The sequence below is a fragment of the Sturnus vulgaris genome, chromosome 8, assembly GCF_052056855.1.
Source record: "Sturnus vulgaris isolate bStuVul1 chromosome 8, bStuVul1.hap1, whole genome shotgun sequence".
Taxonomy (NCBI): domain Eukaryota; kingdom Metazoa; phylum Chordata; class Aves; order Passeriformes; family Sturnidae; genus Sturnus; species Sturnus vulgaris.
The window spans coordinates 33,282,635-33,354,723 of record NC_142250.1 but is presented as its reverse complement, the minus strand read 5'-3'; the positions used below and the strand labels follow the sequence as shown (position 1 = coordinate 33,354,723).

The window sequence follows — 72,089 nt, the reverse complement described above, 5'->3', positions numbered from 1 at the left end:
CACAGAGGGCTGCCTAAAACTCTGCATCCATAGCCTGAAATTTCCACTCCATCTTTGAGAAATACAGTTGTAAGTAAAGGATAGCTGGTAAGGAAGTGATTGTTTTATTATTCCTACCAAAAATGGGCTTGCCACTAAGTAAAACTCATTTAGCTTTAATATCTTTCAATGCCCCATTTTCTCCATCTCAAAGCAGGATTCAGGAAGGGCAACAACTCATGGTTCAGAAATAAATGAAGGTTAACACTAACCCATACCACCGTGTGAAATATTGTGCCAAAGTCTTAAACACAGAATTTTTCTTTCATATATAATGTTAATACCCAGCCCTTATGCAGTGTTTTCCACCAGCAGAGTTCAAAGAGATTTATAGAAAAGCAAATAACAACTGAGGTTAACTTGGTTAGTTTGCTTAAAAGGAAGAGGTTGACATTAAAATGTAACAGTATGATTTAAACTGGAATTTTGTCACCGAATTTCCACCATTTCCAGGCTCCTAGAAGTTTTATCAGTGTGACCAGGGTTCGCTGAAAGCTCCAGAACCAGCTTTGTGTGGCTAGGAAAGGCATTGCTAGCAGAGGAAACCATTTACAAATGCACTTCTTACAAACAATTTTGGGAATTTGCCTTTCCAGCCCTGAAATTTATTCTCCCTCCACCCCAGGGGCAGCACGAACCTGCTCATCTGCCCCTGACCTCCAGCGCAAGGGAAGAGGAATTCTCCTACATCAGTGAGGTCACAGTCCTGAGAATCCCACTGGAATCTCTTCAACTCCTTTTCCCTACTCATTTCCCTTTTTTTTCTCATTTAACCCATAGTTGTAAATTGCCATCTTTTTCTTGTTCAAAATAAGAGAAAGAATAAAGCAATTTTATTCTTGCTATTGAACAATAGTCTTCATTTCTATTGAGTATTCCTAGCTGAAGTCTGCAAGACAGGCTCAATATAATTTTCAAATTTTTGTGCAGTGACACAAAGGCTTCCTTGAAGGAGCAATTGTCATGCATAAATCAATGGACTCATATCCAAGATGCAAAGAAATTCAGCTAGAGTTCTGCCTGAAGTAGGATCAGCTTTCCTGTGGCCTTTTCCTTATTGTCCCAACATTTTCCTTTTGAAGCTTCTCTCTTATCTACATTTCTTTGGTATGGTTAAATGATTAGACTGTAAAACAACTTTTACCCTCCCATGATTTACATCCCTCCTTTCACTTGTAAAATACCTTTTGCCCTTTCAGGTAGCATATTGGTGGTGTTTGTGTCCAGCTGTCCTGGCAGTTACCAGATGAGATATGAAAAGTTAAAGAAAATATTTTTCTGAAAAGCATAGAAACACAGAAGGGAAATCAGACCCTTCACAGTAATGTCTTAATTTAAAAAAAAAAAGTATTTTGGCACTAACCTCTGGAAATAGATTGTATCTCCATTTTTGTGCAGCCTAAACATACCTAATTATTAATTAATAACTGTTCACTGAGTAGCCTCAGTGTCATTTTTTCTGTATACTTGCAGAAACTACCAAACTTTATGGAGTCCATGCACATCCTGAAGTATTTGAGATCATGATTACCCAATTTTTCCCCCATTTACTTTTAGTTTTATCCCAAGTGAATATTTTTAGGCTAATCAGTATCAGTTAAATCAAAGGAGCAATTCCCTCTCTCATCAGCTCATGCAAACCCTCCCTTCCAGCAGTTAACTGTGCTTATCAGAACCATCTATATTTCATATAAGTTCAGGAATGTTTGTCATTGGAGGACAGAATATGCCAAGAAACTTTTTCTTTAAGCATGCATCATTTAGCAACAAGAGAGCAGAACAACCTCAAATCAAAAGACATTCATTTCTTTTACTTTCTAGTTTTTCATCTAGAAACGTTTGCAATTAAAGAAGCTGCTGCTATGGTGTGTTTAAATAATGCCTGAAATTCAGAGATACAGAGATTTTATGGATAGACTGATACATTTTTCATATACACAAGAAAAGGTGCAGCCCCACAACTATGAAAAAAATAAAAATAAATAAAAATCATTGTTTGAAAGCTGATTTGTGAGGGTTTGGGGCACAGTTAAATTCCAGAAATAATGAAAGGTGTCAGAGAACTGGGCTCTTGAGGGGCTGCCGACCCCAGCTAAGTGAGGAATCAAACAGAGCTGTGTGACAGGGACAATTACAGATCTGCATCTCTTGGTTCTTCCCCTCCACACTTGGATGTCTAAAGGTTTGTGCCAAAAAACCCACAGAAATTGAAGTACATTTGCTCCTCCGTGCTCTCTTGCAGCTGTTCAGTCTTAAAAGGCTCCCTGTAAACCATTATGATATTTACACACAAATTTTTCCAAGTTTCAGTATTAACATGGCAATTTTTCACCCACAGCTCCTCACAGTGCCATTAAATTGGTGGCAGCTCTGACTGGAGAGATGATGAGATGAGCAGCAGTGTGAGTCCTGTGATAAATCTCCAGGTTTTGTGCTGAGCTGGTGGAATTAATACAACAAATTCCAGGTGATGGATGTAAATGATCCAAGGAATCCCAGCCTGGGGTAATTGCCTGTAAATTTGCTGAGTGTTCCTGCCTGGGGAGACTTTCCAGAGCACAGGGAGCTGAGGGCTGCAGCCACACTCCTGGCATGGCCCCAGGTGGCTCTGCTCACTCTTCTGTGCCTGAATTTCACTCTTCAACTGGTCAAATTAATAAATTATTAACAAAAAATCACCTTCCCAATCTAAGTCAATGAAAGCCTTTCATATGTTTGGTCTTCATTGCCACAAACATTTTTAAGAACTGTTTCCCATTCCCTGGTTAGCTTTGTACTCCATACACTTCTTCTAATATTACCTTATTTAATATTTGTTTTTAAATTAATTTATTAAACTTGTTTAATATTAGGGGCTTTTTTTCTTAGTCTGTTGAAAGACCAAGATAATGGCAGTATAAACAGAAACAATTTCAGAGCAAAAGCAAAATCTGAATGCTTTCAATTTTCCCTTTCATTAACCTCCTATGATACAAAACTGCTGCTAATTCACTTGGTGTGATTTACTGCTGGGACAGAAATGGGACCCTTCTCCAAAGAGATTATATCCATGCTGCCAGGAGAAGTGTTTGGGAAGTGTTTGCTGCAGGAATTTCACCCTGGCAGAAGGACCCTCCTCCCCCAGAAACATCACAGCCCCTGCAGATTGGAAAAATCAGAATGATGCTCCCATTTCTGGGCTTACTGAAGTGTTTGTGTAAACTCACAAGATCTTGTTTCATTTCAGGTGTGCTGGTGAATATATATTAATATTAAGGAAAAAAACCCATCTATATATGTATAAATTATATAATAAATGGTGAATATAATTTATGCCACCAAGCTTAGCTTTGTAAGTTATCTTCTGTCCCTGTCACGGGTTTTAAATTTTTAATCTTTCAACACAAATGAAGATCAAATCTGTATTTGCAACACAAATCCCAAATCCACCCAGCAATTCTGAGCCAGCCCAAATTTCCTGTCACCTTCAGGAGTTCCAGGATTTGGCTGTACTGCATCACTTCCTTCAAAATAAAATATCTGGGTGCAAGGCTTTAAGTTACCTTACTCAGATCTTATTGAAAAAGTGGTTAAAAGTCTGAAATCTCTGTAGGACACAGGGTATCAGCATAAAACCATAGAGACAAACTCTAGAAGCTGTTTAAAACAGTTTACACCCAATAACAGTAATTCACATCACACAACTGATGACATGAATGACATAAATATTTCCTAGGTAACAGATTTTTTTAAAAAAATTGCTATATTTAACTATACAACGACTACACCTCTCCTAGATAATGATGAAAAAACAGAAGTTTGAAATTTCTGTATGTACAAGACAGCAAAAGAATGAAAATTAAGATATGAAATTAAAAAGTTACTAAATGAGACTAAAACCTGGAGTTGTTTGGTTTTTTTAATAGCAAATTTCAAACAAACTATTAGAAACTATTCCTAATTCAAACATCTCTCAGATTGGAAAACTTTACAGAGGAAAAAAATACAGACTTTGTTCAGTTAGCATGATGAACAAAGTTAAATATTTAATGCAGGCCTTTTACAGACTGTAAGAAATTAGAGATGAAAGACTATTAATTAAGTTCAAATTTGCAATAGCCTGAAAATTGAAGGTTCATCTGTTTATTTTGTACTGGAGCCCCTATCTGCAAGCTCAAAAGAGCTGAGGAGGATTTAAGTCTCTGTTTAAATACAAATCATTAGAAGCAAAATTATCCATTTAGAACAGGTAGGCAGAGGCTTCCAGGGGCCTAAATCATGCACTCACAGAGCTCCAGGTGCATTTTTAAAGCTCCCTTGTGAAACTGGTTTTCAGCACTTTGCCAGTTCCCTTTTCTGATTTTAAATAAGTTCCTGTAGATTATTAAAGATATCTGTGTTTACTTTGGGCTAAGCTTTCAGATATTCTGCAGCTTGTTGGGCCAGTCACCACAGCTCACTTGACACCACTTCTATTGTCTATGTTATGATGGTTGGGCTCTCCTTAAAACCATTTTCTCCATGCAACACTTCACTGATTTTATGATAATATTCCTTAAGAATAACATCTCCTTACCCAGTGTATTTATAAAAGTATCAAGATCCTTATAATTAGCATTATTGGCAAGGGGAAAGGATTTCTTCTAATTAAGCCATAAAGCTAAGGTAATAAAACCAACCGTCCTGTGCACTTATGTAAAATTTTAATTTCATGTTCATCAGTGCTTAGTTCCCTTTTAAAGTCCCCAGTGAGCTAATAACCTTTTGTGTGCTCTTTCTTCTAGAGCAGAAACAGCCATCCTTCTTGGGGTTCCTTTTAAATCCTCACAATGAAAGCCCATATTTTCACATGGGCTTTTGCTTTTTTGGGCTGTTCAGTGGCAACTCCTTATTGATCCCTCCTGGCTCTGAAAACATCAGCAAGACTTGTTTTAAAGGAACCTGCCAAGTGCTGAAGGATCAGACCTCCTGCCCCTGAACCCAGCACACTTCCCAGTGAGGTTTGTTCTCTCACTTCCTTGGCTGTGCCAGCACCTAGAGCCAAAATGGTGCATTTTATGCACAATTGTGCATTTTATTCAAGCTCAAAACAGCCTCAGGGTTTAAGCTGACTGAAGTCAGATGTTGCCTGATGTCAGGGAGCATGTCCAGGCTTCATTTAGAGCCAAGGTCACTTCTCTGCCCTGACAAATGCTGTTTCTCCTCTAAAAAAGACAAACTGTGGAGGGAGCCTGTAAAAAGGACAACTTCCCGGTGCTTGTGTGCCTTAAGATTCCCCCTCCAAGTTCCATGATTATGAAGTAGAATAAACCCCGTGCATTTGCTTTCTCACCCAGCATTTCATATTTCAGTGAGCTAAAACCACGCGTGCAGTGTGGGTGCACAGCTGGCTGTGTTAGGTGGGCAAGAATCAGGAATGATTTGCACACAGACTGTTAACCCAAGATAACTTTGCTGTGGGCTTGGTGCCTGCTTTCCCCATTTATTGCCCCTCAGAAACACTTGGCTGTGAAGGGCTGCTGTCTTCACACGGGGAGCACACGCCCTTGGCTTTGCAATGGGAATGGGAATTTGTAACAGAAATTGGAATTTGCTCTGCCAGAATGGAGAGGAGTTATCAGCTCGGTGTGAGCAGTTCTTCTGTTTGAGTTGATGCCTCAGCAAGCACAGTCAATAACATTTTTAGAAGGCTTGTAGATAATTAGATTAATGAGTTGACTCTCCTCAAACACACGATTTGCAGTAAGTCTTTCTGCTCATCTCTTTATTGACTGGCACAGTAATAATATCTATTGAACTTCACTCAACCATCAGGTAATACAAACACATTTTTGCCCTTGGAGGCAGTCAGAAAGGCCAGGCACACTATCACTGCAGTACATATATTTTCTGAGATAATTAGCAACTCAAGGTAGTGTTAATCAGGAGGGAATAGGGGCTAACTAAGTATTAAATTATCTCTTGCTACAATAGCATTCCCAAAGGTGGCCATGTTAGAATCGTTTTGTAGGGATCCATCTGACTCTTTGTCTATTGTAATGAGATGTCAGTCAATCCTGCTCCTGAAGAACCAGACAAGCAACACAGTTAGAAATGGCAATTGTCTTTTTCAAAGCATCTTATTCACCTCATCCCAACCCCTCAGCTGGAATTCAGGATTTTAGCATGGAAACCTCTCTCAGTGTCCTTTGGTGGTTCTCAATTAACAGTTTGGAGAAGCAAATTTCATTAACAAAAAAACTGCGAGCAGAAAATTGTAGAAGTAGCTGGATGATAGTTAAAGCCTTGGAAGAATGGAAGAAGAGGATGCAAATAACTCCATCTAAATTCAGCCAAAGCAGCACTGATGTTTTCTTCCATTTCACCAATCAAAGTGAATGGAAAAAAATTACATTGGCTAAGCAAGACTTTCTGGGACCTTACTGTGGTGAGAAACAAGAAATAAGCCACACAGAAATGCAACTGGTCCAGAATTAGCCCTAACAAGGCAATCAGCACCTGCAAGGCAAAGGGGACACAGTCCTCACAGACTGAGAACTAGAAATGCAATAGGAAAATTAAAATTACTCGGTGAGGAGGTCTAAGCTGAACACATAGAGCAAACTTTATTAATACAGCAGAAGGGAAAATGAACAAACAAAGGCTGCACTGACAGCACTCTAAGGGCAGAAATCCAAGAACTTGACAAGAAAATCAGGCAAAGCACAAATCCCCAAGCAGAAAAACTGCAGCACAGCTGGCTACCAAAGGGGTTAATGACAACACTGCCTTCTTCCACCAGCTTTTGCAAAGCTGCGAGGCAAAAAGCATCTGCATCAATTGTGGAGGACAAGACTGGGGTTGGGAGCACTCATTTCTGAGGAAACCAATAAAACAGAGTGACTGCTCTGCAAAGAATGTGACACACTGGATGAAAAGCAGCAAACGTTCCTGCAGGTGATTATGGGTTCAAGAGCAGTGATGTGTCTGTCATGGTTTGGATGCTGGGGAATGTACCAGGGGGGTAGAGATGCCTCAGGCAAGAGAAAACAAACAGCAGAGCACCGAGAGCGAGCTCTTGCTGAAAGTTGGGAAATAAATGCTTGCCGAGGTTTGGTAAAATATAGTGGCTGCCATGGGGAGGAAAAGGTTTCATTAGAACCCTTAGAGTTCATTAGAAAAGTGGGGGAATAAAACTCCCCGTGCATAGTGTAAGGATGGATTCTGAGAGCAGGCAGAGATGAAGGGATCTCTGTGGTCCCTGAACCCCTTAATTCCCCTTCTCATAGAGAAAAAGAACCTCATGCACACCCAGCTGGTTCTGTTTGTCAGGAACAGAGGAACACAGCCTGCTGCCTCCAAAGGCAAACATTCTGACACACAATGAAAATATCTAAAAGCTATAGTTGTAGCTTTAGATATATAATATCTAACACCACTGAGGTTATGGATGGTATCCCTAAAAATAATTTTTAAAAAATATCAAATTCATAGCAACTATTTTGAGCTATGCTTGGTGCCCCAGACACCCCAGAAAGCATCATGGCAAGTGGTGTAAGAACAGGCAGGAGACAAGTACTCCAATAATGTAAAGTTGGGAAGAGCAGCTTTGGAAAGTGCCTGAGCTGTTAAGCCTCAGCAGCGATGGAAAATTCTCTTGGCAGTTGTCAAATGTTCTTGAGGCAGGGCTGACACCTTCCACTGTCCCAGGCTGCTCCAACCCCAGCCTGGCCTTGGACACTGCCAGGAATCCAGAGGCACCCTGTGCCAGGGCCTGCCCACCCTCCAGGGAACAATTTCATCCAAACCTACTCAACACAGGACTGGCACAGGACACTCCAAAGTGAGACAGCTGTGCTAAGTGGCAGCAGGAAAACTTATCCAAACTCTTCTGATACCCATATGAAACTGCTTCTGCTGACACATGTACAGAATATTAGGTGAGGTCACCTGCAGTCCCCAGGGTGGCCACAGAAGGTGTTAAATTGGGTTTTCCAGCAAGATCTGAGAGACACAAACGTCAGGAAGCAGGGACAGCTACAGTGCAGGTGTCACAGCCAAAGCAAAGGGAGTTTATCTCCTGACTGCAGGGCTGCTGATACACAACAGTCAAACAAGGGATATTAGCGAGGATTTGCAAGAACCAACTTTCTGTAGTTCATAAATGCTGGGTTTTATGAAGGCTATTGATGTGTTTTGCCTGAAAAAGAAGATAAAGTGGAACTGCACCTCCTGAAAGGATTGAGCCCTGAGCCAGGTGAAGGATGGCTGGCATGTCCTGCAGGGATTCCTAGCTGGCAAACAGCAATCAGTGACACCAAGCACACTGCTTTAATGAGTGGCTGCTAATCAGCTTAAGAGACACCCAAAATTTAGGATGTCTGCACTGCCACAGAGCTGATGGGATGAGGACACATCTCATGTTGAAAATGTAGTTTCTTGCCCTGCAAAACACAGCTGACCTGTACCTCTGTTACACAAACCTTCCTCCAGGTTTCCCAGGTATAGTTTAAGCTGGTTTTTGATTATTATTCATTATTTACCCAGATAAAACTTGTCATCTTGCTAACAGCAATAATGCTGTGTAGGGTGTTACCTGTGCAGGGCTGAAGGTCTAAATCTATATCTATCCATGTCCATCACTGCTAGCCTCAACTTCTATTTATGTGGAGGCTTTGCCTAATTCTCCAACAACCCCAGGCAGAGATATGACTGGAAGTATAAGTAGGAGTATAAATACATGGCAGAATATGCAAGGCTTTAGGCATCTGGTGTGTGTGCATTAAAAGCTCCTCTAAAAGGCAAAGAAAAAACCTCCTGCACAAACATCCATATCAGCACAGGAAATGCTGATAACCACTGGCCCTGTGGGAAGTGCTGAGCTACCAGAGCAGGGCATGAGGAACAACTCTGGCAGGGGCTCAGGATACATCCTTACCAAAAAAATTTCCTATTTTTCCTATTTTTTTTAAAAGATTTTATAGGCATCACTTAATAAAAAAATTATGGTAAGAACCATAATCAAGCCAATTGCTGCAGTATTTCTATTAGTAGCAAGTCTAAATTAATACAAATTTAGTAATTTTACTCAGTTTTGTTCCCCCATTTGGGGATGGGCTCACAGATGTTATGGAAAAAAGTTACTTAGAATGTTCATTCTTCAGTGCATTGTGTAGATCTTGCTTGGTAGCTCATGAATCCAGAGCCAAAAGCCTCTTAATTTCTTTCTTTCTGATTAAATTACTACATAAGATACATGCCTGTTTTCTTATGTACATTACCAGGTTAATATTGATCAATTATAATGTAAAAGACCCACAAGAAAACACTCTCCTAGTAGATAAAAGTAGGTAGGAAAAAACTCGATAAGAATTCTTCCTGATAGCTTTTGTACTCAATATTTAGAAAATTAAACATGTATTTCTCAGTCATAAAAAAACTGTGGGGTGAAAAATCCAGTGTCCAAATCCTAAAGCCAGAGATTGTCTCCTAGTTGACAGTTTAATCATCAACCTATCCAGGATAATGGATTTTTGACATGAAAAAATATGATATTTTCCAGCCTGATTTCCCATCAGCTTGAGATTTAATTAGAGCATATATTTTAGAAAAACACACAGACATGATGTCTTCAAATAGTGATGGTTTCACTTACAATAATAATGGTTAACAACGAGAAAATATTAGGAATACATCTCTTCACCTTATTTCCAGTTCAATTATTTGGGTCAGAATTTCTACCAGGAGATCTTGGTCCAAGTTTGATTTTTATTTTAGAGATGCTTCAGTTTAGGTGTAATATCAGATTGTAGGACCTTCAGCCAGGTCCTACATATTAAGGGTTAAATATTCAAGGTTAAATATTAACCCTGAACACCTTTTTAAAATTTTTGATATATATATTTTTTTAAAGCCTGTGGCCAGGTACATCTCTCCCAGCACTGAGGGAGGTGTCAATGTGTGGTGTGCCAAACATGTTTGAAACATGAGATGCTGCCTAAGCTGCTCTGGAATGGAAGAGCTGCCCTATTACAGTGATTGCTCTGCCACTGGTCATTAAATTTCATCTGTAAATATTAATATTGGCTACTTAGCCAACTTTCCAAGTAATTGATGCATATTCTTTCTTGGGTGTTTCCAGACTTACCACTCTGGGGACTTAATTTTCAAGATATAATTAATGCTGGATAATTCAGGACAAATTAATGTAGAGGAAGTAAAAGCTGATTGTACATTAACTGCTGGTAAAAACTCCAGAGGTACAGAAGCACCACTTAGGGAGCCAAAATTTACAGCTCCTGCCAAAACCCATCTGGAGCTTTGGCTGCCAGGAGGCAGAATCCTCTGGAGCACAGGATGTCCAGGCAGTGCTGCTCCTCAGCTCTGTGTCCCTCAGGCTCTTCACTTTTGCAAACCCTCCCTTCTCCAGAGGAGATGATCTCTTTTCACACCACCATTCAAGCTTTCTCCAAATAGAACTTAGATAAGCAGGCTACAAAAATGTGCTGCCATGAAAATGTCAGTCTTTGAGCAATTAATTTGGTTTTTATGAAGTAATATTCCCAATAAAACACTCTGTTCTGATGGTCCCGTGAGAAATACTGATGCCACCCGCAAGAGTTGACCCTAGAAATGGAACATGCTTAGTTCTATGAAATTTAATATACAAGAAAAAAAAAAAAAGATTAGAGATGCCTCTTTTCTAGTGCAGAGATGCTCGGACAGGTAATTCCATTCTGCACTGCCTTGGTTCCTGCTATTTTATTTTATTTTCTCTTCATTTCAGGCTTTGCCAGGTATTTTACAGGTTCAGGGTCAGATTTCCTGATGCAGTCACATTGTATAACACTATTGCACTTTACACATTGCTCTGATTTTAATTTTGGCCAACAGCTAGAGAGAAAAAAGCAGCCAGCTTAACCATATCCTAAATGGCCTGGAGCTGGGAGCCAGGGAGTCATTACAGGACATCCATCCAGCCTGGGAGAGACAGATTCATTTACAAATGAGCAACCCAAATTCAGTCTGCGTGGTTTGAGGGATGGAAAAAGTTTTCAGGATAATTTATTAGTGTCACTGTCTGCAGCTTTCCAGATGTTCTTGTCCTGGAGCATACACAGAGGAGAAGTTCCCAAATACATCAATAAAATAGTTGAGAGATGTTTTTCTGCTAGGAGGCATGAAGCTGGAAAAATTAAAGGTGTTCTTCCAGAAGTGATTTAAATTAATGAATGACTTCAGATCAAGGCCAGAGGAAGGGAAAAATGTCAGCACAGTCCTTCCTGCTTGTATTGAGGTAGAGTAGGTGTCTAACCACATGTAGGGAAATAATAGAGGCTTTCCCATGGGATGGGGGATTCTTCCCTGAATGCCCAGACAGTACCCCAGGAATGGTTCTGTAATGCTCAGTGCAAATAAATTCTCTCTAAGCTGATGATATTCATGCAAACATTGTGTGAAATGCTGCCACACACCCAGCATGACACAAATATTCTCCTTAGAACACGCCATGTGAAAGAGGAAAGCATTTCCACTGGATTATCATTTAAACAAATAATTGAACAAAGAATGAACCAAAAACCAGCTCCTGCCTATTGAAGTTTAATTCCAGAAGAGTGAAAGGAAAGATGAGAGCTACTTTCATCCCTCAAGCCCTTTCATGTCCTTTGGATGGTATCAAGAACCAATAAAAAAATCAGAAAAAATAACCCTCACAGGTAATAAAGGTGATGTTCAACCCAGATGAACATCCATCCCCCACATGCATTTACTGAGTAGCAGGAAAGAGTGAAAGCCTATATTAGGCCTTGAGTACCAGTTTGAATAATTGACATTAAGATTTGTTGAAACGGAACAATTTGACTGACCCACTTTTGGCAAGTTTATCTCATGTAAAGAACTCCTTTGAGTTTATGATGATGTTTTTAGGAGCTCTGTCATGCCTGCCAGCTCACCTTCCCACAAACAAATTCACAGAAAATAATGCACAGTATTAAAGCCAGGCTCCCCCAGCTTGGTTTGGCCTCCACTGATTTCAGCAGTGATCAAATGAAGTTCTTTTTCCTAATGATTAATCTTAATATAAATTTTCATTGTCATGTTTGTAGGCAGGTATCTGCACTTGTCCTAATCAGGGATTCACTTGGAGCTGTAGGTTTAAAACTTCCTCTAGAGTAGTCTAAGTACAGAGTTATCTGTTGGCTGTAAAAAAGCCCAAAGCCCTATTTAAAAAAAAAAAAAAAAAAAAAAAAAAAAAACATTTAAGGGTCTGGTGTTGATAAAATCCTGGCTCAGCCCCCACTCACATGAGCCAGCTCCAGCTCCTCTGGATAGACCCTGAACTGCTCAGCTGTGTGCTCTGCACTGCTGAGAGCAAGAAAGAAACCATCATTAAACTGAAATAGTGAGGGCTTTGCAGGAGAATCTCACTTTCTCAAATAACCACCTTGGGGGATCACTGTTTAATAGCAGAGAGCAATCCCTGCACACTATAGATACTGAGAGACTGTTTTAAAAAGCCTCACACCTAAAAGCTCAGCTTCTAGACTTTTTTCCTGTGTCATAGCCCTAGCTCACAAAAGTTGCTGGGGGCACTAATGCAAGGGTTTAGAAACGACCCAAAACATAAACACACAATTTAGCCTGAAGAAAAGCACGGTGTGTTTCCTGAAAGCACATCCCTGGACCATAAAATATGAGTTGTGATGCTGCACTGAGGGCAGGGATAGAAGAGAGAAGTGTCTGTGAATCTCTCTCTACTTCCCTGAGCATTGTGTGATTAGCTGCCCCCGTGGAACCTAACCTTTATTCCTTTTACAAACCCAGAGTCAATTACACCTCCCTTTGAAACTAAGTGAAAATTCAGCAGGACAGGGAAGTGACAGAAAAGCTTTTAGTCTGCTTCAGCTGACAAGAAAATGTATTTTTGTCCCACTCTTTGTCAGCAAAGCCATTGAAAGTCATGTCATGGGATGGTTTTAGGTCCTATTGCACCTGTTAGTTCTGGTGTTTAAACAAATTCTTCACAATGCTGAGGTACCTGGGTGAATATCAGCAAAGGCAGAGCAGAGGGAAGCAAACTCACAGCCCCTCGAGCAGGATTTACTTCCCCAGGTTAGGAGGGTGTGCAGATCATGTAAAATTCTGAACAGTAATATTAATTATTGCACTGACTCTGGCTATTTAATAATTATCACAACCTAACGAGGGACTGTGATTTACCTTGTAAGCACCTTCCTTCATAGCTGCATTTACTGCTTTATAAATGCTTTTTACTTTATGGCCATTACCAGTGCCATTAAACTCATTTAACCATGCTCTCACCACTAGTTTTACACAGAGATAGCAAAAGAGGAAATGTAACTTTTCCTCTTTATTTTTGCAAGGACAGCATTATGGCTAAACATGTTTACTTGCATAATAGTTCTCTATAACTCCTGGGAAATGTAAGTATTAAATACTGTAAGTATTAAATAAATATGTGTTCAAAAACCCAGTTGACTTCTTCAGTATAATCACTTCATAAAAGTAAGGATGGAAGAGATTAATTATATTGATTGGTTACAAGCCAGTACACCTTGAGTTAAAAGCTAGCCCTTTTTTATTGACAGATAGGAGAACACAAACACTGGTTTAAAGAAAAAAAAAAAGCTGAAAAATTTCTTAGGTGATAACTCTGCTTCCCCCACTGCAGAAACCTCCAACAAAGTAAAGTCCATATAAAACAAGGTCAATATTTCTACTCCCCCCTTTATCCACAGCACAGAAACTGCTCCACAGTTTTTCCACATTAAACCATGCAGTGCTTAAACTTCACAAATTCCCAGCTGGAATGCACTCACAACTGATTTATTTCTATTTACTTTGGGAAATCCCAAATACAGCAGATGCTGCTTTCATCACTTCATGGAAAATATAAATCCACTTACTGATAATGAATTCCTGTGGCACCTCTTCCTGCACCAGCCTCCCCTGCCAGCTCTTTCTCCAAATGTTGCTGGAGGAGCTGAGTTTTCCTTATTCCCCTTTAGCCTGAGCTGAATCCTCAGATCAGCTGTGCTCATCCCTTCTGGGGTCAGTAGCACAGGAGTTTTCTTTCAGTATTTAAAAAGAGGAGACTCCAGCTGATGCTGAAAATAAACTGGTTAAAAATTAAAATCAAACTATTTCCCATCAGGACAATTCACAGAAGCAGAGGTGCTGCACTGAAACTCCAAGGGAGGTTATTCAGACCAGAAGGGAATTAGGAAAAGAGCAAATTAGGAAGGAACAATTCACCCATTCAAGAATAATCCTGTTCCTCTGGGCATTTCTTGACATGAGAAGGTTGGAAGCCTCAGAAGAGCAAGGGTGGAAATCATTCTCCCACAGGCTGGCAAAAGTCTTTATACACTGAGATGTAACAAAAAATTATGTTTTTCCATTAGCATATTCTTAAAATTATGAGTTTTGTTAACACATGAAATTAAAAATGTTTCCCAACCTTTATGAAATGGAATTCCTGTTTCCCAAACAAGCCTCAGAAATATGATCCCTATCCCTTTACTCCCTGCAGTGATTTGTTTGGAGAAGCCAGCTCCAGTCTTTTCCACACTCAGTGATACAGAGGATGTTTAAGTTGCTTTATTTTTGTTGAACAATACTGCAGATACGAATTCCATCATATTCACTCCCTAGACAAGTTTACACCTCTTAGATTAGAGTGACATTGTGACATTGCTGTAATGTTCTTTTCCCCTTCCTTTTTTACAGTATTATATTGATTTCAGCAGGAAGCCACGTCTGAAACTTTCATTGTGGCTTCAATCAGTTGGACTGGGAATGAAGATGAAATGGGTTTTTGTATACACAAATGCTCTGTAGAGCTGATAAGGGGTGGTGTGAACAGAATACAGACTAACACAACAGAATTGTCTATTCAGCCTGCCTGGTAAAGGAGATATTTTTCAACAGTGTTAAGTAGCAATAAATGATTTGTAAATATCACCCTCAATAGAATGGGGACTCCTTTCTCCTAATAACCCTGACACACACAAAAGCACAAGGAGATTTTTGACAATAATCTGACTCTTGGGAGCCTTCAGAGCCACCTACTCTGTGTGTCCAGCAAGGGACACTGGGTAAACCTGTTGGAACTAATAAATCAAACTTTCCCTGGCTTAGATCTCTTCCAGCAATTATGTGATGGCCTCGGATCTTAATTAGCAGCTCTTCTCTCTGTCTGAATGGTGTCAGAAGGTCACTTTGAGACTGATGCTGACTGGAATGTTTTGAACTGTTGTCTCCAAATCAGATGTGTGCCAGGGCACTCAGCTGCCCCTCACAGCATCTCCCAGAGCAGGTGTGAGTTTGCTCAGCCTATAACCCGAGAAATGGGAAGAACAGAAATCTTCTTTTGTTCCAGCTGAGAATCAGGGGGAGAATTCACTTGAATTTGAGAGCGAAACTTTCCTTTACCGACTACCCTTCCTCACTGCAACACTAAGGATTGTAAAAGCCTTAAAATTCCTTAAAATGCCCTTTGGCTTAAAAAGTGGGAAGTTCTGTGTATTGGACAATGGCCACCTGAGTCCTCCAGTTGGAGCTTGTCTGGGTTCAGCTGGGCAGTTCTGCAGTGACAGCTGGTCCATTCCAGAGCTGAACTCTGCTGTGGGGGAGTGTTGCTTATACGTAAGTGAATTAATTAGACTCGGAAAGTCTAATTAAGATGAAAAGGAAGGAAGACAGACACCATCCAGAAGAAGGTGTGTGCATGTCACTATCAATTCTTTTCCCTTTCTTCATCATCAGGAGAAGCTGCTCTGCAGATGGAAGGAGCCAGGGACCCAAAGGAGCCGAGAGAACACAGAGGTGTGGGCTGTAATTAAAATGCACAATTACATCTGTGAACAAGAGGCCAAATAACAGCAAGCCATGGATAATCACTGGAATAAAAACCAGAGCATCCTTGTGCCCAGCCCCATCTACTCCTAGAAATAAACTTGTTTCAGACCACGTTAAAATCTCCCAGCTTGGCAGAATAATGCATGGCTGCTGCAAATGTGCCAGTGAAATTAAGAGCTTTTTTGGCAAACTAACAAAGAGATTCAGTCCAAAGGTTTAAGGTTTATGGAGCTGCTTCAATGGTGTTTCATGCTTGACTTTCTGCAGTCCTCCTGAACTGGCTGAATGCATCACTCTTGTTTTTACAAAGTCAAAGCACTGAGAGAGGATTTTCTATTTCACCCCCCATTCATATCTTGCTACTCAGACTACATAATGCTGGTTATCCCAAATGCCTCTTGCTTTTCCCTTTGGAAAGTTTTTTTTTTAGAAAATACAGATCTCTATTTCATTCACCATTTCATTCATACATCTCAGATCAGATTTTTTTATTATAGTTGTCTGGGTTCAAACAAGGTCCAAAGTTTGGACCAGTCTGAATGCTGATTTTTGTTTTTGTTTTCATTGTTATTTCTGCAAGTTTAAGCAAAAATCCTGCAGTATCTCTAAAAAGAATCTCAGTTAATTCAGTGCATCAGGAGTTACCCACCCAGTCTTGTCATTTTAATTTTATACATGTTGAGCAAATTTTAATTTAATGGCAAAATGATAATATTTTTTCTCTGTTCAGAGCAATTTCCTGAGCAGGGAGTAATTTGCACACCTGTAGAAAAGTATTTCTCTATATAATGAACCGAATTAAACTGGGTGCATCCTAGTGGAAAGTTCTAATTTAATTTTAGCCTCTTAGGACAGCAATGAAGGCATTCTGCTTATCAGACAAGTATGGAGTGTACTCTGAGACAGCAGGTAAGACTACATACCTTGTAAAAATGGGTAAGAGTAGTAAGAAATTTGATTTCAAATAATGTCTGTGGATGCTACTTCTAACTGTCCAACAGCATGGTCCTGCTTAGCAATTTTAAAACAAATTTAAAAATTTAAGACTGTGAGCAAAACCCATGTGAAGACTTTATTTGTGATGTGCTCAGTGATCCAGAGCAGTTGTCCCAAAGTCACTAGAATTTTAGTACTACAAAACCAAAATACGGCTTTTTCATAGGTTTGGAGTGGGTTTTTTCCCCCCCACAATTCACAGCAAAGTAATTTTTGCCATGGATACAAAGAAGGAAAATGAGGTTCTCTTTTCACATTAAATAGAAATAATTTGTTCTATGCACAGGGAGGAAAACAGAGGGCCAAATTAGAAAAAGCAACAAAATCTGAATAAATCAGCACAAATGCTCTATTCCTAACCCAGTGCCTGAGATTTGCATTCACTGTGGGGACATTTTGCTGGTTCCCAGTCTCGTGGTTTCAGGATATCCCTGCTGTGTTTGGTTTGATATTGTTCTCCTGCTCTAGCCTAACCACATTTGTCATTAAACACGGCACTTGCAGTGTTATTTGAGATATGGAAGGGACCAGGGAAAGGAACCTGCTTGGTTTAGCTGGATAACAATTACAAAATTTCAGTCTTGCAAACTTACACTGTGCCTTGGCCTGGAGGAAAGCAAGAGCATTATTTTGGTTAAAAGAGGGAGGCTGTTCCATTTTAATAGCATCAGAAATGATTGTTTATCAGTAACACTGTTCCTTTAGGGCTTTTTTGTGTGTGTGTGTGATGGTTTATTTTTATTAATGAAAATAACTTGCTAAACTATATTCTTCTCAAAAAAAAAAATGATAACACGCAGATGTACAAACCCACATTCATGTGTTGTTTTATTGGTGCATTACAACATTACATTTCCTTCACATTGAGAAAGCATGAGATTAAAATACACTGATCCACAAAAATGCCTTCCCTATGCTGACTTTGCACTGCTGATTGTGGCACCTACAGATCCCTCCACAACTTTCATTCCATTAAGTCTTTCATAATTTTAATTACATTTTAATCAAACCTTTTACATTGTCTGCTTTGTGACTCTCGATTTAATTATTCCCATTAAAATGTGTTACTCTTTACTGCTTTTCCGAGGTCACCAATTACTCTTGCAATTTCAGATTTTAAGCTGTATTACACTTCATGTTCCAAGCCTTTAACAGCCACTACTCACTTGAGGGCTGGATGAGCTTTTCCTCATCCCAAAGACAGCTTGCTTGTACCAAAAGCCATTAAAATACCAAGAATGTGTACAGCACAGTTAGAAGGCCCCACTCCATTCTGAGAATAAGCCAGATCTATATAAAAACATGCAAAATGCTCTATGCATCAGTATTAAACTCCTAATTTTGATTGAAGATTTTTTTTCTTTTTTAACTTTTGCATATAACCTGGAAGACTAGGGTTCCTGCTGAAAGAAAGAGCTAATGGCTAAGCCTTACCCTGACTCTGGGGCTTTCAGTAATCCTCCCACATGAAGTAATAGAAAACTATATTTGTTACAGAATTCTGTAGGATGGTTTAACAACTTTGCAGGAAGATTAAACCTCCTTTGAACTCTGTGGATTTCTAGAATAAGATCTCAACCAAACCAGAGGAGTGTTCTGTTAAATCCAGTGCAAATGTCAAATAATTTTGCTTTGCTGATGCAATGTATTGTGAATTACTGTATATTCACCAGGAAAACCACAGCTAAGTTCAAGTGTCCCTGTTGTAGAGCTCAGAATTCTGTAAGTGAAACATCCTCCCTCTGAAAAGTTAAACTGTACCAACTTTGCAAGGCCTGATTTCTGCAGAACCTCCTGGGTTCAAGCCTGTTACATTCTGTTCCTTCATGTCACTTCCTATTTATAGTCATTTCCAAATATCAGATAAGTTTATACACAGCAAGGTTGCATCCTCCTGTACAAAGTTATTAGGTTTATTTTTAATGGGACCCTAATTTGCTTGCTTTTTATAAAAATTCAAATGTTGCCAATCAGGAAGCAGCTCTTCTCGAAAAAAAAAAAAAATCTACAAAGCTTAGCTTTGAGGAAATTAAACGACAAGCCTTACATAAAGACATTGAGCTGTTTGAATCACAAAATGTCTACGAGGCTGATGCATATTCCAACAGGAACACAGAATTATAATCGTGGCAGCAGTCTCCTCCAGTCTGAAGCACCGTAATCGTGGTCGTTGATAAACATTATCTTGATTGCTCCAAGAAATGTTCAAGTGCCAGGGTGTGGTCTGGAATATTTTGCCTGCCTTTTTCACAGGAAACCTAAGGAGAAAAAGCCTGGAATCTGACATTCTGCCATCCAAAGGTACATCATCTCACAGGAATGTGACGTATACTGCATAGTGCATACAAAACAAACAGAGTCCTACTGATAGTAAATTATCTCAGGTCACACACTTGTCAACCTTCTCCATGCCAACAGTGGTTTGATTCAGGTGAGTTCCAATTCAGGTACCATGCCAAGCTTGGGAAGCACCATGCCCAAGAGCATGGTGAGCTGAAAATGTGGGGTGGGATTAGTGGAAAACTGTCTCCAGCCTTCCTCTGGATGTGTTACAGTGCTGGAAACCACCACAAGCATTCGTGGTTGTGCGCCCAAAGTCACGAATGAGAATCTTTGCATTTCCTCAGATCACCAATGCTGCAGTGAGTCACTACACAAGAATGAACATGGCACACTGAGATCCACAGAAAACTTTGTGTTTCTTTATCCTCCCAGTTTCAGGGGGTTTTAAACATCTGTTTGAAAGACTTCAGCTTGCTAAATGCAATGGGTGTTCTTTTATTTCGATTTGTTTTGATGGTAAATACAGCAAGAGTTCTCAAAAATTGCTGATGATGCAATACCAAGTTTCTAATCCATCCTGTATGTTCTTAGCTGGTAATTTTAACAGCATGGAATTTCTTGAATGTGAGAATCACCCTGTGGAACTACTAATGCACAAGGCTTGCTCTTACAAGCACTTCACCATCCCCACCTTTCGCCTTCTTAGTCATTAGTAGCTCAGAATGACCTTGGCAAAACTTGACAATTAATACAAAGTCCCACCAGCATGTGGAGATTTTTGTTAATGTCAGAAGGCAGCAAGATAAACATAAGGATGATGCCCTAAATAATCAAATTACAGATGTTGAACACTTGATGAAAAGTGCTCTGTGTACTCGCCACCCATCAAAATCAATGAGTGCTGAAGATGACCAGAACTTTGTAGAAGATACTCAGTATTCAGTAAATCTGTTTCCAGATCTAATATCTGCTCAACCACACCTCAGAATTACTCTCTTAACCATTCTCCACACGAGGTTGTTTTTAATAATGTTCTTTCCCCTTCCCTCGAGTAGTTCTACCTATTTGCAGTAGACTGAAAACAGATAATTCAGCAAGTCAGTATGAACTGAAAAACTAACTTTAAAAGTATGATGGTATCATGGCATTAAAAATAAAATATTTAAATTCCCTTTATAAAAAGGAAAGAAACTAAAGAGTAAGAACCACTGTTAAGAGACCAGTTTGGAGGAAATGTGAGAAGGCTAAAAGTTCATTCTGCACATTTCTCAAAGTCATACGGGACCTTCAGTTATTCCCTCCAGAGGCAGCCCAGTAGCATTGTCTGCTGTAGGTCTCTCTTCTTTCTTCACTGAGTTCTGATCCAGCAGGCTGACATAAGATTTGTGACAGGCTGTATTACCCAAAGGAGGGTAGTGCTGTCTGTAGCAAATATAAGCAAAAATGAGGCCAATGATCCCTCCAACAAAAGCATCTGGAAGAAAAAAACAACAAAAGCAGAAGTATGTTACCAGGGGAAGGGCAGCCAGGAGTGACAACTGCAAAAAAAAAAAAAAAAAAAAGACACTTGGTTGGTATAAAAGTGTTTAACACAGAAAATGTGCATTTTGAATTTCCCTAAAGAATTTGGAACCAAATATCACAATCACACCAGACACATAAAATCAGTCCTTGGGGACGTGTGTAATATTTTGAACACCCAAACTGTAGATGGCTGGTTAAGTTGCAGGAGATGAACGCTGGGAATGGAACGGCCTCCATGGGGTATCAAACACTCCTGATGACCATTTGTGGGTATGCAACCCGTGGATCCTCTCCCACTTACAAAAGCAGAACAAGAACGATTGCCAAGAACAATTTCAGGCTGGATGAATTCTTACCAAAAGCATCTGAAAGGTCAAAGACCAAGCATGACTGTTAACTGATTTAACACCTTTTGGATCTCTTTCTTTGATGCTTTCTACTATCCCATGCCCCATCAGAAAATAAAGTAAGATAAAATAAGGCTATTGGATATTTGCAGCTCTCACACACAAGCAATTTTAAATTTTCTATGGAGGATTCCTTCTGTCTCTAGTTTTGCCTCTTACTAAAATACTCACCTCATCTTGTGTTTCATTTACAATCAACAAGAGGGAATTTTCACTGCAAATACACACTCTGTGAAAGACACGGATTTAGCATGAAGAATAATGAAGTGAGGCAAAAGGCACTGGTTAAAATATGACCTGACAACACATTTTATTTTAACAAGACCGATTCAACACCACATCACCTGTGTATACCTGTGTTTCCATTATTTCAATTTCAAAAAACCTAAAGTGTAATAAAAATGGTGAATCACTGAGTTTACTGGCAAAGAAGGGTAAATCGATACAAATTACTTTTGTCTAAAGTCCTTAAATATAGATTAAATACCCTGGTTTGTCAGTGTGATTTTTATCAGAACAAAGACCATGGTTCAATTTTAAATGTGTAATAGATAGCTCATAATCATCAGAGGAGTGAGATGCCTTTTATCAGGAATGGCTGGGGCAAGAAAACCTGAAAAATTTAATAGTGAGGTGGATAAATTTAAGAAATGTGATTGCAAGTCACATTTGAAGAATAAGACTACATGGAATGACCCAGGAGATGCCTTCTAACCCTGTGTTCTCTTCCTCCACACAAAAAGACATAATGAATCTATCACAAATCAACGTAGCAGGGGCTCAAACAAGAATGTAAAAGGTGATTGTGTGCAGACAGTAACATCCTACCCACACTGGGAGCTGACTGATTTCACCAGCCTGTGTCTACCAAGCTATAATGGTATTAAAGGTGCTGAGGGCAAGAATTTTCACTGTCCAGCATCAATCAACTTGTAAAAAAACTTAGTTATTGTGACAAAATTAATTTTCTATAAACCTGTGCTGGGTGCAATTCTCAGATTATCTAACTTTGACTGAATAGTGTTCCAGCTTCTTTTTTATTTTACTTAACAATTAGGTCAAGCCTATGATTCCTCTTTTCAATCATGGAGAAACACCAGATTTTTGCCAGTCCTCTTTCAGTTCCCTGGGATTTTAAGGCTTGCTGAAAACTTGCCCAGATAATTTCTTTCAAAACCTTTGCACAAATTATGCAACTCTGGGCCTCAGCTTGGGCACCACAGTAACATAAATCCACTACATGATTTATGCCAAAAGTTTCTGTCTTACTGACCTTGCTTAACTGAGGACAATAAGCAAAAACACAGGCAGCTATTTTAACCCCTGTTTTTAAAAAATACAATTCTGTCTTTTGTTTGATTTCATGGTAGAAATAGCTTTCCTCTTTTTATTTTTTCCTTTTTTTTTCCCCTTTGTCCACAAAGGATAAAGAATATTCTTTCATTCTCAGTGTATAACTTTACTTTTTTCATACAAAATTCTCCCTTATTCCACAAGTAAATTAACATTTTCAGAATTATAAGGCTATAGAGGGACTTGTGTATTAGGAATTTATATATTCAGAAATTCAGGATTCACGGTGAAATATCCTAATATTCACTAATACCAATACCAAGGCCTTGAATATCATCTCTCCAGCCACACTGAAGGGAGCTCATAAAGTTCTCATCATGTTGTAAGCACACCCAATGGATTTTTAATACAGGGACACTCCACTCCATCTTTCACCTGCACTGTGCTAATTCTTGGACTCAGAACTAATGGTCCTTTTTCATTTCCCATAGCATAGCTAAGGCTCCATCACAAAGACACCATAAATAATTTACCACCATTAGCTGACTCTGCTGAGCATGAAAGCCAAGGCCTAAGGTTCTGTGCTGTGCCCAGAGTGGAGAAGTCTCTCCCTTGGGGTTTTTCCAGGGAAAGCAGAGGTCACCTGCAGGATCGTGTCTGCCAGCACTGCCCTTGGGAAGAGAGGAGCTGGCAGCTCCATCTCCTTAAAATTCAAAGGCAGAGAAGGAGCAGCTGTGATGAACCCAGTCCCAGCCCCCTGGGTCAGTGTTCCTCCACCATGGACGAAGCACACCAGAAAACCTCACAGCACACCTTTCAGCCCAGAAATAATGCTGGCAAGAGACAGCACACCCTGCAGACACCCGTTCCAAACTCGAGTAAACCTGTGCTCTCCACATTTCTTCACGCTCCTCCTTTTCTCTTCAGCAGAGAGCTCAAGTGTCAGGTGTTGTCTGTGCCTCATGCTCAGCAGTTTTGTGGCTCTCTCCAGCCCCAGTGTCACAGAGAAAAGGAGAGAAACAGGTCCTGAAACAAGCCAAGGCTCTGCTGGAAACCAGAGAACGTGTCACTGGTAATGGCTGGTGATCAGGCAGCTGCAGAACAGCAGGAGCACAGCAGGACAAGAAAAAGCAAGGCTGAGGTTGGTTCTGGTGCTCTGGCTGCTGGCTGAGATGAGAAGGTGCTCAGGGGGACAGAACAATGCAGCAATTAATTGAAATGACACGAAGGAACCAACAGAATGCTGTGGTTTTGTACTGGGATTTGGGGCCAGGTTTTGGTAGCAGAGGGAGCTGCAGGGCTGAGAATCTGCCAGAAGCTTCTCCACGTGCAACAGAGCCAGCACCAGCCAGCTCCAGGATGGATCTGGGCAAGGCAGGGATGTGGGAGCACCTCTGGGATAACAGATTTGAAAATCTGGACAACTGCAATGCAGCTGGAGAGAGGAGTGAGAACATGTGAGAGAAAGAGCCCTGCTGACACCAGGTCAGGGAGGGGCAGGAGCTGCTCCAGGCACCGTGACAACGATGCTGAGTGATCTGTCCCTCAGCTTATCTCGACTCATGAACCTTTCACTGCATTTTTCTCTCACCCTTCCAGCTGAGGAGGGCAGTGACAGACCTGGTGTCCAGCCAGGGTCAACCCAGCACAGTGCTGGAAAACAGGAACCAGCGTGTAACCAGCACGAAATTGAAATTTCAGGTGATTGAAAGGAGCACTCAGGACCTTGAGGGGAGCTCAATTTGCAAGGCCAGCAGTACAGCACTAGCAATATCACAGAAAGCCAAGATGACCTACATAACAGCATCAGAAATACCGTGCATGCTATTTCTTATAGGAATATAGTGACAAATAGGGAAAAAGTCATTACAGGCTGGTTTAATTTGCAGAAGACATGAGTAAAGCAAGGAAGCTACAAAGGTGGCCATAAAGAGGGCCGAGAAATGGTAAAAGATAATAATAATAATAATAATAATAATAATAATAATAATAATAATAATAATAATAATAATAATTGATGGCAAGGTTTTCTGAATTGTCACACTGTTGGAACCCAGAAGCCTGGGATTTTTGAGCTTTCTGTGCTTTCTGACACTGATCCCCAGGAGAACTGCTTTTCTCTTGAGGCCTTGGTGAAGGCTTCCAAATTTGGGTGATGGAGTTAGAATCATGGGTGTGTAGGTGGAATAGAAGTGTGTGATTTCACATGGTGAAGGGGTTTGAATTTGAAGGTTTTAGAATATAGTAATAGGTATGGGACAAGATGGAGGATTTTGGGTGTTGTCTCTTTCTGTCTTCTTCTTCCTTGCTCTTCATGGTTTCAGGCAGTAGTTTCTGGTTGGACAGTTTGTGCTGCACTGAGGGTCACAGGAGTTTGGTTATTGGGTCAAAAGTTTAAATAATATAGATGTTAGTTCTCTATTGGACTGTTTAGCTTTAAAAGACCTTGTAACTAGCTAGATTCACTCTCCATTTTCCTCGTTTTTAGCTGGTAGCTGGAAGTGTTGCAGAACTCTCTGTACCATAGATAAGATTTAATAAACAACCAAGCCTGAACATGAGAAAATTCATCTCCTTCGTGTTTTAATCCTGACTCTAAGTGAAGGCAGAAGAAAATGAAGACAAGCCAATAATTAAGTGGTGCAGCTACCACATTTACATTACATGAGTGTGTAATTAATAAATAGCACAGCCTTCACATCAGTTATGTCTCACACCCGAATTTTGCAGGGCTCTGAGACAACAGTGAGAGGTGCAGCTGATTTTGGGTGCTGCACTCCAAAAGTGCCTGCTGTGAGGGAGGGGAGGATGCTGTGGCAGAGGCCTGAAGCTCTGAAGGTCAGAAAAGGAAACCCCAGCATCAATCCTGGAGCAAGGAAAATCCATAGCACACCATCGTGTTTTAACTCACATGATGTGCTGAAAAAAAAAAATCAAAGAAATATATGACTAAGTAAGAAAAAACAAAGAGTAGGAAAAAAGGTTCTGTGCATGTCTCACCTTGCCAGTGGTGTTTGTAGTCACACATCCGTGACAGGGCAATCATCATGGCACAGTAGAGGGGCAGAATTGCTGCACAGAGCCTCCAGCTCTTGCCTCGGCCGCTCTCGGTGAAGCAGTGCAGCTTCCCAGCCAGGTAGAAGGTGGTGAAGCCAAGGCCTGAAAATGCAACTGAGAAAGCAAAACACATCACTACAGTAAAGTGTAATTGGCACTGGTTTGGTTGGTTGGGGTTTTGTTTTTATTTTTTTTTTATTTTTTTTTTTAATTAAAGCAATCGTGATCTTGCAAACTTTAAAAAAAAAAAAAATCACATTTTTGGGGAAGTGAATGAGAAAAGACATTCTCCAACAAGATCCATGATATACATACATTCTCCACAGCAGTGGTGCTACCTATGGAGCAATGCAAGCAACCAGGCAAGGGAACACTCAGAAGCAATTGGATTTTTTTTCTAACATATACATTCAGCTTTCACATAACCTGACATGTCAGCAAACACTGTGTTGCCTCTAGACACTCACTGATCCCACAGAAATTTAATATTTAATTTTTTTCTTCCTTCAGCAATTTACCTTTTTCCTCTGGGGGAGACATCAGACACTAAATTAAACATTTAAGCAAATTTTTAACTTGAGTCACAAAAGCTTTTTCATGCTTCCACCTTCAGCACACCTTTCCAAATCTTAGACCTATTCTAAAACGTTAAGGTTCAAAGCAGAAAAGGATTCAGACAGTTTGCACTGTAATTCAATTACATTTAAATGAGACTTTTAGGTTCCATTATCCAGTTTTTATAGAACATGCACAAGTGGCAGTGAAGAGAGAACTCAGGCACCAAATTTCTGCACTGAGCTTCTTTCCTGTTGCAGTTCTTACACCTTCCAGAGAGACACTGGACAAGGAAATTACTTGTTTGCATCATTTCATCTTCCAGATGAGTAAATGGAGTGATCAAAATGAAATCTTGTCTTGGATATGCAATATCAAATGCAATCCTGAAGCAAAAACTTTCCCACTCCAAAAATATGCTTGTCCTCATATTTCCATTTCTCACCTGGGGTTATTATTTTTCAGGTGAACTGAAATCTGGAGGCAGTATTCCCAGGCAAAAGAATAATTTTCTTTGTGGCTTCATTTTCAGGCAATCTGCAATGCCCAGCAATTTAGAGGGCTTAAAGGAATATTGCCCAGACTATAAAGTAGGTGTTTAGTTCTCACAGACTCATATTTAGGATTACTACCATTTACCAGGCAATTTTACCAGCAATTGTCAGCATGGTGCACAGCAGCAGCAGATTCAGCTAAAAGGCCTTCAGAGAGAATCTGGTGATATTTTTAAAAGACTATTTCCCCCAAATTTGTGGGGTTTTTTTCAGAGTCTGCCACATTTCCAGGAGGTGCTCATGGAAGAACATGGAAGTTCTATGGAAGTTCATGGAAGTTCAAGCAGGATCTATATTTGTAACAAAGGCAGATCTTAGGTGGTTGATGTGTTATTCTAAACTAAAAGGCAGAAAGAAGAGAATCACAAACACTCCTCTAGGGGAATCCACACCTAATATATGAGGGAAAATAAAAAGATAATACTCTAATAATATATTAATATATAATACTAATATTGTGGCTGTAGAAGTACCATGGTGCAGAGAAGCCTTACACTGCAGAATTTCAGACTGACTTCCCTTACCCTGGAGTGTGCAAATCCAGAAAGAGCTGCTTGACCCAACAGTCCCAGAGCATGCAGAGTCAGCAGCAAAAACCCCAGAATTATCAGCAAAATGCTCTGGGATGGGGGATATCCATTATAAAAGTAATTACAGAATTCAAGACAGCTCAACTGCTGTGCACCCCATGGGGGCAACTTTGTTTGATGGCTCAATTTGAAGATGTCAGTCAAGAACATTAAGAAAAACAATTCACTCTTCAAGAATCCTGGGCCTAAAGGTGATATTTACCCTGAAGAATTGGTCCATCAGTAGAATATCTTTGAGCACTTTTTCTTGCACCAGCTGGAGTCAATACATCACTCCATCACAAATGAAATGCAAATACACACATGCCCTGAAGGGCTACACCCTGCCTACTGTCCCAGTAAAAATTATTAAGACAGATCCCAAAGATTCAGCAAAGCAATATGAAAACACTTCCAAGCTGTCTTCTTTCAGAAAAAAAAATCAAACTCTCTTTATATAAAGAAGGGAAAAACAATATAAAATGTCAACCAGTCCTTTTTGGAGACATTGATGTAAATGGATAGAAGAAAATCAGTCTGATTTAGTTTAAAACAACATAAACAGAAGAAACATGTTGATACAAATTCCAGATGCAAATATTTAATTGATTTTAAACGTTGTAAGAGGAAAAAGGAATGAGGAAAAAGAGATATTTTTAACTTAGTGTAGCTAACTCAAATCAAAGTCCTGATGCCACAAGTTGCTGAACTCAGAAAAAACTCTCCTGAGACAAGGAACAAGTTCTGTCATGGCTTGTTAAAATGCTTTAAAATGCATTATCATTATTGGAGTAAATAAAAATACATTAGACTCAATTGTTCAGTTTGTTTCTAGGATGTTCTTTTTAAAAAAAAATGAGTTCAGAAGGAATGAGGAGGATGACAGCACCTGGAGACACCACAGATCCCATCCTGACACCTGATTCCCTCCAGACAGGGGATTTAGGTGAGCTGGAAAACCTGTCTGCACAGACCAAACCTATTACCAAGCTGAAATGCATAAGGTGAGAAACTGTAAACAAGAATCTGATCTAAAGCACCCCAAATAAATTATTCATTTCAAAATGTAATTGCTTTTGTGAGTGGTTTTCTGAAATTTAAACTACCCCGGGAGGATTTTTCAGCCTCTCAAGTTTTAATGGACGCTTTGCTAAGCACACAATAAATGACTTTTTTACATTAAGCAGTTTTGGAACTAAAGAAAACCCCTCAGCTTCCCTAAGTGACACCAAATCACAAAACGACCATCGAATGGCCTTGGTAGGGATCAGATAAAATCATCCATCTCTTTGTCTGCAATGCTTTATTTTTGCAGTGATTATTGTACATTTCCCAAATGCAAACACAGACTATTCATCACTGGAACTGCTCAGCAGCAATTCCTACTGAGGAATTCCAGCAGCCAGGGCTACTGCTGAATGTTTTCAGTTTCACACTGTTCAAAGACTGAAATATTTATCTTTCTTGAAGGAAAAAGTATGATATCAAATGAGTGCATAAATTTTAATGCTGAAATTTTATTCAAAGAGCATTTTATAGAAGTACAATTCCCAAAGAATGTTATGAGCTTATTATCACAGAATATTTTTTTATTTTTTTTTCCAAGTGGGACAGTCAATCACCTTCCCTTTGGCTTAGCTTTATTAATTTCTTTTCACAGAGAAAGACAGCTCAGCAGAAGCAACATGAAAAGCACATCACAAAATACAAATGTATGCAGGGACTTAAAAAATAAAAAGAAGAAATAAAAAGAGGTGTTGGAGACAGAGACATATTAGAACAAAAATAGACTTATATTATCTGAGAAACAAGAGCATGAGTCATTAGATTGTTTTTGCATCATTGTCACAGTGAATTCTTATGAATTTTTGGGGGGGGCTTGGTGACATGTTTTTTATGTACCTTTCCAGATACCTCAGCTCACCTGAAATTCCTAAGGTGGCCTCAGGATGCATCTCATTGCCACCAAAAAAATGAGAACTAAGTATTGATTTGTTCAGTTCATGAAACCTTTTACAAAAAGCCCTAAAAGCAAACCAGTTCCACAACTTACTTTTCCATTTCTGTGGGTAGAAACCTTGAAAAAAAATCTCACTTTTCTTAGAACATAGTAAAGAGAAGATTAAACCAACTCAGATGCTGGAATTACTTTTAACAATTTCTCTTTTTGAGAACAGTATCTAGGCACAAGCCTTAGATCACTGCCTCTTCAGCTCTAATACAAATTTTGGCCATGTGGGCATTTATGGGATACTTAACAACAAATAATCCCTACCAAGAGCAATTTTTTCTTTTCCAGGTCAACACTGGGAGATATCAAATTCCAACCAATGGACCAGGGTAACTCCTTGCTGTCCTGCTTTGCTGTAATTACACCATCAGCAGCATCCTGGATATGGGACCACAGGGATCACATCCTGCTCAACCTCTTGTCACTCCATTCACCATGCCAAGAATTTGCATCACTCATTCAGGGATGTGCACATAATTTAAAACTTGCTTGAAGGAAATTGGCCCAAGCACACAGATTAGCATGTAAAATACAGTTAGAATACAGGCTGAAGAGGATCTCCATGGATAGGAATTTTTTGCACTGGAGGATCAGAATGCTTCTGTCAAACTCATGGTCAGCAGTGTCAAGGATTTTACTGGAATATATCAATTTTAGTGCTGCAAATAATCTCTCTAAATACTTCAAAAAGGAACTAGGGAAACCTCAGGACTATGCCCAGCCTGAGCAGGAAGGGTTATATAGAAAATCACTGCTTCTCTTTTCATGGTGTGACACACAGCAGGAATAGGAAAATGTTATTTATTCCTGCAACGCTGCAAATGCAAAGCAATGAAGCCTGATCATCTCAGCCCATGTGTGAGAGGAACTTCTCATTGGGGTTTTAGGTAGAGAAGTAGAGCTTGGACAGAGGGAAGGCAAATAACTTTGAGCCTTTTTTTCACCCCCACTTTCCAAGCGAACCAGGACACCAAGGAGGAAGTGGCTGCACTGCAGCATTGTACTGTCACTGAATTCAGTGGGCTCCAAACTGGCCAAAAACTCTCATGAGAGAGACTTTTAAATCACTTGCTTGAGAAAATCAGAGACTCAGTCAATCCAGTCTAGAATGATGCTCTTTATCTGAAGAGAGAAAAACTGGAGTTGCTCTCTGTTCTGGAGTATACAGTAGATTGGGATTAATACCTTTAAACATGCAAAGAAAAGGAGAAAATACATTTTTAAAAGTGCTAAATAAGTGAGTTGTTCAGCATGGAGAAGAGAAGGTTTTAGGGTAACCTGGTCCAGTGGGAAGGGTCCCTGTCCATGGCAGGGGGTGGGACTGGGTGATCTTTAAGGTCCCTTCCTACCCCCACCCTGCAGTGACCCTACATCCTTTGTGTAAAACAAATTCATGGAACACGTTGGCCAGGTGGGATAAATTCCAGTGAGGAACCACTGTTTGACACTGCCAAGATCCCTGTATTAAAAAACCCACGCTCTTTTTTTTTTTTTTTTTTTTTTTTAATTCAGAAAAAAAAGGAAAATCTTTTTGAGGTATACACGCAGTCTGAACCTCAAACAGGCTCGGAAGAGTTGATTTATTATTAAGGCTGGAAAACTAAACATTAAGGAGTTCATTTCACAAGCCCCTCATGAATTCCAACAGCCCTTGTTGTTGAGTATTCACAGGTAATTATGTCAGAGAAGAGGTAGAAGCATTAAACATTCCTGAGTATACTTAGAGTTTGAATTAAGAAGCCAATAAACCCCACAGGACTTTTTTTTCCCCCTTGAGTATGTAAGAAATCCTTTTCATATTTCCCTGGATTCTTTCATAAAAGGATGAATTATTTCAGTGAGACAGTGCCATACAGCTGTTAATTAAGAGATTTATCTTGAAAATAGAGAGTAGCAGCAATTACTGCCAAAAACCTGTGGCTTGTAGCTCATTTGTTACTTAAAATGTTCATTTTCAAGTGAAGGAAATATGATTATCCTCCATGAAATTGCTAGCTAAAGATAATTAACAGTTCAAATTTAGATACCCAACTATAATTACAAGTACTGAGGTAATATTTTATAAAAATTATCACAGGATAGCAAACATTTCTATTGAAATTCAATAATTTCTTCACTCTGAAGCACATAAATCACTTTAATTTTTCAAACAAATGGATGTCTTTTAACATGTAAAAATATTTTCATTCTTACAACTGACTAATTTTCATTATTTAGTGGAAAAGGGGAGGAGGACCTACCTGTCCTTTCACACTAATGACATCATATTTCCCAGTCATCTTTTTTTTTTTTTTGTACTGGCACAGCAAGAGACACCAAAATGCTATGTTCATTTAATTAGTTCTTCATCAGGCAAGTCTAGTGCGAGCATAAATTATATAATCAGCTTTAATATCACCAGAGGAGGCAACTCCTGGGGGATAATACAACAGCAATGCTCTATACAGTGACAAACACTGAGTGGAGCAGTCAATTGTGAAGAGGTAGAGACAATAAAATATTAGCAAGCAGCCAGTCACCAGCAAAGGTGCTGGGATGTTCTGAGAGTGCTTGTGGAGTCTTCACCTGGCTAAGAAGACAATTCACACCCAGGCTGCTGTCACAGAATTTATAACTGGTTCAGAGAAGCAAAAAACCCAGAAAATTTCTCTCTTCTCCCAAAATCGAGGAGGGGAACTAGACAGAAACCTAATTTAGGAGGAATCCTGAGAATGCTCTCAGGCCAAATAAGCAGAGTTCAGCTGGGGGGAATGGGACACATCCAAATAAATGCAGCAAGGGGCTGTGAACCAGTTATCAGGAGTGCAGCTGTTAGAGGTAAATGCACATTTCCAAGGAATATCGTAGAACAATACACAGAATCGAGGCCAGATCCATGGCTATTCACATCCAAATTATTCTCCTGCTCCTCATATTTAACTCCTACCCATCACCTCCCCTGCTGCAAGAGGCATTCTCTGCATATTTTTCATTGGCATTCCAGCCTCCTTGCCATACTAAACAACAGCAGAAAGTGATCTCATATCCTATTGTTTGACAGCATAAGTATTTTTAAACATTGCCTATTGATTTTTTTAATATTTACATCAACTAGTAGTTCAATTTGTTTGGACAGGATCTTCCTTTGCTCATCTACACAAACTTACTGATTTCAATCAAGTAATGAAGGCAGACAGAGCAGGGAGCATGGAGAATAGAACAAAAAAGAACAGAATATTTCAGTTGGAAGGGACCAACATTTATCATCTATTCCTACTGCCTGACCACTGCAGGGCTGGCCAAAAGCTAAAGCAAATTATTAAGAGCACTCTTAGTGACAGGCTTGGGAAACTCTGCCCAGCTCTCTGGGAAGCCTCTTCCAGTGTTTGACCACCCTCTTGGTACAGGCATTATTCTAATATTGAGTCTGAACCTCCCCTGGCACAGCTTTGAATCATTCCCACGTGTTCTGTCACTGGATCCCAGGGTGAAGAGATCAGCAAAGACAGGCTAATAAAATGAAGAATAAAATAGCTTATCATATGGTAGAGAACTTCTTGCATGACTGAGCAAATGATGTTATAAATATTTAGTAATATTTAAATCTTTTAAAAAAATACTTAATAGGACTCAGCAGTCTACTAAATGATATTTAGTCTCAAGTGTCTGTGGAAATGCTATTATAGCATAAACATCAGGTCAATCATTCTGATTTCTATTTTCTGATTAATTCCCTCAGTAAAATCATCCAGAGATTTCTTCCTTCCCCCCACCTCTCCTATGAGTGAATTTTAAAATCACTAGAGTGAAGTATTTAAAAAATACTTCATCCTGTTTCATCCACAAATCCAACTTTCATTGCCTTCAAGCATGATTAGAAACCCTCAACATAATCATTCTCCAATACTTCCTAGTTGCTTATTTAAAATGTAGGAACCAGACTGAGAGAATTCTAAACGACTGTCTTAGTTCAGTTTGAAACAAAGGAAAACTGAAAGTCTCAAGAGAAAACCACAAGATAAATCAGTAATTTTCAACAAAGCAGTATTAGTTTTAAAAATATTTTGCATAAATATTTGGTTTTGTTTGAGGAAACACTGATGTCATTATTTGCTCAGTCTTCTGCAGAAGGAAAGGGAAAAAAATTACCTGCAATAACTCGTGTTTTCTATGTAGAAATGACAGCATTAGCAAAATCCAAATGAGCTTTGTGCAGGTGCTTTTTTTTTTTTTTTTTTTTTCTTTCTGGCATAAATAGTACACTTGATTTCCTGCATTTATCTCATAACTTTTATCTCAAGAACCTTTTAATATCCCCTTGCTTTCAAGAGACCTAAATTAATGTTTTCAGAAAATGTTATGACTGAGATTTCTGCCGTTTGATAAATCAGTCAGCCACCTCTAAAGGAATCTGCCTGGCATTTTAACTTCATCATTCAATTTCAAGGGTTTTATTGAGTTATTTTTCTTTTGCTTATAGCAGAATTGTAGTTGGTACTCCTGATTTCAATGAAATAATTCTAGATTGAGTCAGAGCTATTTGCATTACAAGAACATGATCTTGCATGAGTCAGGTCTATCCCTTTTGCTGCTCAAAGGGGATTTGGAGACTGACTTGACTGATGGACAACTAATTCTTTTAGGGTGGAAAAGACCCACCCCAATTAAAGGTGAGTCTCTGCAGGGAGTTTCCAAGTCCTCATGGACAAAGAATATTTGGGTTTATTTCCAAGTAGCTCTAATACAGGTAGAACACTCTCCTGCATATTCTGATTTATTCTTGCCATGGGCTGGAAGACCACACCATGTGCTGCAATGGCATTTTCAGGGAATCCCAATATTTGCCAGTACTGTAGTGAGATTTCTTCCTTAAGGATGGTCAGAAAGTGATGTGCCAGCCTCCCCTGAGTTCACAGCCTTCCATCTGCAGCTCAAACTCGTGCTTTCTGACCCATTTCACTCCAGAGGAGAGCTGTCACTACAGTTCACAGATGGAAATTGATCTTTAGATCTCTGCTGTGACTCAGAGTCCTTTTAGCTGAAAAGGTCAGGCAGAAGAACAATGATCTTTACTTTAGATACAGCTGAAACCTACAGCATCACAACAAAGTCTCCTGTAGCTTTATCTTAATCTACAAATTTTGCCTAAAAAGCTAAAGATAGGCAAAAAGAAAGGAAGAATTAGACTGAAAAGTAATTAAGCTCCATCCCTGCACAGATGAAAGCATATAATAACAGATATAAAGCATATAATGAACAGATATAATAACCAAGAAACAGCAGCAGCTGCTGGGAGAACTTGGAGCTAAGATCAGAGATTTACTTACACTTGCAGTTGACTTTTTTTAACTTCAGCTTTTTACATATTTCCATTTTGTCTGTAAGTGCAAACTATAGCTCAAAAGGCAAAGAAAATAATTTTCTTCTTCACTTCTAAAGGGCCATTAGTTTCTCAAACATATCAAGACACCTTCATTTATCAAGGAAGTAATTAAAAAACACATGGCAACACAAGTCACTGTTATTGTCCCCAGAGCCTCTGACTGCATTCTTCATTTCAGAATTCTCATTGAATTCTGATTTCTTCAGCGATATTCAACAGTAATCTCTACAAACCTCTTTCAGCAATATAATAAAAAGAAAAACAAAAACACCCACACAAGAAATGAAAGCTCTTGCACAGCTCTATGTTAACATTCATTCTGTAAATGCAAAATTGAGATGCTACCACCGAATCATTTCTTTGAAACTCTACTTTTTCCTTGCAAAAAGGAATCTCTAGGCTCAATAAAGATTTCTATTAAAAAAAAAAATAAGTCAATGACACAATTTAGCCAAAAGCCAACTTTTCAAACTAATTTAAGTAACCAAATTGCAGCTACAAAAATAAAAATCACATGAGTGTTTTATTTATTTTCCTGCTGCTACAGCAATTTTATATAGGCTATGTTAATTTTTAATTGATTTTATTCCCATAAATCCATCCAATCCAATGTGAAATTTTAAGTTCAATTATCTCTGCAGCCACTATGTTAAAATGATTAATTTTTAGAGTCTGGCTTCCAGTCAGTTGACAGGATCTTTCTTTCAGGGATCAATAGCCAGAAGGAATCTCCTGAAATCCAACACTGGGAAATACAAATTCCTGGGACAACATCCCAGCTCTGCTGGGTGGCAGCCAGTACAAGGTGAAGAGACAACTGGCACCACCTGAAGCTCAGAAAATTGCATTTAAATATAAGAAACAGCATTTCCACTGAAAGAGTGGTCAGGCACTGGCCCAGGTTTCCCTGTGAGATAGTTGTGGAATCTTCACATTAAATCAAAACTCAAAATTGTCCTCTGGAACCTTCTTGCCCTGACCCTGCTTTCAGCTGTGGCTGGAACTGCACAATTTCCAGAGGCACCTTTATCCTCAGAGCTCTGAGAATCCAACTATACATTGATATAAACTAGACTAGCAAGTGATTATTCATTTTTTTTCACATCAGACACATCAAGGTGCCTGTGTGGGTATTGATGGCCTCAATCTCCCCCTGACCACCAGTACAAACTCCAAGGAGGTTAAATTAACCTCTCACCAAGCCACTGTTTTTGCTTCAGTATAAAGGTACCAAAACCAGTTTTATGCAACTTCCTCCAATCGAATTTCTTAGCTGAAAAACACAGCTTCAATAGTTCTGGCCAACTCAGAAATAACACATTTTAAAATAGTCACTAAATAAAGCTGAAGCCAAAACTGGCAACTGCAATCTGCTTGCAAATGTTTTGAGCAGAGTAAGAGCCTAAAGGGAGTTATAGCATGAAGAATTAATCATTTCCTCTAAGAAAGCAAACAGGGTCAAGAATCTGGCATTAAATTCACAGAGGATTTTTGGTGTTTCTAAATAAATTGTGCTGTGTTACTATAATTTACCCATATTTGCTTGTCCAAGGACTCCATTACTACAATCACAGCAGTATATGGGACATCTCCCTGTCCAGGATTTTATTTTTTCTTTTAAGCTGATGAGCCCATTTTACTGAACATTTGAAACAAGCCTGTGATGCTGAATTTCTGCTTATTGTTCTGATAAGCAACATATGAACATTTAAGATGTAACCATGGAATTGTCCTGGTTTTGGCAATAAGTCAAGACTCATTATCTATTTTAACATAAATACATAATTACTTTTGCAGCACTTTTGCTTGCTGTTGGTGGCCTGTCCTCTGGTGAAATCTGGGTCAAAGATTCAGTTAGAATGCAAAGGATCAGCTCTTTATTCCTTTGATTTAGAGCTCTATACCCAAAATTTGGTATCACCAGCTTGGAAAGCTGATCTGGATTCATATTTTAAGCAGGAATTCATTTCAGACAGCAACTGGAAAAAGACTCCTAACATTTGGTAGAACCAGTTAATATCTGTGCCATTATCAGGACATAAAGGAGAATTTGCCCCTTTATTTTCTCTCCTCCTTCCAGCCACCTGACTGGTGATGTGGCAACATCACAGATAATTTACTGCTCATATTCTTCTGCTCTTCTCTGAGAACTCTTTAGAGGTCCCAGGGCATTGCAACAATTTCAAGCTGCAACTCATAAACCCTACATGCTTTCAGAAATGTGAGCTCTCATATGGAAAACACGCTCAGTATTCCTGTCACCTTAATTAAACATGTTCTTGACATATGGTCCTCTGCTAACAAGCAGAATCAGCCTTCCTTGTGCATGGAAAAACACGTTCCCTGAAAAAAAATTTAGGTATATTCTCCAAATAAAGATATTTACCCAATTACAGCAATTGTAACAACTTATAGCTAATTGCAATTTAAGACTAACACAGGATCTAGAAAGCTGACATTCTCCCTCATGGCTCCATGGTGATTATGAAAATTCCAAATTCTGTCACCAAAATAAACTCAGGCCTCCCTGTCCCCACAAATACCAGACAATCAAATGCTCAGCTCCTGTAGCCTGTATAAAGAGTGGCACATTGTGAAACCTTCCTTGAGCTGGCAAATGCATAAAGCTACTCAAAGTAACAAAGAACTGTTAATTAAATGAACCTTACTGATTTCTTTTCCATTTTTAATTACTGCATATCTGGCCTACCTGGAATTGCTCCACTGGATACAAACCTGGAATTACAAGCATGTATTTCCCATGCACATTGATTTTTAGATAAATAACACTCCAGGATTCATAAGTTCCTATTTTATTTGTGGAGAGATTTTGTCAGCCTGACACAAATGTCAAAATGACATCAGTCATGAGATGAAAAGGAAGAAATCAATTATGAAAGGTTGTCTTTCCATCCCATTAGTTAATGTATGCCTGCAAATTCAGTGATCTTTTCAGGTCCCAATTGTGCACACGCTTGTCCAATTAAATGTTCTGTGTTCATTCACCTTAATTTTCCTCTTGCATGTGCTGCATTCAGTTAAATCCTCTTTATCCATGCATCACATTTTTCATCAACTGGTATGCTGGGTAACCATTACCAGTAAAAGGTTCCTACTGGTTCCTGCACCATTTGTGCTGTTGGTTCCATTGTCTGTATCTCCACCCATTTTGTTCATTTCTCTGTCTCTTGCTGCTGCTGTTTCCATCTCGTTGCAAGGAGGGAAAAATACATCTGGAAATGTGGGGCTGCCCAAAGGGTGTCTGCAATAAAACTCTTCACAAGGCACACAGGAAGGACACAGGCAGGAAAAAATGCTGCATTTATCATCTTCATAAACATCACTCTTCTGGTGAAGTATGGGAAGAGAGGCTGCGTGGTACCATCACAGGTGCTAGCTTTAAATTAGCATAAATTAGCAATGGGTTTTAAAACCATGGCAATACTAAATATGGAATAAGCAAATGTATATTTTGGAGTTATTCTGGGTGTCAGAATAGCAACATTTGTGCTACTCAGGAACAGCTCTGAGCTACTGGACACAGGCAGGAGTCTGGGCTCCCTACAGCCAGCACAAGACTGGCAGAAAATAATCAAAATGGGTTCCAAACAATCCAGAAGATCCAGAGATTTCTTTGACCCCGTGGAACATGCAAGTCACTCTTTGGCTTTATGAAACAGTTTGTGCTCCACACATTTTTCTTCTTTGTGTGACATGCACTCCTTGGCCCAGGGAGGGGAAGCCAAGAAAATAATTTTTGCTCCTCCAAGAGAGGAGAGCTCTCCTCCAGGGCACAAGTTGGCTCTGAGAGTGGTAACAGATTGTTCACAACATTTTTATGGAGTAAGCAAGGTCAGGCCAGGCCATCTGGGAGTGCCAGTGCTGTCACTCTTGATACACATCCCTGCATTTTACACTCTCCCAGCTCCCCATTTACAGCTCCACGGATTTTCTTGTTAAAGGCCTCGTCTTGCATGGATGAGGTTTTAGATTCTGGTATAACAAAGCTTGTGACTGACAGCCCATCCTAGAAATGCCTTAAGAAAAGCTGTTTTGAAGATGAGAATGGCTCTTGACTGAAGCTTCTAACCCCTCTTTATGAGGAGCCTGGCAGCTTTTACTTGTGATTTATTTTCCTCAGGGGTTCAGGTGAAGTAGGAAATGCCAAACTGTAGTGGGCTACTTGTAACCATCATACCAAGAGAGGTACTATGGTTTATGTCAGCTCTCATCCTCACCCCTTCCATTTCTGCAGTCATGAAAATAGAAAAAATAATCCCCCAAGCACTAACAAACAAACAAACAACCCCCCCAAAAAAACAAACAAACAAACAAAAAAAAACCCCACACTTTTTGGTGCTGTTTTATGAATTTCACAACACATATTGAAGGGATGACAGAAATCTGAAGAGTGGAACTCCTTCACTTTACCTCGGAACAATCTTGTGCTGAAGGAAGGAGAAAGGTGACAAGAAAAAATTTTGGAGTGAAATTATGGAAGGCAAGCTCATAAATACCTACAGGTTAAGAGGGTAGGAAGGACAGTTTTTAAAACTGAGCTAAGGAAATGGAAAATTACAGCACAATTTACAAACATTCGTTATTATATCCCAACCATCCTAACTGCTTCATAGGTGGAGGAAAGCAGTATAATGCTGTGCTTCCCATAACACTTTCTTGGTTTCTACTCTTTATACTACTGGGAATGAAGTAATAGCAAGAAACTAAATTTGTGATTACAACTATAAGCTGTTCTTGATAAAACTGAAAATTTGGTTATCGAAATAATTTTGCTGCAGAGAAGAAGGACTAGCATTGTATGATTGTCAAATTAAATGCTTTGCTTCTCCATTATGAGACTAAAATATGTATGGATTTTTAAGGTTTGTCAGAGACTTAGATATTATAACATCAAAGTTCAAAAAGCTAAAGAGTTCAAGCAGCTGCAGAATTGCCTCACTCGAACACTTACCAAGTGATAAAAATTACTGAATATATAATATCTCTTCATTCTTATCACATTTAAATAAAAGGCTTTGTGGTGGGAGGTACAGTCAACTCAGCCACACTCTAATCTTATGTCAGTGATGGAGAAAGCTGCTCTCATAATTTTGATCTAAATACTCTGGGACATCATTCTGCTCCAATAAATTTGGTGTGAGCAGCAGCACCATAACTCAGTGCTCATACAACCAGTGCCAGGTGAAAGGGAAACCCCAGGACTCCTTCTGTGGCTTGGAACTAAAGTTTACAACATATCCACAAACATCTACTACTCTCTTATTTATTTCTGTGACTCAAACAAAAAAGAAAAAGCAAAATAAGCTCACAATTTCATTCATCTCATCACCCAACTTGTTTGCAATATATACTTCTGCACAATTAGGCAATTTGAACGCACCACATTCAAAAAAATTCCATGAATGTGATTTACTGGTTCACAATTGTCAGTTCTTAGAAACTAAACAGCTGAAAGCAACAAACATTACTGGCCAAAAAATCCCAACAAAGCTTACAGTAATCAAGTTATTTACAGATGAAAAGAAGTTTTAGCAGACACGACATAAAGCACACTAGAAGTCATCTTCTCAAGACAGAAGAAGGAACCTTTACAAACATCAAAGTCAGTAAAAGTAATTAAATCAGATAGATGAGTTCTCAAAAAGCCACCTAAACATCTGTCAGGGTAGAGCACAAACTGGGGGCATCTGATCAAACCATGAGGCTTAGACTGAGGACCACCTCAAAGGCAAAAGAAGAGTGCCTGTACTGTCCTCCTTCATATTCCACTAAAATATACAAAATAAATATTTACTATATAGCCAAAGGTCTGCATTGGGGAACTGATGCCCCCCAGAATCACAGTGTCCTGTTACCTTGAATGTGCTTCACTCTGCTGACACTCCTGCTATGGCTCTGGATGATCTCAGGTGGTTCCCAAGATAAGGAAGGCTCACAATTTTATTTCCAGACAGAAATTTCTGACTTTCTAAAAGCCATAAATTCAGACTCCTCCAGCAAAAATCAGGCTCGCAGTCCAGAAGAAAAAGAGCAACCCCAGACCACAGAAAGGATGGCTCTTTACTGAAGAGGCACCGTGTTTAAGTGAACTTACAGGAAGAGTGGATGCTTGGAAAGCTTTTCCTGCCCTCAGAGACCAGGTCTGGATCACCTGTGCAGTGCATTTCAGAGTTCATTACTCCATCTGGAAAGCAGCGGTAAAAGAAATCGGGACGCGGTCTACAAAAAACACCATGGACATTAAAAATACAAAAGCTGTAGTAACCAATAGACCTCAAAGTCATTATTACATTTACTGCTCATTACACACATGCAGGTTACTCTTGCCTAGAGGGATCAGTTTTGCACAAAGTGTAATGACTGCCAAATTTTCACAGGTCTTGCCAAAACACCCAGCTCAGAACATCCTAAAAACAGCCAGCAAAACCTAAACCAGCCCTGATGCTGTCCCAGTGCATTGAGCAAACCTCTGAGTTTCTCCTGACCCTGCTGTGAGCTGGGCATGTAGGTTTGACTGGTGTCACACTGTCCTGAGCTAACAAACCACTTGGAGAAGAAAACTGAATGATCACAAATTCAGAGACAAACTGACAGCAAAATACTTGGCTTGGAGTGCAGGAAAAATGAGCTTATTCCTGTCTAAAGAAGGGGGTGTATCCTTAATTATTTTAAAAGCACCTATCAAATAGAAGTGCCATTACTGTCAGGGCATCAGTTCTGCAGCAGGGAGGGTTCCTCAGAAAACAAACACAAATATTGCTTCCTCAATGCTGTAAAACATCCCAAGAAAAAAGCAGCACTGGGCTCTGTCACGTAGTGTATGAATTCAAGTCAAATGTATATTTTTCAGCTGAAATTATCCAAAATTCTGATAAAGAAACAAAAAAGTACCTAAAAACATATTTTTCCAGGGAGTTCTGTTTGCTAGATTTTTCTGAGCCCTTCGTTCAAAATAATGCTTTCCTAAAGAAATGTTCTGCCTAGGAATGATTTTCTGCTTGGCTCCCAGGTTTGTTTTGCCATGGGTGTCACACAGAATGCTTCTCACAAAAAGGGTTACCCAGAGACTCAGCTGGCTGCTGTTTAATCACACCAGGGGACACTGGCACCTGAACTCCCCCATGCTGTGACTTTTCCCTCCCATTGCCAATTTAAGGAACTGCTTTCAGCTCCCACCACTCCTTCCCAGCCCCTTGCACCTCTGGGTCTGCCAGTGAGTGGAACAAGCAGCAGAACAGGGGCTGGGATTCCTGCCACCCTGGGATGTCACATCATGGAGCTGTACAACACCTGCACCCGGCCAAGGGTGGCTCTGACTCCACCTGCTCTCTCTATTTATTGGGATTTCCTGCAGCTGCCAATCTGTCTCCATTTCTCTCAACCCATCGTTTATAACATGACAGGACTTACCTTCCCACTATTAATTTAATAGTATTTGTGCAGACACCATTCAGAGCTAGAGCCAAGGAAACAGCTACAAAAGAGAATGAACAAACAGAACAATAATAATCTAAGTGCCAAGCAATAAACTGCAGCATTACAGCATTTGATTTACACATTTAAACCTTTACTGGACTGAACACGGAATGATCTTTTTTTCAGCCTACTGTTTTTCTTGTTAGCCAGACTAAGCACAAACCTCAGAGCATCATGATAATCATGACTTAGTTTGTTCTTATTTCCCTACCATGCCATTTGCACAGGCATAAGTCAAAAAATGGGGAAAAAATTAGAGAATTAAGTACTGTGGGTTTGCAGTTTTTGAGTTCTGTAATTTACCAGATTAAACTCTCATGCTCTTTATGTCAAGCAGAATTCCTGTACAGACCAATACACAAGATATATACACATATCTACACACACAAGAGTATATATGTATATAAATATATGTATATGTATGTGTGTGTGTGATGCAATTAAACACTTCACTTTCAGGCTCATGAATTGCCTTTCAGCTAAAACTACAATTGGATGACTTTATTTCTCTTTCAAAAGGATTTGGATGTTTTGTTTAGATATTTCAGTGTTTTCCCCTTACGTTTGCTCCCACCATTAACAAATTTTTCTGATAAAATTGGAGAACAAGAAGGAACTGTCATACAAGGTAAGACTTAATCATCTTTTCTATCTGTCCCTAGACTTCCCAAAGAACCTCATCTCAAGCCTGTGGAGATTTTTGCCTTGATTTCACTGGCACTTGGATCCTGCATATACACACATTTAGATTAAAACTGATTTAATTTTGCAGTCCACACCGTAGCCAATGTATTTTATTTCCCATCAGAAAAAAAAATTTATCAGGCAAATGTCTGATTTCCAGCAGAACATTTACAGTAATGTAACTTTGATTATGACAGCCATATGAGCTATTTTCTCCTTGGGCAGATGCTCCACTTCAGCAGCACTCATCCTGTCTCCATAAAACCTTTGCCTGAGGATATTACAGATCATAAAAATGTGTTATAGGATCTATTTCTTAAAGATAAAAAAAAGTTGGACCTGCATCAAAGCAAAAATAAGGGTTTTCTCAGAATATAACAATAGCTGCCAGCAAAAATGAAAGAACAAGTCAATCCTAGAGACACCCATACCATTAAAAAACTCTTCCTCTTTCAACACCTGTGTTCACAGTGACCACTCAATCCTGTGCTGGTTTTCCCCTCCATTGTTTTGTCTCAGGTTTTTTTATGGAAATTGCATGGGGAAATTTTCCATAAAGTCAAATGCAGATGACCAGCAATGCCACAGTACTACACTCTCCTTCTTAAAAAATATATCTGCTTTTGAAGACAGGCAGTAAAATTCAATATTTTTGCTGAGTTTTTTCTTGATTGTTCCTTGTACACCTGACAGAGCTGTGCCTTCACTGTTGCACCTTCCTTACAGTGGCAATCCAAGCATCAAGTGACAGTGTGAATGTAGGATGGTAAAAAAAAAATCTGTTTGCCCTGCTGTTGTTTCCTTTAAGGAAGATTTATATTGCCCATCTAAAGTCATATAATCCAGTCAGTGAGAGATTTATGCACTCCCAGGGGAAGGCTTAAGGATACCTAGATTAACTCCTCCTTACTCCAGGTGCATTGAATCCCTTCTTTATATGAGGAGCAACAAATTTTCATATATTTTTTACCTTTTCTCTCCTCCATGCATCATGCTTAAAGAAATCCACCTTTTGGGGTACTGCTGATCATTCTTTATGAACATTCTGTGCCAGATCTCAGCAAATCAGAGGCCCACCACACCTAATGAACCTTCACATCACCAGATACTGAATATTATTAGTGTGCAGTGCACTTGAACAAAAATAAGCCACAAGAAGTTCCACAGTGATGACACAAACTGAACAGAACATCAGGGTTGGTGTTTCCTTAGTCTGGGTAGCAAGAGGAATTCTGGGGAAGCTGGCAACTTTTCTCCTAGATGTTACAGAGGGAATAACAGAAAGCAAAACAGCAGGAAAAAATAATGTCTTTTTAGGACAAAAAGGTGAAAGTAAGCAATGGAGAAACTGAGCCTAAGCTCCTTTCCTTCTTACACAACAGAAAGTGAGGCTCAGAGCTGGCTCTGTGTGTTTTATGAATGAGGAGTTATTTCCACTGAATGGACTTGTCAGCAAAGTATCAGTCTAAGACATTTCAGAACTTACAGCAAATGACTGGCAGCAGTCAAAACAAACCTAGGATCATTTCACACTTGTGTGAGAGCAACTAGAGAAGGAATAATCTATGGGAATGAAGCCTTGTCTAAAAAATCTTTTCCAATTACACAGTGCCATTTACATCCTATCTAGCTAAGGCAAGGCTGAGTTTTGCTTTGATTTTACTATGTAAGGGACAATAAATTGAAGTGTGCATTAGCCAGTAAAGCAGAATTTCAGAATTATGCATATTTCAAACATAAGGCCAACAAAAACACTTGCAGTTCTTAGTGCTTCAAGGCATCCCTTGCCAGTGAAAGTGCTTGAATCAATGCTGGTTTCTGGCAGTATCTATGTAAAAAGGATCTGAGCACATATCACTGTAAGATTTCAAGAGATAGGCACAGCCAGAATTAGCTGGAACAGCTTTAAACTTACCCTCTCCACTGTCCTCTGCCCCAATTTTCTGTCTACAACTGTAATTAGACCTCACTCATAGCACAGCCACTACTGCTCACAGTCCAGGATTAAGTGCACAGCTAATTCCTTTGGCAGTTTAAGATGAAACAACAGCTTCTAATTAGAAAAACTGAGCCAAGAGCAGGGGTTTTGCAATGGGTAACAGTAAATTCCAGGATAAGATCAGAGAAAACAATGAGAGGAGTAATTTCCTACAATAAACAGCTGAGCTGCACAGGACTTCCCAGTCAAAGCCTCAATTTAGAATAACTGCAAGTATAAAAAATGAGAGGTAAATAATAGATTGGGTGTGACAGAAAAAATATACATTTGAATAGTCTCTCAGATGGACTTGTCTTTGCTGATCAAATTCCAGTCCTTGCTGGCTAGGCTGTGGGATTAAAGCACAGAATCTGAAATGTAAAAACACACAAAAACCCAAGGCTTGTGTGAGATGCCTTGAAACTGCACTGAAAGCTGCTCTAAGGGACTGTAATGGGGACAGGTTTTCTTCAAGGCTTGGACTGCACTGGGAATCAATCTCTGAGAGCTATCACACATTTCCCCACCCTGCAGTATGACATACATTACCTAGGAAAGCCTCCTTAATTTCGGTCTTGTCTGTTCGACGGATTATTTTCACCACAAAAATGACTGCTAGTGGCGTGAGGAACGAAATTGCCTGTGAGAGATAACAAATACCATGTGTGAGGGCATCAATTCCTTCTCAGCCCGACTGATTAATAATTAGCTGCTGCCAGCTCCATTTAAACTGAAAGGCTGAATGATCTTTATCAAACTCCTGACCTTAAGCAAAGTGGGATGATTTGTCTTTGCAACTACAGGATGACGAGCACATTAATATTCCAATATAGCCCTCGGCTATAATTGATTTGTAATTGCCCAGAGCTGCATTTAAAATGTCAGCTTCCCCAATGAAAAAGTAACAGTCCATAATGTCCACAAAAATCATACACTGATCCCTACAGATTTTGGACATTTTTTCCTCAGTGTGCTTTGCTGAGGAAATGAGCAGCCCACCCACCCAGGCTCAGTAAGACCCTGCTCAACAAACAGACTGCAGCACCAACCTCCTGGCATTTAAAAATGCTCTTTATCTTACTTTTTGTTTTCTTTTCAACTGTCATGCTTGAATGCATTGGGAAGATTGTGTCTTTATGATTCTTTTGTTTACAAGTGTTCGGGTGTGGAGCGAGCTGCTTTGTTTTGTTCAAACCCAGCAAAAGCACACCTGAACATTTACAGATTTAGTCACTGGTTAAACAAAACCTTATCCTGTCATTGTCAGTGCTGGAGGACAGGAATCCTCCTACAAGGAACCTGAAATAAATCTGTGCTTCAGTGAACACACTTTATTCTCTTTTAAAAAAAGTGAAAATTACTGGTTGAGGTTTGGGTTTGTTTTGGTTTTTTTTTAAACAAGGCAAAAATGAAGCTGTAAATGGCACAAGGGGCGCCAGGTCGTAGGTAAGATTATGCTTTCTTTACTGAAGCTGAACTGGGCTTTATTTCCTAAATAGCCCCACTGACATAAAACCCAGACCAGACAGATATATTATGGCAAAATACACGTGACTCAATCTTCTTTTCATACCACAGATTCATCCCAGCCCTCACTTTCTGATTTTAGACAATCTGAATAGGGAGCAACACAATAGTGCATTGCATTTGTTATTTTGGCTGTGCATCCTGTACCAGATTGTCCTCACCTGCATCTGCAAAATCTAACTCAGATTAAAACACACAGCTGGAATCTGTTCCCCTTTTCTACACTTAGGAAGGCAAGCACCAAGTTTTGTGCAAAAAGATGTGTTATTTCCACTTAAAGTCTCCCTCTGTCTGTGTGAGATTCAAGTTTGGATGCCAATGGCACGTTACTGCTCCAGAAATATTCACTTCTCTCTATCCTCATCAACAGTTTGATTTCTGCTTTCAGAGACAGATCGTGAAATTTAAAAAAAAAAAAAAAGGTTAAAGCAAATCCTAAAGTTTCTAGTTCCATTCTTAAAATAAGGATTGCCACCAGGAAAAACAAAACAAAACAAAAAAATGAAAAATACCTGCATTTCAGTACTGAAGAACATGTAGAAATATAGCCAAGGCTGACAGGCTTATAGTGGTGGTTTAATGGAGTCAGAAATCTTTTGAACAAGCGGGAGCAGCAGAAATTATCAACAAAGAATAGCATTCAGGTGGCAGTTTGTTCCCAACCACTTCCCCATCCATCTTCAGGAATGTGGTAAAACTGCAGATTTCCTCATATTTTACAAACATGTGAATTTTTGAGGGAGATGAACTATTCATCCTCGTGGTGTATTGCTGCTCCTTCCACAAAAGCATTAGCTGGAAGGTGCTTTTTATTCTGCAGCAAAATGCACACACAAATTTTGGCTTGTGACAGACTCCCTTTTTATTTATTTTCCAAAAAAGTTTCTCTATGGCTCATATCTAAACCAGATTTGGCAACATTCTAATGAGCAATTCTCTCCTCAGATGCATCTCAGCTATGTTTCCTTTTCCAGCAGTGAAATATTCCAGCACTGCCAGGCTTTTGTGAAACATGGACAAAATCTCTGTCATTTATTATTCATCCTGGCAAGGCAGAGATGTGCTGAAGTTACAGGGACTCCCACACACTTCCATTCCTCCAGGGGAAAGCTGGCACTCACCTGCACTTTCCAAGGAATATCCATTGACAGACAGACAGAACCAGGCTGTTCTCAGTTTTTCCTACCCATGCAGAAATCAGCTCTAATTTGGGTGTGCATTCACAACATTTCTCTTGAATTCAAGGCTCTCATAGCAAATAAAATAAGCCAGTAATTAATAAAATCTTAGAGATTGCTTTCTGAGAAGCCACATACATTTCAATATCAGAGTACAGTAGTAGCAACAAATTCTTTCCATAATGAAAGCTTGTGAATAATGCTAGAGTCAGATTCTTCTTTTAAATTAAAAAAATTAGAAAAGAATATAGAAATTACCTATGTTTCTTAATTTAAGAAGCTGTTCACTGTTTAAAATCTGAGCCAGAAAGAGAACACAGGCCATACAAATATTACTGACACAAAGTTCCACCACAAACTTTGCCAAAATCTGGGCTATGGGAGCAGAGGAATATATTATAATTATAACCCAGAATTGTGCTTCCCAGTGCCTATTGCCTAGGGAAAAAGAGGATGGGCTCATGATTATCCCAACTGGTTTCAAAAATAGTTTCACTACTGCAGCAAAACCCTGTACAATGATTTACTCTTGGTTCTTGAACTCCTCAGTTTTAAAAAGATGTAGCAAAGTAATGCTGAGCATAAGGAAAAGTCACACAATTAAACTCAGCCTTGCCCAGCACAATAATTCAATGTTTGGCTTGGGGGTTATTTTGTCTGTTTGTTGTTTGCTTTTGATTTTGGGGTTTTTTACACAGCTGTCTTCCATTTCACGAAAAACATATATATTTTCATCCATCCAGGATGAAAAAATCCAAAATAGAGCTGCTTCTTCATGCAATATAAACAAAATATTTCTTGTTTATAAAGGTAAATTTAAAAATCGGGGCTTCAGCCTCTGTCTTGGAAGGCTGGGATATATGGTCACCTCATAGGCAGGAGGCACCTTTAAGTTGTTCCTTAATTAAAAAATTTTAATGACTAAAGGATGAAGTGCTTATGAAAAAAGATGAATAGAAATTATACAGCTGATTTGCATTTAATTTGAATTCAAGTTTGAAAAGTAAAACCCTGGCCTCACTGAAGACTCAGGGAAAGACAACTTTGAGGCAGCTGCTGGAAAGACTGGACTACCACTTTTACAGCCTGAACTACATAATTTCATAAATTCAGCATTTCTGAGGTGGTCTGCCTTACTGCACTCTATATATAGAGATTATTAATCATTGCTAGTGAAGGTTATCAAAATTAGGAAGTTTGATAATCAAATTCAGCCATCCAGGCTGCATGTGCTGAGCAGGGAGGAGCCAGAAGAGCAGTGACAGCAGGGCAGCTCTGTGATATATTCAGTGCTGGCAGAAGCTAAAACAAAGGTTTTGCCTTTAGGGAAAAAAAAAAAGATTATTCAGAGTCCGGTATCTCAGTGCCTAACATGGCTAAAACAAATTGGATTTCAAAATTTAAGCACTTAACCTTATGAGAGCATGGCAAGGTTTTGTCAGGTCACCCAACCAGCTAATTGAAAAATCTTCTCTGCTCATTTCTCTCACATCCCTCTCAGCTAACACTGCTTTCAATCCTAAACTGAAAATTCAGCATTCATAAATTCACTCACTGGATAACGCTGCTTTTTAAAGACTTCCCATCATTTGCTACATTTTGGACAACATTGGTTTGGAAAAGATTTGCCTTTAGGATTAAAGGAACATCCTCCACTTGTGAACTATTTTCTACTGCTTATCAAATGAAAATTTACTCAGTTTAGAGCCACCCAATGAGCCACAGGCCCTTAGTACTTACAAACATGAGCCGTGTAGGGATGTTGTCTGATTGCACCAAAGGATTTTTGTACAGCCAGATCTCCTCTGGCTGGATCACTCGCTGGAATGGATCCAAAAATTCTGTAAAACTGAAAAACACAATGAAAGATACAATTTTAAGTGATAACCAAAAACCCCCAGAAGGGTTCTGCTCATTTAGAATTTCCCCCAAATTTTACTATGACAAAGCATGCATGAATTATCTTAATTAATAAATTGCTACATTGCCACCTCGTTGCATTTTAGTAATACAAACTTTATAAATGCACCCTTCAGAAAAGGGGTTTTAAAGGTCTACACCTTTGAAGTTGTTCTACAACTTTATAAAAGTTCCATAAACACTATTGTGGAGAATTTTATTTTCTTTTGTGGGAAAAGTGTGCAAATAACACTGTGAGATTTAAAAAGTCATGTACTCATTTATTATCAATTTACAATCATATAATCCAGTCTTTTACCCTGAAGAAATTATATAACAAATGTAAAATATAAAATATCTTTCAAATGTCAAGATTCAGACTCTGAAGCATGACGGCTGCATTTGCAAGATCACAAAGCAAAAGAAAGAAGCAACCCAGAAAATTTCTTCTACTGATGGAAAAGAGAGAAAACTTTAGATAAAATCTCCAAAAGAGACTTACTCCTAAAACAGGATGGGCTGTCAAGCTTAAGCAGAATCTATGTCTACCAGAAATGGCTAATTCTCTCATTTGACCAAAGCAGTTTTAATTTCATTATTATGTCTATTAGCCCTCTTACAAAGAAAAAAAATAAAATAAAAAAAATAAAACCACAAAAAAACCAAACAAACCCCCAAAAAACCGAACAGAAAAACAAAAATAATCTGCCCAAACACACAAAAACCACACACATACAAAAACACAAACACACTAAAAAACCTCATCGCTCTGTAATTATGTTATTTTGCAATTAAGAGCATCAAAATAAAATGTCGAGGTCCCATTGTTCTGTACAAAGTAATTTGCCTGGGTGTCTTTTGTCATGCACAGAATAAATCAGGAGCTGTGATCTTTGGCTGCAGCTCGAAGTTTCAGAAGCTTTTCACAGCCACCTAAATGGTCTCACATCATTTAATCCATACTCCTTTTTTTCCACAGACCCCTTCAGCGCTCTTTAACTTTTCTTGGCTTTGAATTAGTATCAGACAACCTGGGAACTTTCCACTGATCATTTCAGGTCTGGTTTATCATCACTCGAGGGATGGGTGCTGAGGGAAGTCCCAGGCACCACTTTTCTGCTGATGGGTCTCACCTGAGAAACCCACAGAGCCAGAACTCAGAGGTGTAACAGCCCAAAGCTCTTTTTACTGTAAATTTCCCAAAGCCGAGGGCTTTGAACCTCTCCAAACTCAGGTTTCACATCAGAAGCAGGCACATCAAGTCACTTTGTGAAGAGAAAAAGCCCAGAGCAATTTGTAGAGCAGAGTGAAATTAAAGCACACTCACAAGTGCAACTCTCCCCAGGGAAGAGAAGCCTCAAACTGAGCTGGGTCAGCAATTTCCTCACCAGGAGCAAGGCACTGGAACCAGGGGACCTTTAAAGGAATCTGTCACCCCAAACCTTTTCTGAGCCCCTGGACCTGAGCACACTCAGGCTCCCTCCACACAACATTGAAAAAACCCAGCTGAGCTCCTCTTCCTCTCCTTTCCTAAAGGACAACAACCACATCTAGGGACCAAAGAAGGTCAAACACAGCCTTGTCACTTGTCACAGTGTTTATGTGTCCTATGCTGGCCTACATGGACAACAAGATTGTTCTGGGAGCTTAAGGAGTCTGGTTTTGCAAGGGGAATATTTACTGTTATACTCAGCTTCTGCAGTCTGAGCCTGCTCTCCCAAGAAGGTGAACTTCAGAAGTGTCAAAACAATTTGTTTCAGTGTTTTCAAAATGAAAACAGAACTTTTATTAAGTTTAAAAGACAATGGCTTGTGCAAGACGTGAAAATAGGAAACATTTCTAAAAAAGAACAGTTCCAGGTAATATACCACCCATATGAAAAATTCATTTTCTAGTTTTCAACTAGAAAAATAAAGATCGACTCCTACAACAACACAAGCAGGTTTGGTTCCAAATTTCAACTAAGAGAGAGTCCTAAAGAATATTATTTGAGGCATTTCTGGTAAGTGCAGAGAGCAAACCACACACAAACATCTGTGCTTGAAGGTGATCACAACACATCATTGCACCGGTGCACTTTTGGAAAATTTGTCACATTGCACCAGAAATGTAATTAGTTTGATGTTAAAACATTTGACATCATGAACAAATGCCAACAGAGTTAAAGGTTTGGGGCTCTTCTTGATCTGTGGTTTCCTGGCCCTCCTGATGTAAGGAAACTAAAATGATTGTTGTTTAAATCTGAGGAATTAAAAAAATCAAACTCAGTTCTCAGAGGAAACACGCTAGGACACTGCAGATGCATATTGTCATAAGATTTAATGTCTTTAAGAGCAAAATAAGATGTGCTAAAGAGATGAAAATGTAATAAATAACATAAATAGTATCTGATTTCAGATGAGGACTGATTTTTTGATTAATATATACTCATTTGTACTCATATAAAGAATGTGTAATTTCAACAAATCCATCAATGACTGTAATTATTATTATTTTATGGAACAGCAGCAGTTTTGTATCCACTATATATTAAATCTGATTAGGTTTTCATTTATTTGACTTGTGTTCTGAATATCTTCCCAAAACTGTGTAAGAATTTAGTGCAAAATAATGCAAAAAAACCCCCAAAAAACAAACAAAATAGACAAAAAAAGTTTTCTGGACAAAATAATTTCAAAATCACTGTTGAAACAGAAAAAAATAGCTGCAGAAGGCAGCAGATGTCTCTGTGAACAAGACAGAAATAGAAAGTAAACAGTTAAAGGAAAGAGACTGTAAAAAAAGAAATCACTTTTTTTATCTTCCCAAAGAGCTCAACTGCTAATTAAATTTTTATGCCAAGACTCATAAGAGAACAATTCTCTTCTTTTTTGAAGCATCACCAATGGGTGAGTGGATATGAGATTTCAGTAGCTTGAAGGCAATTCCCTTTGTACTCCATGAAACAATCATGAGGACATACTGGTTTCTAAGCTGCCTGACACGTGGTGATTTATGTTCCTTTGTCCCAACCAAAAGTACAGTCCATCACTGCTCATAAGGCAGCACAAGCTTGTTTAAAGGACTAGATGCTATGAGAAATGAATGCAGTCCTTGGACTAAGAAAACTGGTTTTGATCCTTTGGTGTTATGGCCCAAAGTACAACCTCAGTCAGGGAAGTGTCCCCTGGCAGCAGGAAGGCAAAAAAAAGTTCCTTTGTTTTAGCACAGAGAAATTTAGTCTTTGCTTTTTGGCCTTTTTGTTCATTTTTACATATTCACCCAACATTTTTAACAGCTTAGCAAGCTAGATTTCCAACACTTCAGCCTGATGACGTGACTTTAAGGCATAAAAAGTTTTCCATTAACTTCCAGAGCCTTTAACTGTGACTTTCAAAGCAGCCCAAGGGAAAGAGGAGCCCAAATTCCATTAAAAACATCAGTGAGCAACAGGTGCCTCAGTCCCTGGGGTTGCTTTGGCCATGCCAGCACTGCTGCTTACAGCTCCTCACTGAGCAGAAATGCTGCTCTTTTCCAAGGTTTTCGAGGTACATTAACTTCATTTCCATTTCACAGCGTGCAGCCCTTTAGGATCATTTCGTGCCAGCACCACATCACAGCCAGAGCCAGGTAACAGCACACTAAAAGCAGTTTTGTGATGATATGGACTAATAACTTGGGGTTATCTTTTTATGAAACCATTCACTGATAGTGAAGGAATCAAACAGTGCATAAATATCCTCACTGAGGTTTAGACCTGAGCTTCCACAGTGGTTTTCACTTCCCAGAAGCAGCAGTATATTATTTATATTATAAGCAAGATATTATTTGTCATCTCATCTTGTTGTTCCCACCAGTGCCTGGCCCCAGCTGCATGAATCACACAGCAAGGTTTGAATTTTTAAATTTAGCTGAGCATGAGCTAAAGGGTGGTTGGCAATAGAAGGGGGGAAATTTGGGATTTTTGCCTTTTTCTCTCACAAACAAATCTTGTTCCAAATACCAAGTGACAATAACTGAGAGGACAGAGGACACATGGGATGGCACCAGGAGAGAATGAACAGGAACTTGTGATTGTGACACCCAGACTTTCATCCCAGATACCTTATGAATAATTCTCCTCTTTTCTAAGCTTCTTTTACTGATAAGCAGATTTTATCCCCAAATGGCTCTGTCTGCATGTCCCCATTGGGGCAAACAACAGAAAGATAGCAGATGTCAATGAACTTTTCTTATAAATCACCTCTGGGGGCTTGTGGAGAAAAAATTTGTCTCTGACCACCATTCCCTGCCTGCAGAGCTCTGTGTGAGCAAACCCTGCTGCCTCTCCCAAAAACACAGGTTAACTGTGGTTGGGCTGCTGGAACTGCATTTGGCATGTTTTTACATGGATATTTCCTCTAGGATTCCCCAAACTGGGAGTAAAAGCTTGTCTGGTGTACCTGCCATGTTAAATTGTGCAATCAATTACTCTGCAAGGTTGTGAGTGGTGTCAGTGGTGCTGAAGTTGGTAAAAGTTGGCCTAATTGCAGAGTATGTGCACAATTCCTAACCCAGGATTTGCTTCAGGGGCTTCCCACAAGTGATTTAAAGGAGAAAGAGCCCAGAGTTTGCATCAGCTGGGGGCACTGAACACTGTTCACATCACCTTGGCTCACACTGGAATTCAAGACTTCAATTTCTGAAACACACCAACAGTGGGGAAAGCATTCATGTCATGTTATTTGATGTCCCTGGAGAGAATAACTTATTCTCAAGCTGTAAGAAAACCTAGATTTTTTTTTAGTGCCTACAGATAATATTATGGAAAAAAAAAAAAAGCTAACTTCTTGAAGGTCATTTTACAAATTTCTGCAAAAAGAGACAGAATATGAAAAGCTTGAAACGTTTTGTGGCTGGCATGTAAAATTAACAAAACTGAAGGAGAGGGGATAGTGATGAGGGGAGATAAGAAGCAATGCCTGTGGTTTATCAGCATGATCCTGCTCTCCATGGAGCTGGAGCAATTCAGAGTCTGAAATGCTGCTGTCTGTGTGTATCAGCATGATGAGATAGCTTTGTGTCAGCTCAGAGGTTAGCACAAGCAAAGAGATCTGAGCCATTTAAATATCCAAAGTAATTTGGGAAATCCACAGCTCCTCAGCCATCAGGAAGGGCTGCAATATATATGGCCATCAATTACAAATGATGAGCAAGGAAGAAGTTGGCATGAATTAAAAATACAACTTCAATAATACAAACTCTGCTTTGATAGAAAAAGAAATGTTGCCTGTAGTTAAGGCACAACAGTGGGTTGTAAGGGATTTGATGTTTCCTGACACGATTTTACAAAGCAAGGTAGGGGAAACCATTCCAGTATCAGTATCAGAGCAACTCTGAATTCTGCACTTTGTTTATTAGCTGGACTGGTACCTACACATGCCAAGTATGCACTGCTGACAAACACCCAGCAACAGCTTTAACTTCTGCATAGAAATCAAAAGGAAAGAGTTAATTTTAAATACATATCTGAATTTATGTTGCAATAGGTACTGAATGCATCAGAACAGACCTAATGTTTTATTGGTTCTTCACAGACTTTTATGGAAATGTGTTACTGTAAATGTCATTTTTTAACTCCACTGAAACCACTTAAGTACTGTACACTCACACTGACACAGAAACACCAGTATCAATACATTATCCCATTTTAACAGCTAAAAACTTTTTATTTCCCAGTACAATGCCATGCTGTGTATACACCTGCTATTTCTGATTAACAATTTGAAATCCCCATATAGATCTTTATTGAGACTGATAAAGACAAAGGGCACAGGCAATATTTTTGGGGGTTTTATTTAATGTCGCTAGAAAGTAGAGGACTGGTTCTAGAGGATAGCTTTGGCTTCAGATGAGTCAGTATGACTTGATGGAAAATATTTCTGAATACTTTCAATTAGCTAGCAATAGCAGTGTGACATTTAATTAGCACATATGCCTCCATTAGCCCTTCAGATATACAAGAAATCATTTTGATTAAGAAAAGATTGAAAATAAATTCTGATGTGGTTTTAAAATACACACTATTACCACAGCTATCATATTTCCCTGAAGTGCTAAAAAAGGAGAGTTTCCAGTATTTTCCTTCAGCCTTACTGATAGGTTTCCCAGATTTGCCTCACATATCCACTGATTTTACAGATTTATATCAGGGTATAACTTCTTCCAAAGAGGAATGGCCACACTGTGCTCTCCTCCTTGCAGCCAACACTGCACCCAGCAAGGAGGCAACAGCTGTGGAGCCTGGGCTCACTTAAAAGCTCAGATCTCGAACTAAAAACAATACAGACTCACAACAGGAGTCCTGCAGCTGATGAAATCACATATAAATGAGATATATACTTAAAATACCTAATATGAAAGAGCAAACCAACAATCATTTCACAATGCTGAAAAAGAAAGAACAGCCTGGAGTGGAGTTTTAGAACCTAATGTTGGTTTTCTTTGCACTTCAATTATATGGTCCCTGTTTTCTCAGCCCCTGGCATTTGAACTCTCTCTAAGTAAAGAATTTCCTTCCTGTGACACAGAGGCAAGGGAAAGGATTATCTGAGCATGCATGAACAAGAGGTTAACATAGCTAGGAACTTGTTCTTGTGCACCTGAAAGATTCCAAAAACTTCCAGTCCATGCATTCTCCTTGTTAGGGGCTGAGCCTTTGATAGCAAGTGGAGCTAAATATCACTGAGCATCATTATTGCCACAGTGAATCCAGAAAACCTCCATCCATTCCATGGGAATGAAATGAGTTTCCAGGCCTTAAAGTACTTATTTAGCTTCAATACAGCATTTTCACCATCCCATCTTCCTCACAGAGGTGGGATATTTAGAAATGAGCAAAGTAAAAGGAAGGACTTGTTTTTAATTTTTACAACTTTTCTTGACCTAATATTGAAAGTGATCCTTGCAGCTTTGCTTTCTGATCAGCAGAGTATAAAATAAACCATTCTGAAACAAAAACATTTTGTTTTGGCATTTAGCTGCTCCTGGGGTGAGAGTCCTTCAGTCCTTGTGATCCCTGCTCACATGGAGCAGTGCTGCCCATGGAAAACAAGGCAAGGAGGTCAGAGCTGCTGTTTATTGTGTCAAGGTGCAACTCCTCAGGCCATCCAGAAATGCACCAAAAATATTCAACAGTGGTAGTTTTACAGAAATAACCAATATCAGAGAAGTGAAAATTATTGGCTCCTGCTTTTATTGTATTATCTCTCATTTTATTTACAAAAAAAATTATTTATGGTATTAGTTGTTGCCTCTATCCTCTATTTTTATTAAATATACCTATGATACATGATATTTCACAAAAGCCATTTTAATATGTTTGGGGAGGAGAAAGTAGAGGGGAATGAAATAATGAGTTCTGCAGCCATTAGAAGTGTCAAAGCTGGCAGCTGTACCTTATCCTAAAGTGAAAAACAGAATTCATATTACAGGCTCAAATTAACTAAGCACAAGCCTGAATAATGAACCCAAACACGCTGCAGACAGTCAAAATTTTCCTCTTGATGTTTTTAATGCTTATTTTGATTACATCTCAAACTGTTTTCAGTCAAACTCTCCACAGTTCCCTGCACAACCACACAGCTTCACAGCAAATTGATGGAGCTGAGCCTGGTAAAGTTTCTTTATTTTTTTTTTCCATGTCTGCATGTCACACACTATTGATTATGTTTGGACCTGAAATGAAAGTTGGGGTAAACTCACATCCATGCTGAGTTTTACTCTGTGACCAAAGCTCCCCCTCTCAGCTCTCTCTGTCCCTCCTTCACTCCTCCTCCTAATGATATTCCCAATAAAATCCAACTATATTAAAATCACTCACTCCAAAACCACTTGTGTGTGAACTACATGTTCCAGAGTTTAGCAATGATTAAAATAAGTAATAATACTTAGAGAAGAAGATCTAGTAATGGGGACTAGGAACATCATTTTTTGCATTTTGCAGCACTCGCTGAGGTGCCACAGCAATAGTTACACTCCTGGAAAGCACCTTGAGATGAACACAATTATTATTGTGTCATTAATCTCTGCGGGCTGTGAGAGCACAGACAGCCTGTTAGATCTGTTCTCCCATGGGTGAGAATTGGCAGCTAATGGAAATAGAATTCGTTCTGTCAGGTGACACTCCCCTTGCTGATCTCCCTTTGCAAGGCTTCCCAACACTTGGCAGGGAGCCACAAACCCTTCAGAGTGAAACACTTCTGAGGCAGCTTCTGCACCTCCATTAGACATGCTAAAGAAGTAGTAAAACTTCTCACCCAGTAAAGGCTAAAATGCCAGATTGCAGAGTAAAACATTGCACCCAACCTAGGGTTTCATTTTTCCCACAATCTGCTTAATGCAGAATATTGAGCACACAAACTTTGGCAGGGCACTGCCTGCAGAAGGGACCATCAGCTTCTGTTCAGTGTTTGCTGAAGTATTCTCCAAGTAATTTCAAACTGGTATCTCTGTTTCCTTTCCCACCCATCAAGATGAGTAAAAAATCTCTTACAAGAAATTTCACTTCAAACTTTTTTCCACACTCTGGGGCACTCCCAGACAGTATAAACCTCACTCCACTCAGTGCCAGCTTACAGGACCAGCCAGTCTGTCTCCTCACAGCAAAGCAAAACTTGATGTAAAATACTCCTGAAACACTTCAGTGTAACTTGCATTTTAAAACTTCCATGGGTGCAGACTCTACCCGTCCTTGGGCACTCTATCACAGTGCTCAAAGTCCTTGACCTTAGAATATATTTCCCCACATTCAACCTTAAGTCTCCTTTGCTACAAATTCAAAAATCTTTCTTTTCTGTCTAATTCCCAGAGGATGTGAAGAGCAGCTTGTTGTCTCCATACACCTTTAGGGAGATGTTTATCAGTGAAGATCTCTGCCCTGCCTCCGCAGATTTTCGGATTAAACAACTGAATTATTTCTATCTTTTCCAGAAAAAAAAAAAGGAAAGATGTTTCCTATACCTCTCTTACAATCTTCCTCACTCTTCCCCCGAACTCTCTGGAATTCACCTGAATAATTAATCTCAATCAGCTACTTACTATGAAAACACCAGTTGTTACCTTGTTACCTACCCTACAGTAAAACAATTTCCACTCATTGCATTCCTATGCAATTTTAATTCAAATTCTGTGGTATTTTAACAAGGAAAATGTTTAGCCATTCAGACAGTAAAACTAGAAGTGTTTTGTAATGCAGACAAACAAACAAATACAAATACAGGACTGCAGCAATCTGATTTAAAATGAAGAAAAAAAATCCCAATCTAGTTTTCTACTGAATCATATCAATCAACCACAGAGTTTTTTACATCTCAATGACTTGTCCAATGATGACAAAATTAACATTTAAAGGCAGGGGGAAAATATGAATGGAAGGTACTTTAAAATCTAAGTAGTAATGAAAATCTTCATTCAAGTGCTAGAACTGATGACAACTTTGTCTCTTCCATGCAGACAATGGAATTGGATCCACTGCAAAGCAGCTCTTCTGACCCAGAGACAAGTGAAGCTTTCCTTACCCATCCAAGCCTAAGTCCCTGCTGCTCATTAGTGGATCACAACCAATACTTTAATTAGGGACATGAGTGCTGCCTTTAGCTTTCTGTCCTTGTCCACTAATCCTTGCCAATAGAGATGTAACACACAGGCATCCCCTGTTCAGTACCAGCACAGTCCTTACTACACCAAAAAGTTACAAGACACACTAAATATTATCCTTAATTCATTTTTAGCATCAATAATTCTGCCAGCTATTTCCAAGTACTGGCTTTTCAAAGTCACTGAAAGATTGGGAAACCATAAAGATCTTGATTTACTGTGTCAGATATGAGTACATTCTCGGCAGTAAGACTATAATTTTTCTTAAATTCTTTCCCAAAAGAATCAGAGTCGTGCCCTATCTTGACTGTGCTTAGATCAAAGTATAAGAATCAATTTATTAAAGAAAAATTTCCCCCCCAGGAACCCTATCAGTAGTATTCTCACTAAAAAACATCCTCAATCAGGCTAGAAGCAAATAAACACGACGTGCCAAAGCCTGTGAGTAAATGGGATTCAACAAGAGACACAAAGTCACCATTTACTCCTCAAAAAATCTGGAGCAGATGCTTTGGCATTTACAATAACATCCTCTTTTAGCATGTATTCAGCTGTGAGTTTAGCCATGGAGATCAGCTGTAAATCCTATCCTATTAGCAGGACAATTCGAATTCCTGCCATTAAATCCCCTTCCCTCTTCCCATCCTTTCACTCCCTCTTTCCCCCAGACTGAGGGAAGACAAATGAAATAACTCAGTTCCACAATCTCGAAGTATTGACACAACAGTCTGTAAAAAGTCTGCCTTTTGCACAGAGCCTGCACAAGATGACAGGTAGGTACAATTTCTGCTGAATAACTGTTACCAAAGCCAGTAAAATTCTACCCTAGCCCAATAAATAAGATACGAAAACAATGGAATCAGAAGTTCCAGCTAACTGAAACACCAAGTATCTGAACAGCAGGATGACACTGAGTGGATGCTGCTTCATCACTCCCCTCCTCAGCAGGATGGGGGAGAGAAAATGCAGTGAAAGACACCTGGGTGGAGGTAAGAACAGGCAGAGATCACTCAGCGGTTTCTGTCACAGGCAAAACTGACCTGACTGAGGAAAAACTGGTCTAATCACAGTAGGAAAACGAGAAAATTAAAAATCTAAGCCTTAAAACAGCTTTCCCACCCTTCTCCCCAGGCTTAACGTGCAATTTTTTCTCCCTCCTGCCCTGCAGGGGTACAGGGGGATGGGGAATGCAGACTGAGATCAGATCATCACAGCCCCCCTGCCATCAAAACCTGCCCATAAAACCCAACACAAGTTTCCCTGTGAGCTCCCTGGTAACTCACACACATCAGGACAGGCACATGGTCATTCTGTTCTGTGCCTCATGTGACACTGGGTGTCATTGGTATTTAGGGCCTTCTGCTTTCACAGTAACCTGTCAAGGACACAGTGCCAACAAAGTTAAAATTCAGGTTACTTTGTGGCATATCAGGGAGTTACAGGAGCTCCATGTCATTCCAGCTCTCCCATCACTGCAAAGGTGTGACCCACTCTGCTGAGCACTGGAACCTTGATAGATGTTCTCAGATCCTAAGCACCAGAAAAGCTCTTTTCTGCACCAGGTCTCTCCCTTAACTCTTCATTAACCCTACTGAGTGAATTAGACTTCAACCTGCACCACAAAACAAATCTTTGCGTCTCTTTAATAACATGTAAATCACGTTTACAGTGATGCCCCTATTTTTAAGCAGGTTAGCAAACATGTTGATGTTCTCATTTCCTATTATCATTACTGTTTGTGAAACCAACACTGAAAAAGCTCCAAGAATGTTCAATGTGTTTGGCTACCTCATGACAAAGAATTTATCAATTAACAGAAGGATTAGGGTGAGAAAAAGGATTGCCCTTGTTTTCTGGATGAGAAATTAGAGCACACAGAAGTAAGTCCAAGACTGTGAGGATCAGAAGCCAAAAATCAGGTTCCAAACAAAGTCAGAATTATGGGGTATTCAAATGGAGAACAGAGGACACAAAACCACCAAGAAGTGGCCAAATACCTACTTTGAAACACTCAACTAGAGAGCCAAGGCTTAAAAGGTGCTCTGAATTCTTGGTCCAACTGATTTGTGTGATTTCGCAGGATTTGAGTCAAAATGAGAAAATAAATCTTAATGTCTCAGTCTGGTGATTTCTTCTCAATACCATCTTGCTTTTGCTACCTACAGTCACAATTGTCAGCTCAGTCTATCCCCCAAAAATCCCATCCGTATGAGAGAGAAAAAGCAAACACAATCTGGGAGAAGAGCAATGCAGAAGTGCAGCACTGTAGAATTTCCTCGGGTAATTGATTTTCTGTCTGTGTTAACAAGACAACACACAGTATCATTTATAAAGGCAACATATGCAGGATATCCAGAAGACAACATCCCCTGACAAAGAAAGCTACTTGAAAGAGCTCTGCACACCAAATTATTTCATGCATATTCATAACTCGATTAAAATATTAATACTGCAAACTTGTAAGAAACACAACACGCACAGAAACAGCTTTTATTTACTTCCAGCAGAAACTGAACATGGCACACACACAAAGGATGTCAGCATTAGTCAGTGCTGTAAACTCACACGTGTGCAATATATATCTGTATATTAGCCTGCAGATAAACATTTATTCCCAAGGGAGGCTGCTAATGAGACTGTGCTGTGGGGAAGATATCCAATTACTCCAAACGACATTTATATTTTAATCACATCACATGCACTGAAGAGCTCGAGGTTTGATGAAGCAATCCTTGAAAGACTTTGTCTTTTTAATCAATGAGCTCTCTAAACATCAGTGACGTGCTGTTGACAAGTCCTTGGGTTAAATATACAACAGCACACACAAATCCCCTCTCCCTGCCAAGAGGCAATAGTGTGGTCTTCTAAAACTTCTGAAACAGGTGCAAAAAGTTTTCCTCATAGAAGACACCTAAAACAGAGAACTAAGAAATAAAGAGGCCCCTCAGGCTCACTCTGAGCTGCCACTCAGTGAATTCATTTTAGGACAGATGAAAACTTTTGTTTTAAGGGCATCACTCCTGTGTAAAACCATCAGACTTGCACACAAATCCCTTTATAATTGGATTATCTGGATAAAACCAAGTCAGTCAAAACAAATTGCTTTCTTCAAGCAACCTGTAAATGACAATGCCACTGCTCACATGGAGATGGAAGTCCAGTCGTCTTTAACATGTTTTAGCATTAATCAGGCATTTTAAGATGCTCCAAGTCATAGAAATAATTACAAAAATGAAGAAGAACAGAGCTGCAGGACCCTAATTCAATCATTCTTCAAATTAGCACTGGATTTTTCTTGTAAACATCCTCATGGCTGTTATATTAAACAATAAACCATCTCTACTTCTGAGAGCTTACATGAAAAACCTCACTCAAAAAATAAAACTCAGTTCTGCACCCACAGATATTTCTTAATAAGTAAAAAGCTAAACAAAAATATGAAGTGGGAATTGATCAAAGTCAAGATTTGCCTGGAAAAGGTTTGAAACTTCATCACGTAATAGTCAAATTATAGCCTGAGAATTTTCTTCACCTTGGAATTAACAAACCACCCATGTTCCATCAGATCAGTTCAGCCCAATCAAAAGGTGTAAGGATACATATTTTGAAAGCTAAAAAATAAATTGATAGTTAAGAAACCAGGAGCAACTGGAGCAGAACAGAAATAACAGAAATAACTATCCTTGCCGTTTGTAACTTGCAGCTTGAGAGCTATTTTGCTGAAGGTACTCAAAGACTCCCTATTTAACTTCACAGTAAAGTGTGTATTTAGGGGGTTTTTTTACTGCAACCACCTGTTTTTGGGTTTTGACTCTTTTTTGTTTGGAGTTTGGGTTTGTTGACTTTTTTTTTTTAACTCCTGCTTCTCAATTTCAGGCAGACACAGTCCTTCGAATAAATCTCTTCTAACTAATCCCTCCTTCAACACCAGTAAATCCTGAGGGCTAAAACACCCTTTAGCACAGATCTCTGTAAAGGCAGAGAAGCTTGAGTTGCTAAATTTCAATACCTAATCCGGTCTTTAATTGCTAAGTGAGCTCTCAGCAATTGCCATGAACACAACACCTAGGAGTGAGTCAGTTGTTATCATTATCCTCCCTAAATGGCTGCTGAATTCAACCAAATCAATACTCGACTACCAAAAATGTGCCTTGCTTCTAAGGCTGCCCATCTGCAGGATAGAAGAGATCTTATATAACAAGTTTAGGTTTCTGCCTTTGATGGAATGACTGACGTTGATAATTATGGCAACTGGAGGGGAAAAAAAAATTGCCAGTCTTAAACATAGAAAACATGGTTGTTCTTGATCTAAAATACATTCAAATTGGCAATACGTTCAATTTCAGCAATCGTCAACAGAAGTTTTCACACCTCCATTTTTATGAAATGACATTTATTACCGAGCAAAGCTCCAGCGTGGAATATGCACCTTTTTCTTTTGCATTCTATGGTACAAAATGTGCCAGTCTATTGCTGTGAGTGATGTGAATTGTTAAGTTGAAGCTCAGATCTGGGAGGCACAGATGGTTCAGAGCTCTCAAGCAGCTGTGGAGCCATCACCTTCAAGGTCAGGCTTCTGACACTACAAGGACTGGTAATGGCACAAAGCCATCAAGACCTTTTCAGAAAGAGCTCGTTCTCTTCTGTCCAGTTCCTCATTTCCTGGCACTCAGCACAGAGATGAGCTCAGACCCAGCCTCAGCTCATTTCTGCTAATGGCATTCCTTTCCAAGGGAGGTGGAACCTGTACAGCCTTTCCATTCCTAGAAATCTCTCCTGCAGCACAGCTCAAGTTGCTGCTGCCTGGGTTCCAGTCCCAAGGCTTCCAAATTCACCAGGGAATGTTCACTCCTGAAAAGATATTCCACTAAACTCAGTTCATAAAAATCTTTGCACCTGTTGTCTATAAAACCACAGGAAACAAAAGTGTTTAAACCTCTGCAACATAAAAGTTTCAAAATGTGAGTAACTGCCCTTTAGAAAACTGAGAGAACTATTAAATACTATTGCAATAGCGAAAGATTGTTTCTGTGTCAATATTATCTGACTAGAAAAGCTCTTCTTTTGGTCTACCCAGAGATTGTGTTCTTGCAACCATTACCAGCAAATAAAGTGCAGTTCTTCATGTAACTAAACACTGGCCTGAATTTGGAACACTATCATGCCCAGTACTTTCAGATGTCAATGAAGGCTCTGAATGACCTATTGAAATATCAGAATTATTCCCTAGAATCCCAATGAGGCAGGAGCTGAGCTGCCTGAACACATGAGAAATTTTTCCATAGGCATTTGCCATTTTGGTGACTCTACCAAGAGCTTTTCTGCTATCTACCCCTCCTCAGAGGATTTTGGAACCTCAGCCTAAAGAGTGGTGAAAATATTGGTATCATTTAGAGAGGAAATAAAGGCAGAAGATAAGCACAACCAAGAAATGACAAATTATGATGGCTCATGATTTACATATCATAGTAATAACCTACATGAAGAGATCTCCTACAGGGTGGTGTAGGCGATTAATTACACACACAGTCATAAAGAAGAGGAAGGTTCTGAGGTAGCATCAGCTTCTGAGGTCTTTGCTCACCTGTAACTCCATGTATTCCAGAAGGGAATTCTGTTGCCAGGAACGGCTCTGCTTTCAAAGTGAGATGCAACTGAACTGACAGATATCAAAGGCACCTCACAGGATTTTGTTGCAAATCAAAGATTTGCAACAACAATCAAGAGAAATGAGCACCGAGGGAAAAAAACAAACACCAGTAAATTGGACAAGTTATTAATTAACCATGAGAGTTTCAGAAAGGACTCATCAAAGCATTCAGTTTCACCAGGTCGAAGTCAATACCACAGCTTAACAGATGTCCTGTACTGCCTGCACCTGAGACAGCATCCATCCTCGGGAAAACAAACGAGCAAACAGCAAAATCTGATCCCCGTTCTGTGATACTCCTGAGAGACCACAAAGACTCAGAACACTCATCTTTAAACATTAAACAATAGAAATGCGAACTTATATAGAGTGGAACTTTTCATTGTACAAATGCACCCAGAACACAAACTACACGAAAGAGAGGGCTGAAATAGACAAAGCAAAACAATGCCTAAAAGTGCTTTCTCCTAAAAAAAAAAGCTAAGAGAAAGAATGGTCCTGCAGCGACAGCTGCACATCTCTCAACAACCAGATTTTCATGACTTTCCTCCCTGCCCAACAGAGTGCGGAGAAGCTTCCCAAACCCGCTCTCACACGCTCCAGCTGAGCCCCGGGGCTCTCGCTGCTGCCAGACCCAGCTGTTCACAGCCCCGCCAGGTGAGACTTCACCTCCCAAATACAACCGGCCCAACGAAACCACCAGCACCTCTGAGGCTGCATTGCTTTGGCTGCTCGCTTTCTGCACACTTGTCTCACAAACAGCAGCTTCTCCGAGAAAAAAATCCACTCAGCTCTTCGCCAAAACCCCGGGGCTGCCAGAGTTCCCTCAAAGACTCACCTCGGGGAAATAAATATTCCACCTGAGCATCCCGGAGAGGGGATCGGCGGCAGCTGCCGCTCGCTCGGGCATCCCGAGGGGGCTTCCCCGGTGGGGTCCCCTGAGCGCCGGAGCCCACGGGGGAGACCTGCAGCTCCATCCCGGAGCTCCATCCCGCTGCTCCATCCCGCAGCTCCCGCCCGGAGCTCCATCCCGCAGCTCCATCCCGGAGCTCCATCCCGCAGCTCCCGCCCGGAGCTCCATCCCGCATCCCCCGGCCCGGTGCGAGCGGCACTGGGATGTCAGAGCAGCCCTGCAGCAAAGTTGCCGCTGGCTGCCGCTGCCCGGCGCTACTCACACGAAGACCCCGAAGAGCAGCACCCGTATGCCGATCTCGATCGCCAGCTCCCGCATGGTGGTCCCGGCGCTTCCCGCGGCCCCGCGCCGCCGCCTCTCATGCCCGGGGGCAGCGGGGCCGCCTCAGGCCGCCCTCCCCGGAGCTCCGGGCCCGGCACGGAGCGGCTCCGGCCGCAGCCCCGGCCCCGCCATCCCTCGGCCGCCGCGGCTGCCGCGCTGTGCGGGGAGCGGCGCTGGCGCGGCGGAGCCGAGAGCGCCGGGGGAGGGTCCCGGTGATGAACGTGGTGTCCCCGCTCGGGGGGAGGGTCCCGGTTATTAACGCGGTGACCCCGCTCGAGGGGAGGGTCCCGGTTATTAACGCGGTGTCCCCGCTCGAGGGGAGGGTCCCGGTGATGAACGTGGTGTCCCCGCTCGAGGGGAGGGTCCCTGTGACAACGCGGTGTCTTTGCTCGAGGGGAGGGTCCCGGGCATCCCCGGGATTTCCCGTGCCCGCCTCCCCGCCCGCCCCCGCGGCGCTGCCGAGCGGAGCCGCAGCCGGAGCCGGAGCTCAGCCCGGTCCGTCCCGCCCGCCCCTCGGGTCCCGCCGGTACCGGGATGCTGTCCCCGCCTAGAGAGGGCGAGGGGCGCGATGAGAGCGCTTTTTCTGCCCCATTTATCCTTTCCTGGAAGGCCGTGAACCCATCGGTGCGAGGGGCTGACATCCCCAGGCACCGCCGGATTGCAGATCCCACCGTGGGCTGGCGTGCCGGTGTTCATCTCTGGCTCCTAATGAAGCCCCGAGCTCCAGAAAGATGGAGAAAAGAAATAATGAACGGGGCCGGCGGGAGGGAGCATCACCGCACAGATCGGGTGTTCATAAAGATTTTGGCTGTTGTGCCAAGGGCAATCACTCATCAGACCTCCTGTGCTGCCCCATTCGCTTTGTCTTTGCATAAAGGATTAACAGCGTTTGAACACCTTCTATCGGGTGTATTTATATTATCACAGGCTTTTCACCTGCTCACACATCCGTGCCATTTTAAACCTTACTCCTCGTTGTTAATGCAGATAACCCAGCGTGTCATCTCGGTGTCCCTTGGTCCGATTCTGCTTAATATGTGATATTATAGCCTAAAGATGGCATCGATTCAGTGTCTGTTCATTCCCAAAGATAAGTTTAGCTAAATATGCAGAGGTTGTAGTTATATGGGATGGGAGAAAGGCAGCAAAACAACCAACGACTTGGTTTACTCCTGTGACTCCTCCAGTCCATCCACCACTCCTCTCAATGGCATTCTCAGAGCTGCCCAAATCCTTGTGTTACCTTAATCTACTTTTGCACAGCGTTCATTTAACTTCCTAAGCATGGAGAGATTCCTGAATATCTTTAGTGTAAGAGAGTTGCAGCCTTAAGTCATGAAATGAAGCAAACTAATTCACATTTAAATGTATTTAATTATCTGCTTTCTTGGGGTGTTTGGAGGGGCATGTCCTTCAGGAAAGTGTTCATAGCTATTACCACTGCACATAGCTACAAAACAGCCATCAGGACTGCAGCAGGAATCCAATCCACTTTACTACATGATTATTGCTGGAGAATTAAGGCCAGAGAGACTTTGTTAAACCTATCTGCCTAATATATGCACAATGCATTCAAGGGAAGCCTTGAACTCTGAATTAACTGCTAAGCAGTAAAACTTTTATTGACCATGTTTGTGGAACAACAGAGACATAAGATCCTGTACTAAACTCATCTACAATGACTGCTAAATGTGTTGCAAGGAGTATGACTGAAACCCAGAAAACTCAGGTGTGAAACTGGCATTGGAGAGAACACTAAAAAAGTTACTTAAAAGAGATCTTTCTCCCTTGTACACCTTATTTCATTAAATTTCAAACAAAGCTCAGTCAACTACTTATAGTCTGGATTCTAAAAATATGATTTGCTCTCAGGAAGCAAAGTTGAATTGTGAAACCTCTGTATTAAACTGGTGGTAAAGGACATGTCACTTTCTTTTGGGGACACTTAGTTGGTCTTCTGTTGTCAAATACTTGTACTTCCTCTGGTTTGTGCCCCCAATGACTGAATGTGTACCTACACTCTTGATAGGTGTGCACTGGAATGATCTTTGTTTTTATTAGTAGAAGTAGCCTCATAATTTGTGTGGATCAAGCCAGTCATGAAACAAGGAGTTCTAGCTCCAAATGAAACAAGATTTGTCCTGCTGCAGGGATCTGCTTGCAGTGTTCTGGCTCTCCAACATGTATCATCTGATGGTGATTTATGAAACATAAATACTTCAGACTGATTTTTTTTTTTTTTTTTAAACTAGACCCATCTTGCAGCTGGCTGCTGAACAGAAATTTGCTTTGGCTTTTAAACAGAATATGAGCTGTAGTGGTAAATAGCAAGAAAAACATTTTAGGCTACATTGTGGGAATTAAGCTACAACCCAGCAGGAGGTACAGCACAGCCACTGCACTACAGCACGTTCTTAGAGCAAACCACAGTGACCCTGGGAACATCCCAGTTTTTATTCATCCCATCCCTACACCACGCACAGCAGGTGCCCTCAGTGCTATTTATGTTTTTAAGAGTGACTGCAGAGGAGAGAGAACTGATCTCACCCCGATGGAGGCAGCTATCAATCCTTTCAGGGGGCTAACTTGGGTTCTCAGTACTTTTCTCTCACAAAGGTTGGCTTCTCCTTGAGCCACCTGCAGCCAACTTTCGGTCCTCAAAGAGATGTTCACAGCCAGAAAGAGCAGCACAGCTGACCTGGCTTTTCTGGAGATTACAGCCTTTTGCCAGGATGTGTGCACGCTTCTTACCTGCCTTGGGGGAAAATCTTACAGCTCACGGTAAGCTGAGCTTAAAAAACGATGATTTTTCTATCAAAGCAGGTAAATTTCATCCTGCCAAAAGGCTGTGGAAAATAGCAAGCTTGAAGCAGAAGGGATATGACAAAAAACAGGTGGTAGTAACACCTGAAACTCTGAAACCAGGCAAGAGTCTCAACACAACACAGAAGTGAAATAATTCTGTATGTTAAGAAAGATTTAAAAGATGTTTAATAAAGTGAACCTTTCATAGTTCTGACACAAAATCAGGAGCAGCTTGGCAGACAACTTTCATTTTGGAGTGATTTACACTCAGATTTTTCAGATTTTGATATGGGTTCAGATCCACTGAGATCAAATATTAAGATATATTAAGATAGTCTGGATATTAAGAAAGTCTGGATAAACAACATTTCCAGTTTTCCATTGCCTGAGTCTGTAGAGAACCAGATGCTTAAGCAAAAACTGCTGGCTAAAGAAACACTAAAATCCAGCCTGACATGACACCAGGGTAGCTTTTTATTCTTAAGCAATTACACTAAACAACCTACTTATTCAAAGTTATAAATTACGGGCTATTTTAGCTCTTTCTTACATTGTCTTTACTTCTGTCACTACTTTTTTCTTTATACCTTTTTATACTTCTTTTCCTGCCTGTTTGAGTATTTAGATGTAGGTCACAATGGGGAAAAGCCCTTTTTTCCCTTCCTTTCCTGCATTCCCTGTGCACAGTCTGATCTGTGCTGCACACCCAGATGCAGTGCACAGCCCTTGGCTGTAGATTCAGCTCTAGAGGAACTCCAGAGTCATGGAGGGTTTTGTAAAAAACCAGAGTCAAGACCGAGATAATTTTATTTATTCTGTACATATCTGCATAGATGCATATGGCAATGGGAATTTCCCATTATCATTGGATTTGGCTGCTCTTCCACACACATTGTTGTTGGTCTCTTTCCTAAGTAGTGATTGGTACTCTGATGGACAAAAGAAACTTCAGGCAATAAAACTCCAAAGGAATTTAAAACCACAATCAGTATGATGCAGCCATGCACATCTTAATTGCCCTGGATATCATATTTAAAACATTTATAAGAGCAAATCGTTAATGCTTCTGTTTAGTTACTGTGCAGGTGCCTACAATTGGCTCCTGATTGTGCCTAATTAAACAGTTCTAAACATTAATGCATCAGCGAGTTTCAGCAGTTGCTGTTTAATGAAGTTGTGTCAAGTATTTCATCTGGGAATATTTTGGGGGGGGGGGGGGGTGAATGTATGTGCTTGGGGCCATCTGGTGGAGCAGAACTACAATGCACTGAACGAGCTGCTGCCCATCCTGGGGCAGACTCACCTGGCCATTCCTGGGCATCCCAGACATCCCAGACATCCCATTCCTACAGAACAGCCCTGTGTGCTCTCCTGTATGGACACACCTGACCATTCCCAGACATCCCAGACATCCCATTCCTACAGAACAGCCCTGTGTGCTCTCCTGTATGGACACACCTGACCATTCCCAGACATCCCAGACATCCCATTCCTACACAACAGCCCTGTGTGCTCTCCTGTATGGACACACCTGACCATTCCCAGACATCCCAGACATCCCATTCCTACACAACAGCCCTGTGTGCTCTCCTGTATGGACACACCTGGCCATTCCCAGATATCCCACCCCTACAGGACAGCCAGCCCTGTGTGCTCTCCTCTATCTGCTGTCCATGGAATTTCTCTACTGGACCCTGACTTGTTTCAAAATATGTCCTTTATAACTCTTCTAGACCAAGAATTGACATATTTTCAGCCAGCACACCACTGCCTCTAATAATCTTGGGGAAATTTGATTAGTCTAAACAATTAGATTTATGTATACATGAAGCTGAGATAAATTATTTATGAGCCAATTGACATTTGCAGCACGGGTGCTGTTAGTACTCAATATACTGTGTATATTGTTATGGGGTTACTGTTGTAAAAGTATTCATGCTCCCATAATAAACTTGTGATAAATCCAAGTCTTTAACCTTTACAATATTTAGTGCTCTTGTGCAGTGTTTAACGGGAGACTGACTTAAAGCAGACATCTGCTATCTTTAATCTTGAGTAACACTTCATGCCAAGAATGGCCTTATTGACTTCAATGAAACTCTTGTGTAATTACTTTTTTCTTTTCTTTTTGTTTTTTTTTTTTTTGTCTTCTAAGTGTAGTAGAAGCTTGCCAACCGTTGCTGCAGCCATTCCAAATTGCTCTTGACTTGAAAGGGAGCATAATGATGCAGGATAATTAAATAGAAGAGGTAAATGGAAGAACAAGCTCTACATGAGCAGAGGAAAACAAAATAAAATGGCCAATTGTCTTGGACTGGAGTGAGCTGCAAAACAAACACTCCAGAGTTTGAACACGGCCTAATGGTTTAGTACTGGTAACAATAAAGGAGTTTGTTCATGTTTCACTTGGGTCCTTGGCAACCACTAGCCATTTCTCCTGGATCCTGTCTAATAAAGCAGCCAGAATTTTGAAGCTGCTCACAGCAGGAATCTGTTCTAACCCAAATTTACTGGGAATAGCCCCAGGAAGGGTAAAGTAGGGTGAGAGAGTGTATTAATACAGTTCCAGGCTGCATTCCCCTTTAAGCATGCCATTTGTTGCTGTGCCCCAGGAATCACACACTGTGAGTGCACAGGATCTGGAAGAACACGGAATTTTGGAGCTGTGCTCACTGCAGTGGTACCTGAGGGCTTCAAGAACGGTGTGCCAGGGGTTTCCCAGCAGGAATCACATCTTGCTGCTCTTCTGGGGGCTTCCTCAGCTACAGAACAGTCTGTGATTTGTAAGAGGAGAAAAATGGGGTTTTCTGCTCAGTGAGAATGAGACCAATTTCTAAGTTGCAGCTCTGAACGACTGCAAAAGTGATTTCCTAACCCAGGAAACAACACCAGGGACCTAATTCCTCTTTAAATTCTGTCATGCTGTGAGATTGGGTGCATTGTGGCAAAAGGACCATTTTACTTTTCCCTCACATCAATTGCAGGCTGAAGTGCCTGGTCAATAACTGCAGAAGTGGAAGCACCTTTAACTCCATGGCTAATTGGGATGCATTGATGATGTTTTGTCAGACCCATAGCACAGGTCAGAGGACAGCTGAGACATCCTGGTTTAGAACCAGTTTCTATGAATGCCACTAAAGGCAAATTAAATTAGACATGAACCCTTCATGCTGTTTGGAACTGAGGTGGCAAAATTTTGTTTCCCAGCTTGAACCCTGGAATTCGTTCTTCTCAGCACTTATTAAGTCATAATTTATGTGCTTATTTAAATAACAAAGTAATTTCTGTCTGGTCCCTCTAGCATGATGTAGGCTACTGTCAAATGAAGATACTTGGTTTAATTTGTATCATTTTCAATATATAATGAGCATATATTTTAGCAGTGCTCAAGAGATGAAGGACAGAGAAAGCATTGAGGAGTATTAACTTCTGGATGCCTGGAAAATGCATTCACAATTTCATTATTTGCTGAAAGACAGGCTTGGTGCTTATTTTTGCACTGTGACAGCCTCATTTTCTTTGCCTTCTATAT

The 72,089-nt window shown here is 40.1% G+C and overlaps 1 protein-coding gene across 3 annotated transcripts; it reads right to left on the bottom strand.

Annotated features, from left to right (window-relative positions):
* Window positions 1-17,678: 17,678 nt before the first annotated feature.
* Window positions 17,679-66,301, bottom strand: PLPP4 (phospholipid phosphatase 4). 3 transcript variants are annotated; one of them, XM_088169390.1, is made up of 8 exons: window positions 65,694-65,823; window positions 49,095-49,203; window positions 45,199-45,289; window positions 41,922-41,985; window positions 40,606-40,730; window positions 25,383-25,553; window positions 20,444-20,632; window positions 17,679-19,133 (listed from the first exon to the last, which is right to left on the bottom strand). In XM_088169390.1, the coding sequence occupies exons 1-8, from the start codon at window positions 65,747-65,749 to the stop codon at window positions 19,123-19,125; spliced, it is 816 nt and encodes a 271-aa protein (XP_088025516.1). In that variant the 5' UTR covers window positions 65,750-65,823; the 3' UTR covers window positions 17,679-19,122. The 3 variants fall into 3 exon arrangements, with proteins under 3 accessions (XP_088025516.1, XP_088025517.1, XP_014742309.1); XM_088169391.1 differs by lacking the exon at window positions 65,694-65,823 and adding an exon at window positions 66,283-66,301 and having other exon boundaries at window positions 17,679-20,632; XM_014886823.2 differs by having other exon boundaries at window positions 17,679-20,632.
* Window positions 66,302-72,089: the final 5,788 nt, after the last annotated feature.

Excerpts from the sequence above, each read along its gene's own strand:
- PLPP4 (XM_014886823.2), bottom strand. The coding sequence starts at position 65,749 with ATGCGGGAGCTGGCGATCGAGATCGGCATACGGGTGCTGCTCTTCGGG. Across the intron at positions 40,731-41,921 it reads ATTAAATTAATAGTGGGAAG|ACCGCGTCCCGATTTCTTTT; the intron begins GTAAGTCCTGTC and ends TGTTTTTTGTAG. Across the intron at positions 20,633-25,382 it reads CTACAAACACCACTGGCAAG|ATGCTTTTGTTGGAGGGATC; the intron begins GTGAGACATGCA and ends TTTTTCTTCCAG.